Source organism: Ambystoma mexicanum, chromosome 13, assembly GCF_040938575.1.
Source record: "Ambystoma mexicanum isolate Mex_15411 chromosome 13, UKY_AmexF1_1, whole genome shotgun sequence".
Classification (NCBI taxonomy): Eukaryota; Metazoa; Chordata; class Amphibia; order Caudata; family Ambystomatidae; genus Ambystoma; species Ambystoma mexicanum.
This window is the reverse complement of record NC_090938.1, coordinates 813,983,330-814,055,418: the sequence shown is the minus strand read 5'-3', so window position 1 is coordinate 814,055,418 and position 72,089 is coordinate 813,983,330. Positions and strand designations below refer to the sequence as shown.

The 72,089-nt window shown below is 48.3% G+C and overlaps 1 protein-coding gene across 1 annotated transcript; it reads right to left on the bottom strand.

Moving 5' to 3' along the window:
- Positions 1–38,406: 38,406 nt before the first annotated feature.
- On the bottom strand, positions 38,407–67,350 carry LOC138522051 (proteasome subunit beta type-8-like). The gene is made up of 6 exons (XM_069635281.1): positions 67,199–67,350; positions 52,969–53,113; positions 49,966–50,077; positions 46,427–46,556; positions 40,838–41,042; positions 38,407–40,491 (listed from the first exon to the last, which is right to left on the bottom strand). The coding sequence occupies exons 3-6, from the start codon at positions 50,022–50,024 to the stop codon at positions 40,403–40,405; spliced, it is 483 nt and encodes a 160-aa protein (XP_069491382.1). The 5' UTR covers positions 50,025–50,077; positions 52,969–53,113; positions 67,199–67,350; the 3' UTR covers positions 38,407–40,402.
- Positions 67,351–72,089: the final 4,739 nt, after the last annotated feature.

The window sequence follows — 72,089 nt, the reverse complement described above, 5'->3', positions numbered from 1 at the left end:
CATGCTCATGAATATTCTCCAGCATGGGGTCTGTGAATGGTCTGGCATGGATTCACATGCTCATGAATATTCTCCAGCATGGGGTCTGGCATGGGTTCACATGCTCATGAATATTCTCCAGCATGGGGTCTGGCATGGGTTCACATGCTCATGAATATTCTCCAGCATGGGGTCTGGCATGGGTTCACATGCTCATGAATATTCTCCAGCATGGGGTCTGGCTTGGATTCACATGCTCATGAATATTCTCCAGCATGGGGTCTGGCTTGGATTCACATGCTCATGAATATTCTCCAGCATGGGGTCTGGCATGGATTCACATGCTCATGAATATTCTCCAGCATGGTGTCTGGCATGGATTCACATGCTCATGAATATTCTCCAGCATGGGGTCTGACATGGATGCACATGCTCATGAATATTCTCCAGCATGGGGTCTGGCATGGATTCACATGCTCATGAATATTCTCCAGCATGGGTCTGGCATGGATGCACATGCTCATGAATATTCTCCAGCATGGGTCTGGCATGGATTCACATGCTCATGAATATTCTCCAGCATGGGGTCTGGCATGGATTCACCTGCTCATGAATATTCTCCAGCATGGGTCTGGCATGGATGCACATGCTCATGAATATTCTCCAGCATGGGGTCTGGCATGGATTCACATGCTCATAAATATTCTCCAGCATGGGGTCTGGCATGGATTCACATGCTCCAGCATGGGGTCTGGCATGGATTCACATGCTCATGAATATTCTCCAGCATGGGGTCTGGCATGGATTCACATGCTCATGAATATTCTTTCTGGCATGGATTCACATGCTCATGAATATTCTTTCTCCAGCATGGGGTCTGGCATGGATGCACATGCTCATGAATATTCTTTCTCCAGCATGGGTCTGGCATAGATTCACATGCTCATGAATATTCTTTCTCCAGCATGGGTCTGGCATGGATGAACATGCTCATGAATATTCTCCAGCATGGGGTCTGGCATGGATGCACATGCTCATGAATATTCTCCAGCATGGGGTCTGGCATGGATGCACATGCTCATGAATATTCTCCAGCATGGGGTCTGGCATGGATTCACATGCTCATGAATATTCTCCAGCATGGGGTCTGGCATGGATTCACATGCTCATGAATATTCTCCAGCATGGGGTCTGGCATGGATTCACATGCTCATGAAAATTCTCCAGCATGGGGTATGGCATGGATTCACATGCTCATGAATATTCTCCAGCATGGGGTCTGGCATGGATTCACATGCTCATGAATATTCTCCAGCATGGGGTCTGGCTGGATTCACATGCTCATGAATATTCTCCAGCATGGGGTCTGGCATGGATTCACATGCTCATGAATATTCTCCAGCATGGGGTCTGGCATGGATGCACATGCTCATGAATATTCTCCAGCATGGGGTCTGGCATGGGTTCACATGCTCATGAATATTCTCCAGCATGGGGTCTGGCATGGATTCACATGCTCATGAATATTCTCCAGCATGGGGTCTGGCATGGGTTCACATGCTCATGAATATTCTCCAGCATGGGGTCTGGCATGGGTTCACATGCTCATGAATATTCTCCAGCATGGGGTCTGGCATGGATTCACATGCTCATGAATATTCTCCAGCATGGGGTCTGGCATGGATTCACATGCTCATGAATATTCTCCAGCATGGGGTCTGGCATGGATTCACAAGCTCATGAATATTCTCCAGCATGGGGTCTGGCATGGATTCACATGCTCATGAATATTCTCCAGCATGGGGTCTGGCATGAATTCACATGCTCATGAATGTTCTCCAGCATGGGGTCTGGCATGGATTCACATGCTCATGAATATTCTCCAGCATGGGGTCTGGCATGGATTCACATGCTCATGAATATTCTCCAGCATGGGGTCTGGCATGGATTCACATGCTCATGAATATTCTCCAGCATGGGGTCTGGCATGGATTCACATGCTCATGAATATTCTCCAGCATGGGGTCTGGCATGGATTCACATGCTCATGAATATTCCCCATCGTCAGGCTGGGAACCCTCTGTAAAAGAACAACCAGTTTCACTTTCACTTTAAAACTGTATTTCTCCTCTAAACCAATCACTGTCCTCTGGGTCATACTGCCCCCATCCAATGACAGTCCTCTCCCTACGACTCTCATCTGGCAGCCATCTTCAGATTTTTACCCCACGCTTCAGTGTTGGGAGTCCTTGAGTTTGATCTGCAAGCTACTTCTATGTTTTTTTTCTCGTGTTTTTGATGGAAAAATGATCTAATTTTGTTCCTAAAGAACCTGTGTGCTCGCTTCTCCAGCTGCCGACAGCAGGGATCCGTTGTCGGTATATTTCACCACCCCTCAAGGGTGAAGGGCGCTGAAGATTCTATAAGGCCATCAGGCCTACTTCGCGCCCTCCGGCCATGACGGAGGAAAAGAAGGAGGGAAGGTCCCTCTTCAAGCCCTGCACCAAATGCGAGATAAGGAATGTGCTTGTAGAAGACCTGCAATGCCTCTACTTCCTGCATTCGGACCATAAGGAGCTGGAGTGCAAGATATGCCTTGGGTTCTCCAAGAAGACGACGAGGGACAGGCACAGTAGACTGGTGGCGTGGCTTAATGCCGGGACCTCTGCCCCATGCTCCGAGCAGGGTCATGCCTCACCCAGCACCAGCCGGTCCGAGGAGTGGTCTTCTAAGTCCTTTGAGGGCGCCTCATCCGTGGGGGCCCAAGACAAGGCCAAGAACCGCAAGTCCGAGTCCACCGAGTTCGCTGCGGAAGCAGGTCCCAAGGTGGCTAGGGGGAGATCAACATCACCCTCCACCTGCATTGCCAGCTGGCAATCGAGCTCCTCCTTGAAAAGGAAATCATCAACAGCGGGAGAAGTCAGAGAAGCCGCGGACGGAGGAGAAGAAGGCCGAACTGCCCAAGCAGGCCCAATCGGCACAGGTGAAAACTTTGTCGACGATAGAGTTAGAGGCGACTGCTATCACAACTGCTAAGGGAGCTGACCCTGTGAAGGTAGCCCGTGCAGCACAGAAGGTGTCCTTGCCTCCAAGGCGTGTCACCGCCACAGTGACTTTGGCAAAGTCTGCCAGAAGAGGGGAAACCGGCTCAGGACCTGGTTCAAGCCCTGCATGCATGCACAGCATTGTGTATCATTGCCCTATGCAGCAGAGTGTAGTCAATCCACTTGGGATGTAGATACCAAATGGAGCACGCTCAATAAGACGCCTGGTGGAGGAGGCGATTCCTTCATGAAATATTTGGGTACGATGAGGAGTCCCTCCTCTCGAGAGGGATGTGGACGGTTGGGCTTGAGGAACATAAATGACAGAACTGATCTGTATCTCGAAGATATCTGGATGTTCTAGAGAGAAAGATGACTGGACAAAGCATGGACCAGGAAGGAGTTGGACAATGGAGATGTAGGGTATTGGGTGGGGAAGTGTGGATGGTGCTAGAAGGGACAGTTATCATCGAGGAGGTGGTCAATGGGGATGTAGGGTATTGGATGGGGAAGTGTGGATGGTGCTAGAATGGACAGTTATCATCGAGGAGGTGGTCAATGGGGATGTAGGGTATTGGGTGGGGAAGTGTGGATGGTGCTAGAAGGGACAGTTATCATCGAGGAGGTGGTCAATGGATATGTAGAGTATTGGGTGGGGAAGTGTGGATGGTGCTAGAAGGGACAGTTATCATTGAGGAGGTGGTCAATGGAGATGTAGGGTATTGGGTGGGGAAGTGTGGATGGTGCTAGAAGGGACAGTTGTTATCATCAAGGAGGTTGATGTGGTCTTTAAAAGAGGAGCAGGAAAGGAAGAGGACTGTGCACCTACTCCACCAAAATGCTCCTCTTCCTATTGGCTCAATAGTCTCTACCACCTACTTTGGGGTTCCCCTAGTTGAAATGCACTGGAGGAATCCTCAGCTAAACAGAGTTTGCAGGGCTTCCGAGAGGGCTTCAACAAGGGCCAGTGATCAAGAGCAGGTCTGGGCGACTACATGAGAGAGAGAAGTGGCAGATGCCAATACATAGAGAGAAGTGGCAGATGCCAATACATAGAGAGAAGTGGCAGATGCCAATACATAGAGAGAAGTGGCAGATGCCAATACATAGAGAGAAGTGGCAGATGCCAATACATAGGGAGAAGAGGCAGATGCCAATACATAGGGAGAAGAGGCAGATGCCAATACATAGGGAGAAGAGACAGATGCCACTACATATGCCAATACATAGAGAGAAGTGGCAGAGAAGTGGCAGATGCCAATACATAGGGAGAAGAGGCAGATGCCAATACATAGAGAGAAGTGGCAGATGCCAATACATAGAAAGAAGTGACAGATGCCAATACATAGGGAGAAGAGGCAGATGCCGATACATAGGGAGAAGTGGCAGATGCCAATACATAGGGAGAAGAGGCAGATGCCAATACATAGGGAGAAGTGGCAGAGGTCAATACATAGAGACAAGTGGCAGATGCCAATACATAGGGAGAAGTGGCAGATGCCAATACATAGGGAGAAGAGGCAGATGCCAATACATAGAGAGAAGTGGCAGATGCCAATACATAGGGAGAAGTGGCAGATGCCAATACGTAGAGAGAAGTGGCAGATGCCAGTACATAGGGAGAAGTGGCAGATGCCAATACATAGAGAGAAGTGGCAGATGCCAATACATAGGGAGAAGAGGCAGATGCCAATACATAGAGAGAAGTGGCAGATGCCAATACATAGAGAGAAGTGGCAGATGCCAATACATAGGGAGAAGAGGCAGATGCCAATACGTAGAGAGAAGTGGCAGATGCCAATACATAGGGAGAAGTGGCAGATGCCAATACATAGAGAGAAGTGGCAGATGCCAATACATAGAGAGAAGTGGCAGATGCCAATACATAGAAAGAAGTGACAGATGCCAATACATAGGGAGAAGAGGCAGATGCCGATACATAGAGAGAAGTGGCAGATGCCAATACATAGGGAGAAGTGGCAGATGCCAATACATAGAGAGAAGTGGCAGATGCCAATACATAGAGAGAAGTGGCAGATGCCAATACGTAGAGAGAAGTGGCAGATGCCAATACATAGGGAGAAGTGGCAGATGCCAATACATAGAGAGAAGTGGCAGATGCCAATACGTAGAGAGAAGTGGCAGATGCCAATACATAGAGACAAGTGGCAGATGCCAATACATAGGGAGAAGTGGCAGATGACAATTCATAGGGGGAAGTGGCAGATGCCAATACATAGAGAGAAGTGGCAGATGACAATTCATAGGGGGAAGTGGCAGATGCCAATACATAGAGAGAAGAGGCAGATGCCAATACATAGGGAGAAGAGGCAGATGCCAATACATAGAGAGAAGTGGCAGATGCCAATACATAGGGAGAAGTGGCAGATGACAATACATAGGGAGAAGTGGCAGATGCCAATACATAGAGACAAGTGGCAGATGCCAATACATAGGGAGAAGTGGCAGATGCCAATACATAGGGAGAAGTGGCAGATGCCAATACATAGGGAGAAGTGGCAGATGCCAATACATAGGGAGAAGTGGCAGATGCCAATACATAGGGAGAAGTGGCAGATGCCAATACATAGAGACAAGTGGCAGATGCCAATACATAGGGAGAAGTGGCAGATGCCAATACATAGGGAGAAGTGGCAGATGCCAATACATAGAGAGAAGTGGCAGATGCCAATACATAGGGAGAAGAGGCAGATGCCAATACATAGGGAGAAGAGGCAGATGCCAATACATAGGGAGAAGTGGCAGATGCCAATACATAGGGAGAAGAGGCAGATGCCAATACATAGGGAGAAGTGGCAGATGCCAATACATAGAGAGAAGTGGCAGATGCCAATACATAGGGAGAAGTGGCAGATGCCAATACATAGAGAGAAGTGGCAGATACCAATACATAGGGAGAAGAGGCAGATGCCAATACATAGGGAGAAGAGGCAGATGCCAATACATAGGGAGAAGTGGCAGATGCCAATAAATAGAGAGAAGTGGCAGATGCCAATACATAGAGATAAGTGGCAGATGCCAATACATAGGGAGAAGAGGCAGATGCCAATACATAGGGAGAAGTGGCAGATGCCAATACATAGGGAGAAGTGGCAGATGACAATACATAGGGAGAAGTGGCAGATGCCAATACATAGGGAGAAGTGGCAGATGACAATACATAGGGAGAAGTGGCAGATGCCAATACATAAGGAGAAGTGGCAGATGCCAATACATAGGGAGAAGTGGCAGATGACAATACATAGGGAGAAGTGGCAGATGACAATACATAGGGAGAAGTGGCAGATGCCAATACATAGAGAGAAGTGGCAGATGCCAATACATAGGGAGAAGAGGCAGATGCCAATACATAGAGAGAAGAGGCAGATGCCAATACATAGGGAGAAGTGGCAGATGCCAATACATAGAGAGAAGAGGCAGATGCCAATACATAGGGAGAAATGGCAGATGCCAATACATAGGGAGAAGTGGCAGATGCCAATACATAGGGAGAAGTGGCAGATGCCAATACATAGAGAGAAGTGGCAGATGCCAATACATAGGGAGAAGTGGCAGATGCCAATAAATAGAGACAAGTGGCAGATGCCAATACATAGGGAGAAGTGGCAGATGACAATACATAGGGAGAAGTGGCAGATGCCAATACATAGAGAGAAGTGGCAGATACCAATACATAGGGAGAAGAGGCAGATGCCAATACATAGGGAGAAGCGGCAGATGCCAATACATAGGGAGAAGTGGCAGATGCCAATACATAGAGAGAAGTGGCAGATGCCAATACATAGGGGGAAGTGGCAGATGCCAATACATAGAGAGAAGAGGCAGATGCCAATACATAGGGAGAAGAGGCAGATGCCAATACATAGAGAGAAGTGGCAGATGCCAATACATATGGAGAAGTGGCAGATGACAATACATAGGGAGAAGTGGCAGATGCCAATACATAGAGACAAGTGGCAGATGCCGATACATAGGGAGAAGTGGCAGATGCCAATACATAGGGAGAAGTGGCAGATGCCAATACATAGGGAGAAGTGGCAGATGCCGATACATAGGGAGAAGTGGCAGATGCCAATACATAGGGAGAAGTGGCAGATGCCAATACATAGGGAGAAGTGGCAGATGACAATACATAGGGAGAAGTGGCAGATGCCAATACATAGAGACAAGTGGCAGATGCCAATACATAGGGAGAAGTGGCAGATGACAATACATAGGGAAAAGTGGCAGATGACAATACATAGAGACAAGTGGCAGATGCCAATACATAGGGAGAAGTGGCAGATGCCAATACATAGGGAGAAGTTGCAGATGCCAATACATAGAGAGAAGTGGCAGATGCCAATACATAGGGAGAAGTGGCAGATGCCAATACATAGAGACAAGTGGCAGATGCCAATACATAGGGAGAAGTGGCAGATGCCAATACATAGGGAGAAGTGGCAGAGGCCAATACATAGGGAGAAGAGGAAGATGCCAATACATAGGGAGAAGTGGCAGATGCCAATACATAGAGACAAGTGGCAGATGGCAATACATAGGGAGAAGTGGCAGATGCCAATACATAGAGACAAGTGGCAGATGCCAATACATAGGGAGAAGTGGCAGATGACAATACATAGGGAGAAGTTGCAGATGCCAATACATAGGGAGAAGTGGCAGATGACAATACATAGGGAGAAGTGGCAGATGCCAATACATAGAGACAAGTGGCAGATGCCAATACATAGGGAGAAGTGGCAGATGACAATACATAGGGAGAAGTGGCAGATGCCAATACATAGAGACAAGTGGCAGATGCCAATACATAGGGAGAAGTGGCAGATGACAATACATAGGGGGAAGTGGCAGATGCCAATACATAGAGAGAAGAGGCAGATACCAATACATAGGGAGAAGAGGCAGATGCCAATACATAGAGAGAAGTGGCAGATGCCAATACATAGGGAGAAGTGGCAGATGACAATACATAGGGAGAAGTGGCAGATGCCAATACATAGAGACAAGTGGCAGATGCCAATACATAGGGAGAAGTGGCAGATGCCAATACATAGGGAGAAGTGGCAGATGCCAATACGTAGAGACAAGTGGCAGATGCCAATACATAGGGAGAAGTGGCAGATGACAATACATAGGGAGAAGTGGCAGATGCCAATACATAGAGACAAGTGGCAGATGCCAATACATAGGGAGAAGTGGCAGATGACAATTCATAGGGGGAAGTGGCAGATGCCAATACATAGAGAGAAGTGGCAGATGACAATTCATAGGGGGAAGTGGCAGATGCCAATACATAGAGAGAAGAGGCAGATGCCAATACATAGGGAGAAGAGGCAGATGCCAATACATAGAGAGAAGTGGCAGATGCCAATACATAGGGAGAAGTGGCAGATGACAATACATAGGGAGAAGTGGCAGATGCCAATACATAGAGACAAGTGGCAGATGCCAATACATAGGGAGAAGTGGCAGATGCCAATACATAGGGAGAAGTGGCAGATGCCAATACATAGGGAGAAGTGGCAGATGCCAATACATAGGGAGAAGTGGCAGATGCCAATACATAGAGACAAGTGGCAGATGCCAATACATAGGGAGAAGTGGCAGATGCCAATACATAGGGAGAAGTGGCAGATGCCAATACATAGAGAGAAGTGGCAGATGCCAATACATAGGGAGAAGAGGCAGATGCCAATACATAGGGAGAAGAGGCAGATGCCAATACATAGGGAGAAGTGGCAGATGCCAATACATAGGGAGAAGAGGCAGATGCCAATACATAGGGAGAAGTGGCAGATGCCAATACATAGAGTGAAGTGGCAGATGCCAATACATAGGGAGAAGTGGCAGATGCCAATACATAGAGAGAAGTGGCAGATACCAATACATAGGGAGAAGAGGCAGATGCCAATACATAGGGAGAAGAGGCAGATGCCAATACATAGGGAGAAGTGGCAGATGCCAATAAATAGAGAGAAGTGGCAGATGCCAATACATAGAGATAAGTGGCAGATGCCAATACATAGGGAGAAGAGGCAGATGCCAATACATAGGGAGAAGTGGCAGATGCCAATACATAGGGAGAAGTGGCAGATGACAATACATAGGGAGAAGTGGCAGATGCCAATACATAGGGAGAAGTGGCAGATGACAATACATAGGGAGAAGTGGCAGATGCCAATACATAAGGAGAAGTGGCAGATGCCAATACATAGGGAGAAGTGGCAGATGACAATACATAGGGAGAAGTGGCAGATGACAATACATAGGGAGAAGTGGCAGATGCCAATACATAGAGAGAAGTGGCAGATGCCAATACATAGGGAGAAGAGGCAGATGCCAATACATAGAGAGAAGAGGCAGATGCCAATACATAGGGAGAAGTGGCAGATGCCAATACATAGAGAGAAGAGGCAGATGCCAATACATAGGGAGAAATGGCAGATGCCAATACATAGGGAGAAGTGGCAGATGCCAATACATAGGGAGAAGTGGCAGATGCCAATACATAGAGAGAAGTGGCAGATGCCAATACATAGGGAGAAGTGGCAGATGCCAATAAATAGAGACAAGTGGCAGATGCCAATACATAGGGAGAAGTGGCAGATGACAATACATAGGGAGAAGTGGCAGATGCCAATACAAAGAGAGAAGTGGCAGATACCAATACATAGGGAGAAGAGGCAGATGCCAATACATAGGGAGAAGCGGCAGATGCCAATACATAGGGAGAAGTGGCAGATGCCAATACATAGAGAGAAGCGGCAGATGCCAATACATAGGGGGAAGCGGCAGATGCCAATACATAGAGAGAAGAGGCAGATGCCAATACATAGGGAGAAGAGGCAGATGCCAATACATAGAGAGAAGTGGCAGATGCCAATACATATGGAGAAGTGGCAGATGACAATACATAGGGAGAAGTGGCAGATGCCAATACATAGAGACAAGTGGCAGATGCCGATACATAGGGAGAAGTGGCAGATGCCAATACATAGGGAGAAGTGGCAGATGCCGATACATAGGGAGAAGTGGCAGATGCCGATACATAGGGAGAAGTGGCAGATGCCAATACATAGGGAGAAGTGGCAGATGCCAATACATAGGGAGAAGTGGCAGATGACAATACATAGGGAGAAGTGGCAGATGCCAATACATAGAGACAAGTGGCAGATGCCAATACATAGGGAGAAGTGGCAGATGACAATACATAGGGAAAAGTGGCAGATGACAATACATAGAGACAAGTGGCAGATGCCAATACATAGGGAGAAGTGGCAGATGCCAATACATAGGGAGAAGTTGCAGATGCCAATACATAGAGAGAAGTGGCAGATGCCAATACATAGGGAGAAGTGGCAGATGCCAATACATAGAGACAAGTAGCAGATGCCAATACATAGGGAGAAGTGGCAGATGCCAATACATAGGGAGAAGTGGCAGAGGCCAATACATAGGGAGAAGAGGAAGATGCCAATACATAGGGAGAAGTGGCAGATGCCAATACATAGAGACAAGTGGCAGATGGCAATACATAGGGAGAAGTGGCAGATGCCAATACATAGGGAGAAGTGGCAGATGCCAATACATAGGGAGAAGTGGCAGATGACAATACATAGGGAGAAGTTGCAGATGCCAATACATAGGGAGAAGTGGCAGATGACAATACATAGGGAGAAGTGGCAGATGCCAATACATAGAGACAAGTGGCAGATGCCAATACATAGGGAGAAGTGGCAGATGACAATACATAGGGAGAAGTGGCAGATGCCAATACATAGAGACAAGTGGCAGATGCCAATACATAGGGAGAAGTGGCAGATGACAATACATAGGGGGAAGTGGCAGATGCCAATACATAGAGAGAAGAGGCAGATACCAATACATAGGGAGAAGAGGCAGATGCCAATACATAGAGAGAAGTGGCAGATGCCAATACATAGGGAGAAGTGGCAGATGACAATACATAGGGAGAAGTGGCAGATGCCAATACATAGAGACAAGTGGCAGATGCCAATACATAGGGAGAAGTGGCAGATGCCAATACATAGGGAGAAGTGGCAGATGCCAATACATAGGGAGAAGTGGCAGATGCCGATACATAGGGAGAAGTGGCAGATGCCAATACATAGGGAGAAGTGGCAGATGCCAATACATAGGGAGAAGTGGCAGATGACAATACATAGGGAGAAGTGGCAGATGCCAATACATAGAGACAAGTGGCAGATGCCAATACATAGGGAGAAGTGGCAGATGACAATACATAGGGAAAAGTGGCAGATGACAATACATAGAGACAAGTGGCAGATGCCAATACATAGGGAGAAGTGGCAGATGCCAATACATAGGGAGAAGTTGCAGATGCCAATACATAGAGAGAAGTGGCAGATGCCAATACATAGAGACAAGTGGCAGATGCCAATACATAGGGAGAAGTGGCAGATGCCAATACATAGGGAGAAGTGGCAGAGGCCAATACATAGGGAGAAGAGGAAGATGCCAATACATAGTGAGAAGTGGCAGATGCCAATACATAGAGACAAGTGGCAGATGGCAATACATAGGGAGAAGTGGCAGATGACAATACATAGGGAGAAGTTGCAGATGCCAATACATAGGGAGAAGTGGCAGATGACAATACATAGTGAGAAGTGGCAGATGCCAATACATAGGGAGAAGAGGCAGATGCCAATACATAGGGAGAAGTGGCAGATGCCAATACATAGAGACAAGTGGCAGATGCCAATACATAGGGAGAAGTGGCAGATGACAATACATAGGGAGAAGTGGCAGATGCCAATACATAGGGAGAAGAGGCAGATGCCAATACATAGGGAGAAGTGGCAGATGCCAATACATAAGATAAGTGGCAGATGCCAATACATAGGGAGAAGAGGCAGATGCCAATACATAGGGAGAAGTGGCAGATGACAATACATAGAGAGAAGTGGCAGATGCCAATACATAGGGAGAAGTGGCAGATGCCAATACATAGGGAGAAGAGGCAGATGACAATACATAGGGAGAAGTGGCAGATGACAATACATAGGGAGAAGTGGCAGATGCCAATACATAGAGACAGGTGGCAGATGCCAATACATAGGGAGAAGTGGCAGATGACAATACATAGGGAGAAGTGGCAGATGCCAATACATAGAGACAAGTGGCAGATGCCAATACATAGGGAGAAGTGGCAGATGCCAATACATAGGGAGAAGTGGCGTTTGACAATACATAGAGAGAAGTGTCAGATGCCAATACATAGAGAGAAGTGGCAGATGACAATACATAGGCAGAAGTGGCAGATGCCAATACATAGGGAGAAGAGGCAGATGCCAATACATAGGGAGAAGTGGCAGATGCCAATACATAGAGACAAGTGGCAGATGCCAATACATAGGGAGAAGTGGCAGATGACAATACATAGGGAGAAGTGGCAGATGCCAATACATAGAGACAAGTGGCAGATGCCAATACATAGGGAGAAGTGGCAGATGCCGATACATAGGGAGAAGTGGCAGATGCCAATACATAGAGACAAGTGGCAGATGCCGATACATAGGGAGAAGTGGCAGATGCCAATACATAGGGAGAAGTGGCAGATGACAATACATAGGGAGAAGTGGCAGATGCCAATACATAGAGACAAGTGGCAGATGCCAATACATAGGGAGAAGTGGCAGATGACAATACATAGGGAGAAGTGGCAGATGACAATACATAGAGACAAGTGGCAGATGCCAATACATAGGGAGAAGTGGCAGATGCCAATACATAGGGAGAAGTTGCAGATGCCAATACATAGAGAGAAGTGGCAGATGCCAATACATAGGGAGAAGTGGCAGATGCCAATACATAGAGACAAGTGGCAGATGCCAATACATAGGGAGAAGTGGCAGATGCCAATACATAGGGAGAAGTGGCAGATGCCAATACATAGAGAGAAGTGGCAGATGCCAATACATAGGGAGAAGAGGCAGACGCCAATACACAGAGAGAAGTGGCAGATGCCAATACATAGGGAGAAGTGGCAGACGGCAATACACAGGGAGAAGAGGCAGATGCCAATACACAGAGAGAAGTGGCAGACGCCAATACATAGGGAGAAGAGGCAGATTCCAATACACAGGGAGAAGTGGCAGACGCCAATACATAGAGACAAGTGGCAGACGCCAATACATAGGGAGAAGTGGCAGATGACAATACATAGGGAGAAGTGGCAGATGCCAATACATAGGGAGAAGAGGCAGATGACAATACATAGGGAGAAGTGGCAGATGCCAATACATAGAGACAAGTGGCAGATGCCAATACATAGGGAGAAGTGGCAGATGACAATACATAGGGAGAAGTGGCAGATGCCAATACATAGAGAGAAGTGGCAGATGCCAATACATAGGGAGAAGAGGCAGATGCCAATACATAGAGAGAAGAGGCAGATGCCAATACATAGGGAGAAGTGGCAGATGCCAATACATAGGGAGAAGTGGCAGATGCCAATACATAGAGAGAAGTGGCAGATGCCAATACATAGGGAGAAGTGGCAGATGCCAATACATAGAGACAAGTGGCAGATGCCAATACATAGGGAGAAGTGGCCGATGCCAATACATAGAGAGAAGTGGCCGATGCCAATACATAGGGAGAAGTGGCAGATGCCAATACATAGGGAGAAGAGGCAGATGACAATACATAGGGAGAAGTGGCAGATGCCAATACATAGAGAGAAGTGACAGATGCCAATACATAGGGAGAAGAGGCAGATGCCAGTACATAGGGAGAAGTGGCAGATGCTAATACATAGGGAGAAGAGGCAGATGCCAATACATAGGGAGAAGTGGCAGATGCCAATACATAGAGATAAGTGGCAGATGCCAATACATAGGGAGAAGAGGCAGATGCCAATACATAGGGAGAAGTGGCAGATGCCAATACATAGGGAGAAGTGGCAGATGACAATACATAGAGACAAGTGGCAGATGACAATACATAGGGAGAAGTGGCAGATGCCAATACATAGAGAGAAGTGGCAGATGCCAATACATAGGGAGAAGTGGCAGATGACAATACATAGGGAGAAGTGGCAGATGCCAATAAATAGGGAGAAGTGGCAGATGCCAATACATAGAGAGAAGTGGCAGATGCCAATACATAGGGAGAAGAGGCAGATGCCAATACATAGAGAGAAGAGGTGATGCCAATACATAGGGAGAAGTGGCAGATGCCAATACATAGGGAGAAGAGGCAGATGCCAATACATAGGGAGAAGTGGCAGATGCCAATACATAGAGAGAAGTGGCAGATGCCAATACATAGGGAGAAGTGGCAGATGCCAATACATAGAGACAAGTGGCAGATGCCAATACATAGGGAGAAGTGGCAGATGACAATACATAGGGAGAAGAGGCAGATGCCAATACATAGGGAGAAGTGGCAGATGCCAATACATAGGGAGAAGAGGCAGATGCCAATACATAGGGGGAAGTGGCAGATGCCAATACATAGAGAGAAGAGGCAGATGCCAATACATAGGGAGAAGAGGCAGATGCCAATACATAGAGAGAAGTGGCAGATGCCAATACATAGGGAGAAGTGGCAGATGCCAATACATAGAGAGAAGTGGCAGATGCCAATACATAGGGAGAAGTGGCAGACGCCAATACATAGAGAGAAGAGGCAGATGCCAATACATAGGGAGAAGAGGCAGACGCCAATACATAGAGAGAAGTGGCAGATGCCAATACATAGGGAGAAGTGGCAGATGCCAATACATAGAGAGAAGTGGCAGATGCCAATACATAGGGAGAAGTGGCAGATGACAATACATAGGGAGAAGTGGCAGATGCCAATACATAGAGACAAGTGGCAGATGCCAATACATAGGGAGAAGTGGCAGATGACAATACATAGGGAGAAGTGGCAGATGCCAATACATAGAGAGAAGTGGCAGATGCCAATACATAGAGAGAAGTGGCAGATGCCAATACATAGGGAGAAGTGGCAGATGCCAATACATAGAGAGAAGTGGCAGATGCCAATACATAGAGACAAGTGGCAGATGCCAATACATAGGGAGAAGTGGAAGATGACAATACATAGGGAGAAGTGGCAGATGCCAATACATAGAGAGAAGTGGCAGATGCCAATACATAGGGAGAAGTGGCAGATGCCAATACATAGAGAGAAGTGGCAGATGCCAATACATAGAGAGAAGTGGCAGATGACAATACATAGGGAGAAGTGGCAGATGCCAATACATAGGGAGAAGTGGCAGATGCCAATACATAGAGAGAAGTGGCAGATGCCAATACATAGGGAGAAGTGGCAGATGCCAATACATAGGGAGAAGTGGCAGATGCCAATACATAGGGAGAAGTGGCAGATGCCAATACATAGGGAGAAGTGGCAGATGCCAATACATAGAGACAAGTGGCAGATGCCAATACATAGGGAGAAGTGGCAGATGACAATACATAGGGAGAAGTGGCAGATGCCAATACATAGGGAGAAGTGGCAGATGACAATACATAGGGAGAAGTGGCAGATGCCAATACATAGAGACAAGTGGCAGATGCCAATACATAGGGAGAAGTGGCAGATGGCAATACATAGAGAGAAGTGGCAGATGCCAATACATAGGGAGAAGTGGCAGATGCCAATACATAGAGAGAAGTGGCAGATGCCAATACATAGGGAGAAGTGGCAGATGCCAATACATAAGGAGAAGAGGCAGATGCCAATACATAGGGAGAAGTGGCAGATGCCAATACATAGGGAGAAGAGGCAGATGCCAATACATAGGGAGAAGTGGCAGATGCCAATACATAGGGAGAAGTGGCAGATGCCAATACATAGGGAGAAGAGGCAGATGCAAATACATAGAGAGAAGTGGCAGATGCCAATACATAGGGAGAAGTGGCAGATGCCAATACATAGAGAGAAGTGGCAGATGCCAATACATAGGGAGAAGAGGCAGATGCCAATACATAGAGAGAAGTGGCAGATGCCAATACATAGGGAGAAGTGGCAGATGCCAATACATAGAGAGAAGTGGCAGATGCCAATACATAGGGAGAAGTGGCAGATGCCAATACATAGAGAGACGTGGCAGATGCCAATACATAGAGAGAAGTGGCAGATGCCAATACATAGGGAGAAGAGGCAGATGCCAATACATAGAGAGAAGTGGCAGATGCCAATACATAGGGAGAAGTGGCAGATGCCAATACATAGAGAGAAGTGGCAGATGCCAATACATAGGGAGAAATGGCAGATGCCAATACATAGAGAGAAGTGGCAGATGCCAATACATAGGGAGAAGTGGCAGATGCCAATACATAGAGAGAAGTGGCAGATGCCAATACATAGAGAGAAGTGGCAGATGCCAATACATAGGGAGAAGTGGCAGATGCCAATACATAGAGAGAAGTGGCAGATGCCAATACATAGGGAGAAGTGGCAGATGCCAATACATAGAGAGAAGTGGCAGATGCCAATACATAGAGACAAGTGGCAGATGCCAATACATAGAGAGAAGTAGCATATGCCAATGCATAGAGAGAAGTGGCAGATGCCAATACATAGGGAGAAGAGGCAGATGCCAATACATAGAAAGAAGTGGCAGATGCCAATACATAGGGAGAAGTGGCAGATGCCAATACATAGGGAGAAGAGGTAGATGCCAATACATAGGGAGAAGTGGCAGATGCCAATACATAGGGAGAAGAGGCAGATGCAAATACATAGAGAGAAGTGGCAGATGCCAATACATAGGGAGAAGTGGCAGATGCCAATACATAGGGAGAAGTGGCAGATGCCAATACATAGGGAGAAGAGGCAGATGCCAATACATAGAGAGAAGTGGCAGATGCCAATACATAGGGAGAAGTGGCAGATGCCAATACATAGGGAGAAGAGGCAGATGCCAATACATAGAGAGAAGTGGCAGATGCCAATACATAGGTAGAAGTGGCAGATGCCAATACATAGAGACAAGTGGCAGACGCCAATACATAGGGAGAAGAGGCAGACGCCAATACATAGGGAGAAGTGGCAGACGCCAATACATAGGGAGAAGAGGCAGACGCCAATACATAGGGAGAAGTAGCAGACGCCAATACATAGGGAGAAGAGGCAGACGCCAATACATAGGGAGAAGAGGCAGACGCCACTACATAGAGAGAAGTGGCAGACGCCAATACATAGGGAGAAGTGGCAGACGCCAATACATAGGGAGAAGAGGCAGATGCCAATACATAGGGAGAAGTGGCAGACGCCAATACATAGGGAGAAGTGGCAGACGCCAATACATAGAGAGAAGTGGCAGACGCCAATACATAGGGAGAAGAGGCAGATGCCAATACATAGGGAGAAGAGGCAGACGCCACTACATAGAGAGAAGTGGCAGATGCCAATACATAGGGAGAAGTGGCAGACGCCAATACATAGAGAGAAGTGGCAGATTCCAATACATAGGGAGAAGAGGCAGACGCCAATACATAGAGAGAAGTGGCAGACGCCAGTACATAGGGAGAAGAGGCAGATGCCAATACATAGGGAGAAGTGGCAGATGCCAATACATAGAGAGAAGTGGCAGACGCCAATACATAGGGAGAAGAGGCAGATGCCAATACATAGGGAGAAGTGGCAGACGCCAATACATAGAGAGAAGTGGCAGACGCCAATACATAGGGAGAAGAGGAGGATGCCAATACATAGGGAGAAGTGGCAGACGCCAATACATAGGGAGAAGAGGCAGATGCCAATACATAGAGAGAAGTGGCAGACGCCAATACATAGGGAGAAGAGGCAGATGCCAATACATAGGGAGAAGTGGCAGATGCCAATACATAGAGAGAAGTGGCAGACGCCAATACATAGGGAGAAGTGGCAGATGCCAATACATAGGGAGAAGAGGCAGATGCCAATACATAGAGAGAAGTGGCAGATGCCAATACATAGGGAGAAGTGGCAGATGCCAATACATAGAGAGAAGAGGCAGATGCCAATACATAGAGAGAAGTGGCAGATGCCAATACATAGGGAGAAGTGGCAGATGCCAATACATAGAGAGAAGTGGCAGATGCCAATACATAGGGAGAAGAGGCACATGCCAATACATAGGGAGAAGTGGCAGACGCCAATACATAGGGAGAAGAGGCAGATGCCAATACATAGGGAGAAGTGGCAGACGCCAATACATAGGGATAAGTGGCAGATGCCAATACATAGAGAGAAGTGGCAGATGCCAATACATAGGGAGAAGTGGCAGACGCCAATACATAGGGAGAAGTGGCAGATACCAATACATAGAGAGAATTGGCAGATGCCAATACATAGGGAGAAGTGGCAGATGCCAATCCATAGAGAGAAGTGGCAGATGCCAATACATAGAGAGAAGTGGCAGATGCCAATACATAGGGAGAAGAGGCAGATGCCAATACATAGGGAGAAGTGGCAGATGCCAATACATAGGTGCAAGAGGGGAGAGTTGATCATTTTCAGGAATCTAGGGAGCGGCCTCTGTGGTGGCTCCAAGGTTTGAGTCCTCGGAGTGTCAGGGTTACAGACCAGGGTCTCAGACCTTGTCTCTGCTTTTGGGTGTCTTTAGGAAGTCTTTTGACTCCGTCTACTTCAACTGGGATAACCCCCAATGTGCAACATCAACTGTAGGTTTATTGCCCATGCCTAGTGTAAGGAACTCATGGTGGCAATAGTAAAGAGAGACACAAGAGATCACAGTTCAAGGGTGTTTATTAAGTGGGTGAGAAAAACGCCTAATCTAAACCTAAATCTACGATGGGAGCAAGCTATGACCATTAAATAATAATAAGACAATCCTAGTGGCATCTTGTCACATAAAAAGGGCCTATATGAAAAAAAAAACTATTGCCATTCCTTACTGCTAAATTACAAAAAAGTCTGGCATAATGTTCACCAGAAAAGAAAGAAGTGTTCACAAAATGATAAGTCAGGATGGTATAAGAGGGGTCTCCCTTGCCCATGTTTTTTAGCACAGGACAAGGCGGGACTCTCGAGCACAGCACACTCCTGGGATTCTTCAGCACGAGCTTACAGTTCGTTTCCAAAATATCAGGGCCTTTGTGGCCAAGTCTCTTTCACACAAAGGGCCTCATTCCGACCCTGGCGTTAACCAAGGCGCTATTAGCGCCTTGGTTGACGCCATTATTTTTCCGACTCCGCCATGGTGAATGGCGGAATTACCGCCCCATTCCAAGGTTGGCGGGGTCGGTAATTCCCCATTCACCATGGGCCCTTCCCCATTCCCATTTTTGCCCCATAGGGCTCAATGGGAATGGGGAAGGCGGTAATTACGTAATTTACGGTGCCGTAATTAGCTCCTAGGTCCCTTTGCGGGTTGGTTTTTTAACGCCTGCAAAAAGCAGGCGTTAAGTACCAACCCGCAAAGGGAACTCGGAATAGGGCGGTAAGGGTTTAACGGCACCGGTCTCGTTACCGGTGACCGTTAAGCCTTACCGCCCTACTCGGAATGACCCCCAAAGTCTCTTGCCTCAGAGGACCTGATGTACTATGAACAACAAACAAAAAGTTCCTTTCAGTGTTTCTTCCCGTCAGGTGATTTCCCTTCACCCATGGATCCCTCTCTACCAGACTCCGGTCCTTTTGCAAAGTTGGCCTCTCTCAGTCGGGTTCACTACGGCCTTTCACTTCCAATATTATCACCTGTAGTATTCAAGAGTTTCAATGTCTTTTTAAACAATGGTTCACTGTGGGCATCCCTCAGCCGGGTTCACATTTGTTGATACAATGTTTACGGGGTAGTACATTTTGCTCTCATTCGTTTGGCATCCCTCAGCCGGGTTCACATTTGTTGATGCAATGTCTACGGGGTAGTACGTTTTGCTCTCATTCGTTTGGCATCCCTCAGCCGGGTTCACATTTGTTGATACAATGTTTACAGGGTGTAATGCTATGCTCTCATTCGTGGGTATCCCGCAGCCGGGTTGACACTTGTTGATACAATGTTTACGGGGTGGTAATTTTTGCTCTCATTCGTTTGGCATCCCTCAGCCGGGTTCACATTTGTTGATACAATGTTTACAGGGTGTTATGCTTTGCTCTCATTCGTGGGTATCTCTCAGCCGGGTTGACACTTGTTGATACAATGTTTACAGGGTGGTACGTTTTGCTCTCATTCGTTTGGCATCCCTCAGCCGGGTTCACATTTGTTGATACAATGTTTACAGGGTGTTATGCTTTGCTCTCATTCGTGGGTATCCCTCAGCCGGGTTGACACTTGTTGATACAATGTTTACGGGGTGGTAAGTTTTGCTCTCATTCATTTGGCATCCCTCAGCCGGGTTCACATTTGCCAGTTTAACACGGTTCACTTAGTGGTAACACCTTGCGGGATTCACTTCTCGTAGCTTTTCCCAGCCCCTGGTCAGGCTTTCTCTTAAGCCCCCAGTCAGGCTTTCTCGTATTCACTGTTCACGCAGCGTTTCCCTAAGCCGGGCACACACGCCTGTTTCACAATGTCAAAACTTAATGGGTTAAGGACATTTGATTGTACAAGGGATTTTGGCTCGACCCTTGTATGACCACCTTAACTCTTTATGTCGGCCTTTCCTACGTCCTCTTATTACTAGAACGTTCACAAGAAAAGGGGACCAGCCAGAGTCTTTAGAATGGGCGCCCACGTGGCGCCGATATGATATGACATTTATAACGCGCCTATACACAAGTGTTTCAAGGCGTGACAAGGCAAGGGAGGGGAACAGAGGGAGGACAAAGACAACCATTTTACTAGGCCAAGTGACATTGAGATCGCGCAAGTGCAGGGTAGAGGGGAGGGGAAAAGTGCCAGCAGAAGGGGAGGAAGGGCAAGTGCCAGACACTCGATAAAACAAGTAGTGCGGCCAGCAAGTGACCGTGCCAGGGTTAAAAGTACAGACAACAGGTGTCAATAAGTGCAGGTAAGGGGACTGTAGGGTTTGCAGATACAGACCCAAGTGCAAGGGTTGCCAGGAGGCAGTGCAAGTGTGCAACTGGGCAGGCAAAGACCTGGGCCCGAATTCAGAGAGTAGCCAGGTGACCAGTGCAGTATCAGACAGGAAATCAGTAGGGGAGAGGAGGAGAGACAGCAGAAGAAAAGAGGTAGGTCTTGAGGTGCTTCCAGAAACGGAGATGGTTCTGCTCAAGTTTCAGGGAGGCTGTTCCAGAGGGAGGCGCCAGCCGAAGAACGAGATCTGCCCCCAACTCGTTGCTTGGGGAAGCGACTGACCCTCAAGAAGTTGGAGGAGTGAAGAGCTCAGTTAGGAAGGTATTTACAAAGAGAGTTGGAGGTATTGTAGTCCCAGGCCCAGAGAGCCTTGTGGACAATGCACAGGGTCTTGAACTTGATTCTTGCAGCCACTGGGATCCAATGCAGAGATTTCAGGGCTGGAGAGATACGATCCCTGGCTTGAGCCCAAGGACAAGTCTTGCAGTCGTGTTCTGGATGAGTTGTAGAGGACGGAGAGTAGAGGCAGGCAGATTTAAAAAGAGGCTGTTGCAGTAGTCCAGCATGGAGAGAACCAGAGCTCTGGAGACTGTGAGCTTCTGGGGGAAGATGAGGAAAGGAGGAATACCTCTGAGGAGGTGCAGTTGGTAGTTTGACTTCTTAGAGACGTTAGAGATGTGAGGAGAGGAGAGTGTGGAGTCAAGATGACCCCGAGGTTCATAGCCTCACATGTGGGAGCAAGTAGAGGGCCAAGTCCACAGCCCCACTACTCACCGCCCCACATCGCCCCACCACCTTTCACACTGAGTGTTTGGAGGTTGTGTATGCAAACAGAGTGGTTATCGATTTTGTTGCTTCAAGTATTTTTAAAGTAGGCTTTAGTGTCTCACTCGTGCTATATTTAGCACCACAAAGTTTTAGCAGAAACAGGGACGATGTCTCACTTTGTGACCTATATTAATGTAGTGGATCTTATATTATTTTGGGTAGGTTTCCTGCCATTCGTACACAAGGGGCAATGAGCAGAGAGAAGGAGAAGTACACAAAGGCAGAGAGCAGAGAGAAAGAGAAGTACACAAAGGCAGAGAGGCGGAGAGAAAGAGAAGTACACAAAGGCAGAGAAGCAGAGAGAAAGAGAAGTACACAAAGGCAGAGAGAAAGAGAAGTACACAAAGGCAGAGAAGCAGAAAGAAAGAGAAGTACACAAAGGCAGAGAAGCAGAAAGAAAGAGAAGTACACAAAGGCAGAGAGAAAGAGAAGTACACAAAGGGCAATGAGCAGAGAGAAAGAGAAGTACACAAAGGCAGAGAGAAAGAGAAGTACACAAAGGGCAATGAGCAGAGAGAAAGAGAAGTACACAAAGGCAGAGAGCAGAGAGAAAGAGAAGTACACAGAGGCAGAGAGCAGAGAGAAGTACACAGAGACAGAGAGAAAGAGAAGTACACAAAGGGAAATGAGCAGAGAGAAAGAGAAGTACGCAAAGGGCGATGAGCAGAGAGAAAGAAAAGTACACAAAGGCAGAGAAGCAGAAAGAAAGAGAAGTACACAAAGGCAGAGAGAAAGAGAAGTACACAAAGGGCAATGAGCAGAGAGAAAGAGAAGTACACAAAGGCAGAGAGAAAGAGAAGTACACAAAGGGCAAAGAGCAGAGCGAAAGAGAAGTACACAAAGGGCAATGAGCAGAGAGAAAGAGAAGTACGCAAAGGGCAATGAGCAGAGAGAAAGAAAAGTACACAAAGGCAGAGAAGCAGAAAGAATGAGAAGTACACAAAGGCAGAGAGAAAGAGAAGTACACAAAGGGCAATGAGCAGAGAGAAAGAGAAGTACACAAAGGCAGAGAGAAAGAGAAGTACACAAAAGGCAATGAGCAGAGCGAAAGAGAAGTACACAAAGGCAGAGAGCAGAGAGAAAGAGAAGTACACAGAGGCAGAGAGTAAGAGAAGTACGCAGAGACAGAGAGAACGAGAAGTACACAAAGGGCAATGAGCAGAGAGAAAGAGAAGTACGCAAAGGGCAATGAGCAGAGAGAAAGAGAAGTACACAAAGGCAGAGAGAAAGAGAAGTACACAAAGGGCAATGAGCAGAGAGAAAGAGAAGTACACAGAGGCAGAGAGCAGAGAGAAAGAGAAGTACACAGATAAAGAGAACACAGAAGCTGTGAATTCTGGGTAATGAGATGAGATCAATGGGGGAGACCTTGAGAAGCTGTGAGAGACATTTTATGCTTTCATCAGCCAGCTCCTATTCACATCCCTTTTGCTGTGTTAAGCCACTGGGAGAGACCTGGCCCCGGATTTAACAAGAACTGAAGAACTTTTACTTTGAACACTTTTGAACCTGCCAGAGAGACCCCATGAGAACTGACCCCATCATGGTGAAGCGGTGTGTGGAGACAGGGCAAGTTATTTTGGGCAGGGTTTTGGCCCTGACGGAGTTGATTTGGGTGCTCCCTGTAGGTTTCCTCTAATTAAGAAGTGTGAAGACATTGTGTTTGCATCTGGCTTGTGTTTGATCCCACTCAGCTTCACGACACAGTGTTTCAGCCAACACTGTCCTCCCTCAGCATCTTGTGGCTGTGTTAGAGTCTTGGGGTGACCCACTGATGACCTCACTGCAGGTGTGTGGTTCACCTTAACCATATGTTTAACCCTCTGACCTAGCGTCACTTTGCCATAGCCTACTGCTCTGAGCTCTAGAAGGTCAATGTGTCATGTGTTCAGGTGTATTTATTTATTTATTTATCAACTCCCTGGACTGAATGTGCTGTAATGTGCTCGCCAGCCCACCTGAGGTGCACCGCTGCTATCAACTGCAGAGAAGCGGAAGAGAAAAGACGACCTTTCATTAAATGCCCTTCACTTCAACAAGTTGAGAACCTACGCACTTACAGCCACTAGATGTTCCCCGACCCCTGGGGCTTGTGGCCATTGTGTATTGAGCATTCCATGTACTAGCCCCATGCAGAATCTTACGCTAGGCACTAGATACACACAACTGTACGTCTCCCCCATCCCTTTTAGCGTCTTTCTTGCTGCTGGGAATTGCCTGAGACATCTGGTAAAGGGGAATTGTCTCCTGAAAGGGTTAATCTATCTCTGTGGGTTGGAAGGCAATAGTCCGTGTTCTGCAGCGAGCCCCGAAGACTCTTCCTTTGCCTGGGAATTCAATCCGACAGATTCTGATTCACAATGACCCCCAAACTGGGCCAGACTAGCAATGTGTGTTTCATTCCATGCCCAAGTGCGATATAAAATCTTCAGGTTGCAATACATTCATAAATACACCAATACAACTACAACATTGCAGCAAATTATAAAATCCAATTTATTATTTAAAAAGGAGAAAACTGATAACACGATAAAACACTAAAGTACATCTAAGAAATGATGGCCGAGTTGGTTAGCTGCCATCATGCAAGGGCTTGGTTGATATACTTCCCTTGAGCCAAGCACAGACATACCCCGGGCATCTGTCCATTTGTTATGCCAACATACATCACCCTTGCTCATTCTTTTGGCCCCTCCTTCTTCCCAACCTGTAAGGTGCAGAATGAGACATGTCTTCTTTTGGCATAAAAAGGCCAGAGATTTATTTCCACACATAATAAACACAGCAAACAATAGTGAAAATCATTCCGAAGGTGCAGTGACTGCTCCGTGTCCAAAACCTGCTTCCCCCTTTTTCCAGCAAATCCATAATAGGCACAACTCCCCCAACCCTTCGTGTTTGAGCCCCGCCTGCCCCTGCAGGTGTTCCTGGGCTGAGAGAGCGCCGTTTGTTGGGGGGAAGCTGAGCCCTCATTGCTATCACCAGACGCCCCCGCTGCTTAGGCTCCCAAGAAGCCTTGGTCCGAAAGAGCAAAGACCCTTCCGGCTTTGCAATGGCTCATTCAGAGTCTGTCTCTTGCACTGGTCGCCAAAACACTGCCTTGCCGTCTTCTTCTGCTGCGGCGGGCGTCCTTCTGCTGAAAGCTGACATTTCTTTGCAGCAGGACGCCCGCCGCTTATATGGGGCTTGGCTCGCCCCTTCCTTTTGCTGCCCTTCGCGGGCTTTCCCAGCGCTTTGGCGCGCTTTTGGATTCATCCCTCCCCCTACCACAGGGAGGAGGAGGACCATGCCCCGGTTATCGGGGTGCCTCCTCCATTTTGGCTGCTTCTTTTCCGTCAACACCTTCATTTCTTGCCACGTAAAAGTTCAGGGTAGATTTACAAAAAGACAATGCCTGAGTGGTTGTGAGAATACCGTGTACAATAAAAAGAGGTTTAAGATATCTAATCCACAGGATTTTCAAAACATCACATAATAAAATAACCTAGGTTAGTGTTTAATGTTTGTTTAATATAGCTATCACCCCACCTCCTGAGGGCATACAGGACTGGTAACAGCCAACCTTTCGCTCTTGCCTAGGAGGTGAGAGCTCAGAGCCGTTACTGGCCTTGCATGCACCTGGGCACCGGGGTGATTGCTATTCGCACCCTGGGTCTCGAGCAAGGGTGCAAATAGTTTAAATGTTTTGTTGTTGCTTGTGGCCACGTGATGAGCTCTGTACATATTGAGAGTGACCAATATCTCATCAAGAAAACAAGATGGCCTCTGCCACAGAGAACAGACAAGTAACCAAGTCCCTTTGCTATTTCTATGGCCGCCGCAGACAGTGAGGGGTCATGGCAGTTGGAGACTGAAGCCCTTGGCTACCAGCTAGGTTGGTGAGCTTGGAAGGAGAGGGGTGAGGGATGACGTGGGGGAGGGGCTGTGGGCACAGGTACGGAGGGAAGAAATGGGTGCTACCAGGGAAGAGGCGCAGGTAGTTGGTTGAACACGAGTGGACACTGGCAGCGTATGCCCATGTTTCCAGCCACCTGACTGGCTGATGCCCTTGCTAGGGTGCGAATGTCTGATAGACTACTCTCTGACATGTTCCCCTTTAGCAGGCAATACTGCATGTCTACATACATGTGTAGCCCCACAGATAAACTACTTGTCAGCCCTCTCGCTTTACCCCAAACAGAAGAACCTCAAACTGGTCATGTTTGGCTTCCAGCTCCACTTGTTGTTGGTTCGTGGATTTATTTTGTTGTCATTTCAATAGCAATATATGACATATCAATGTATCCCCCCAGGAGATCAATCGTGCTCATGTGGTTTCTGGATCCTCCTAGAGTTTGTCCTCTTGAATTCCTGACCCATTAGTTCAGTGGCCTTACATCCAGAGTGGACCTTGCTGTGTTGTCTTCTTGGAAATAAAAAAGTACATGGAATAAATACCTCCTCCCCTTTTGGCTTCCAGTTCGACTCTGAGGGGCCCTTTTTCATAGCGCATTCACCTCTCCTAACAGAAGGGGTACGTGCTTTGACTTTATTTGGGGAGGAAGGATAGCTCAGGGGCAATGTGGTGCAACACAGGTTCGAATCCCGCTCCCGCGCTTAGAAACCACTCGCTGGTATTAAGCGCGTTATAAACGAACAATAAAATAATATATCTGAAAACATATTCTCTTGCTTCTTGAGTTTATGTCCTTCAGTGTTTGATAGAGGGTGACCTTTTGCAAACAGTGCCCGCCACTCCCATCTCCATGGTAATTTCTCCCCATTGTTGTGGAAAGAGTGCCAGTCTCGACTTGCCACCCTTGGCCCCCTCCACTCACAGACCGGGGAGTGGTGGTAAGGGAGACAGTGTATGCAGAACTGTTAATGGGAGCAGCTTCTCTACCTGAGCCACCACCCATCTTGACAATCTTAATAAAACTCCTCAGAAAGGACTCTGCGGCTGTTACCACCATGTTGTGCAGGGTTTGAGAACTGGGACATTCATGAAAAGATATGGGAACTTGATTAAGGCCGCCATCTTCAAGAAGGAACTTCTACCTGTTGTCCCGGTAGAGCGGACTCATCGGTCTACAGTTCATACCTTGAGGACCATTGGCTTGGGTATCAGTAACACCCTTCCTCAACCCACTGTGTCCCTCCCCCTCCACATGTGGATTCATGAATGGGGCCTGGAGCAGGCTGCACATCTGCTGCACAGCTGCACTCATGCCAAACCCTGTCTGGAGTTGGCCTTCCTGGGCTTTCAGACCCCTCACACTGATGCCCCATATGATGGCAGTACTGGGAACTTTGCCTCCCCCCAAATGAGGAGAGATATTTTCTGATGGGGGATACTGTAGCTTTTTCCTGGAAATGGTGACTGCAAGGTACACAGTGGGGCTTCTGAGAGGTGTCTGGGGGCATTCTGGAGGATCCTCCATTCACAACTTCATGGAGTCACATCAGGAAGCTGCTGGCTTCACCTGGTTCCCCAGAGATCCGGGGTCCCACTTGCTGCTTTTCCCATAGGTTACGTAACTGAAGGGACTGCTCAAAAAAGTGGTAGGACTTTATAGAGCTGTAATGTATGGGAACATGAGAAAGGGCGTCCTACCACATTAATTTACATTTAATGGTTCATCACCTACGGTTTTACGTTTTTTATGTTTTTTCTGTGTTTCTCTAACGACAATTTATGAAACAATTGTTCAGTTTTCATGTTATGTTATTGCAAATCGGTATGGCAACTAATTGAATTATGTTTCCAATCTATTTTTGCTTTGTTTCTATTTTGATTATGTTTGCAAAATAAGTGGGCATGTGTTGTTCATATAAAACTATTAAATGTTATGGTTGATTGACATTTTAGTTGAATTAAGCAGCCTAAAAGTAAATTTCATCATTCTATGTGTATTTATTTCTCATCTAATTATGAGTTTACAAACTTGTTGATACTTAGTATGTCAAATGGAGTTTACCTCTGCAGTAAATAAGGAATGCAGGAATTGTTTAATGTAAATTAATGTGGTAGGACGCCCTTTCTCATGTTCCCATGCTTTTCCCATAGGTGACTCCATCCGAGTGCGCCTCTATCCGTCTGCCACCGCACATCGCTTGATCTCAGGCTATAGCAAGATCAAGGCCATGATAGGTTGGACTTGCTGATCTCAGGCTATCCCAAGATCAAGGCCATAATATGTTGGACTTGCTGATCTCAGGCTATCGCAAGATCAAGGCCATGATATGTTGCCATTGCTGAGCTCAGGTTATCCCAAGATCAAGGCCATGATATGTTGGACTTGCTGATCTCAGGCTATCCCAAGATCAAGGCCATGATATTTTGGACTTGCTGATCTCAGGCTATCCCAAGATCAAGGCCATGATATGTTGGACTTGCTGATCTCAGGCTATCCCAAGATCAAGGCCATGATAGGTTGGAATTACTGAATGGACTCAGCTGCATCTACCAATGTATGAGTCCCAGTAGGCCACCAACATTGAGATCATGTCAATCAGTAATATTGCACCGATTTGGGCACAACAAACTCCTCTTGACAAGACCCTACAGCGAAATACCCAATGGAAATACTTAATAAGTGATTAGGCCAGGTTCCTGCACCCAGCACTGTTAATAAGTGTTTAAGCCTGGGATCCTGCTGTCACACCCAGCTGTGGTACTTAATAAGTGTTTAAGCCTGGGATCCTGCGGTCACACCCAGCTGTGGTGCTTAGTAAGTGTTTATGACAGGTTCCTGCACCCAGCACCGTTACTAAGTGTTTAAGCCTGGGATCCTGCTGTCACACCCAGCTGGTGTTACTTAATAAGTGTTTAGGACAGGATCCTGCACCCAGCACCGTTAATAAGTGTTTAAGCCTGGGATCCTGCTGTCACACCTAGCTGTGGTACTTAATAAGTGTTTATGCCCAGGATCCTGCTGTCACACCCAGCTGTGGTACTTAATAAGTGTTTAAGCCTGGGATCCTGCTGTCACACCCAGCTGTGGTACTTGATAAGTGTTTAGGACAGGTTCCTGCACCCAGCACCGTTAATATGTGTTTAAGCCTTGGCTCCTGCTGTCACACCCAGCTGTGGTACTTAGTAAGTGTTTAGGATGGTTCCTGCACCCAGCACCGTTAATAAGCGTTTAAGCCTGGGATCCTGCTGCCACACCCAGCTGTGGTACTTAATAAGTGTTTAGGACAGGTTCCTGCATGTTCTGATCTTGATGGTCGTGCCGATTATTGAAAACCTCCGTCCCCAAGTACCACACAGACAGAATAACCAAAACTGTATGTGCAATCTTTGAGGCCACAGGTGTGATGAGCCTTCGAATGGAACCAGGAAACGCCAGAAGAACCCCTTTCACCGCTGTAAGGCAATATATGGTTATTACACCAATGCAATATGAACACAGTAATAAGGTTTTGATTGAAGCAAGGCTTACCTAGGTGTACTGTGAGTTGGGTTGTAATGCAGTAGGGGCAATCTGCAGAGACAGTGGGTCGGGTTTCAGAGAGGCTAGGCTGCCGATTCCACACCTGGGTAGGTTGCCAACAAGAGTTCAACGGGGTCAAAACCAGTTCAATGCACAAGATCCCAGCAATGGAGAGTTCGTTTGAGCAATCCGTGGAAAAGGTATAGGGTCGAATAAAGTTCCAAGGCAAAGGTAACAGATGAAGCCGGGAAGAAGTAGAGTATCCAAAAAACAGTCCGTGGTCGAAGAGCCAAAGAATTCTTGATGAAAACAATAACGCCAAACAGTCCTTACGAAAAGCAGCTGAGAAGCGCTGCCAACATGGTTTCCGGCGTTTTTGAATGTTTAATTGTGGTCACATGATGCAAAACGCAGCAGCGTGGAAAATCACGTGATGGTAAAGGATAAACGTGATTGACAGCAGTTCATCTCACTTGACGCATGAATCGCCGTGTTCCTAGGTGGCGCCGTAAGGTATACGAGATTTTCCACGGGAGTTGCCAGGACAATGAAGGTCGGAAAACACCTGGAAAGCCAGTCATCCTTCTCCAGTGATGAACAGAAGGTCTCTGATGTGCAGTAAGAAATGTGGCAGGAAAATGTGGACTGATCATGGGTTGTCTAGTGGGTTGCCTAGTGGGTTGCCTAGTGTGTTGCCTAGTGGGAGACTGCCTAGTGGGTTGCCTATTGGGAGACGTGACAGAGCCCTCCCCCAAGGGCCCACGACCCCGTGGGCAGGAAGGATGATCCCGATGGAAACGAGCTACCAGTCTAGGGGCGTTAACATCCCGGGAAAAGACCCAGGAGCGCTCCTCAGGACCGTAACCCAACCAATCCACAAGGTATTGCAGTCGACCCTGTCTAAGACGAGAGCCCAAAATGGCACTGACCTCAAAGACATCTGGAGAGGAGACCGAAACAGGGGCAGGAGGAGTGATGATGCATGTGGGAGGAATGCAAGGCTTGAGCAGGGAGACATGAAATACTGGGTGTATACGCCATGTTGATGGAATCAAAAGACGTAGGGCCACAGGATTTAGGACCTTGAGAATCTTGTACGGACCAACAAATCGAGGCAACAACTTTCGGCAACCAGGGATATGCAGGTGGCGGGTCGACAACCAGACACGGTCATCCACACAGTAATCAGGAGCTGCCGCCCGTTTCCGGTCTGCCTTGGCCTTCATAGACACTTGGGCCTCACGGAAATGGAGAAGGGTCTGGTTATGAATCTAAACCAGATCGCGGGCGCAGGCCGCAGCAGCAGGGGCAGTAGAGGTGTTGAAATCAGGAAAAGGAAGGTTTCGGGGATGTTGGCCGTATAAAGCATAGAAAGGAGAAAAGCCCGTGGAGGAATGCTGAGAGTTATTGTAGGCGAACTCAGCGAGGTGGAGAAGATTCAACCAAGTATCTTGGAACTGAAGAGTCAGGCAGCGTAAGTATTGTTCTAAGGTCTGGTTCACTCTCTCTGTCTGCCCATCGCTCTCCGGGTGGTAAGCGGAGGAGTAGCGAGAGTCAATACAAAGAAGCTTAGTGAGGGCTTGCCAGAAACGTGAGATGAATTGTGATCCACGATCCGAAACCAGGACCTGTGGTAAACCAAAAAGACAAAACACTGATTTGAAGAATAAGCGGGCCAATGTAGGGGCCGAGGGTATCCCAGTACAAGGAATAAAACGGGCCATTTTGGTGTATGAGTCAACGATCACCCAGATAGTATCATAGCCCTGTCTGCGAGGTAGGTCTGTGACTAAATCCATAGAAACAGTGTGCCAGGGTCTGGGGGTAGGGGCAAAGGTTGGAGCAAACCTAGCGGTCGACCACGACGTGTTTTGCACTGAGCACATATGGAGCAAGAGTTCACATAAGCCTCCACATCGCGCCTCATCGTTGGCTACCAACACCAGCGCTTTAGTAGTTCCAGGGTACGTAACTGTCCAGGGTGACCATTGATGGCGGCATCTTGGGACCAAGCAAGTGCCTGATTGCGTACATCACTTGTGGGAAGAAAGAGTTTCCCGTGAATAAATGGTAACCCTTCCTGAAATACCAAATCCCAATCTGTCAACTCATTAGAATGTTGTAAGACCCATTGCCTAATGGTGGATAGCATGGGTAGAGATGGTGTGCATAAACAGACTACATGACCCTTCCCTAATAGTGTTTCAGGATACAAAGACAAGCACTCCCCCCCAGGAGAACGAGAAAGAGCATCCGCCTTGCCATGGGTAGTCCCCGGCCTATGCTTCACTACAAAATCATATGCAGCGAAGAAGAGATGCCAGCGTACCTGTCTGCTGTTTACACATTTAAGGGAAGCCAGGTCTTGAAGGTTTTTGTGATCAGTGTACACTATGGTCTGATGTTTTGCCCCTATAAGGTGATGACGCCATGTTTGCAAAGCGTCCTTAAAGGCCAACAATTCTTTTTCAGTAACCGTGTAGTGATATTCGGAGGATGTAAACTTCCTTGAGTGATAGGCTATGGGATGCAACTGCCCCGTGGCTGAACAAGGTTGAGAGAGTACTGCACCTAATGCAAAGGAGGAAGCGTCGGCCTCCAGGACAAATGGAGGTTCCGGATCCGGGTGTTGAAGCACCAGAACGGAGCAAGAGGACTGGTTAAGGCGGTTAGCGGTGATACAATGGAGGAAAACCCGGCGATAAAACGTTGATAAAAATTGGCAAAACCAAGAAACGATTGTAACTGTTTCAGATTGGTAGGGGCAGGCCAGTCTATGATAGCGCAGACTTTCGTGTTGTTCATGGATAAACCACCAGGAGTTATGTGAAAACCCAAAAAATCCACCTCCTTAGTGTGGAATTCACATTTCTCGGGTTTAGCGAATAAGGCATGATTTTGTAGGCGTGTTAATAGTTCTTTAACATGGACGATATGTTCCTCTAAGGATGAAGAAAACACCAGAATATCGTCCAAGTAGGCCACTACGTATATGTCAAGAATATCACTAAACACCTCATTGACAAATCGTTGAAAGGTAGCTGGGGCATTACATAAACCGAAAGGCATCACAGTGTATTCAAACAGGCCCTGTTTGGAGCAGAATGCAGTTTCCCACTCGTCTCCCTGACGCATACGAACGAGGTTGTAAGCACCTCAGAGGTCCAGCTTAGTAAAGATGGTTGCACGTGTCAGTTTATCTAGTAGCGGGGAGATCAATGGAATGGGGTACCTGTTCTTTATGGTAATAGCGTTCAGTTTTCTGTAGTCCACACAAGGACGTAAGTCCCCTTCTTTTTTTGGTACGAAAAAGATGGGACTAGCAGCCGGAGAGCAGGAGGGTCGTATGTGGCCTAATCGTAAAGCTTGTTGGATGTATTCCTTTAGGGCCTGTTTCTCTGACTGAGATAGAGAATATATCCTGCCCCTTGGAATCACTGCATTAGGGACTAGATCAATAGGACAATCATAGGGTCTGTGTGGCGGCAACCCTTCTGCCGTGGCTTTGTCAAACACAGTCAAGAATTCATGATAAACCGTGGGGATACCAGCCAATACAGCCCCTACAGTATGTGTCGAGGGTACACTTTGCATTGTCTCCTCTAGACTGGAAGAGGCCATTGCCCCAAGAATACTGGCAGGGGAGGATAGCATCTGGGACTCTATTAGGCAGAAGTTTTGACAAATATCAGATTCAAAAGGTAACTTGACCCGTACCCCAATTGATTAATGGGTTGTGTTGTCTCAACCAGGGAATGCCCAGAATGACACCGAATTGCGGGTTGGTGATAAGATCGAATGACATAGTTTCCTTATGGGTATCTTGGATTATCAGTTCCATAGGAGCCGTTTGATGCATGATAGGACCAGAAGCAAAAGAGGTGCCATCAACTGCTTGCACTGGTTCTGGGTGCTCCTTCTTGATCAAGGGTAAATTAAGTTTGTGGGCCAATGCTATATTGATAAAACAGCCAGTGGCTCCAGAATCGATCACTATATGAACCTGATGTGTAAGCTCCCTAGTAGGTTTCAATGAAGCTTGTACCACGACAGGTCTGATGGGACCGAAAACGGGTTCAGTGGGGGACATGGAGGTGCTCGCCCGTACCACCGCTCTTAGGGGTGAGCCTTCTGAAAACCCTGATTCTTATTTCTTGGGCGTCGTGGACATTCTTTTACGTAATGTCCATTGATGCCACAGTAAAAACAAGAATTATCCGTTCTTCTGCGTTCCCGTTCGGCCTGTGTAATGGGACTTCGAATCCCACCGACTTGCATGGGTTCGGAAGCCGGCAAAGTCGAAGGTGTTTGACTTGAAAAACCAACTTCGGCCTTACGTTCAGACCGACGTGCATCAACTTGCAGGGTTAAATCTACCAATTCGGAAAAAACAGAGGGAAGGGCCAGGATCACTGAAAGGGCATCTTTCATAGTATTACATAGCCCTTTGTAGTACACGATGGCTTTCTTTTCCTCCGGCCATGAGGTCTCGGCAGCAAGTTGGTTGAAACGTGTTATATATTCAATAAGTGTTTGTCTGCCTTGTGAGAGCTCTAGTAGTTCCAAATCTCGGGATTGTGCTTTATACCTGGTATCGAATACTTTAGCCATTTCAGTTACTAGAAGGTCAAAATCATATAATGCTGGATGGTTATTTTCCAGTAACGGGTTCGCCCAGGTAGCTGCCACGCCAGATAAATGAGAAAGAAGGAAGGCCGCCTTGGTGACAGAATCTGGAAAAACTTGAGGTCGGCATAAAAAATGTAGTTTACACTGGTTCAAGAATGTGCGGTATTTCCTTGGATCACCTTGGAATCGTTCTGGGGCAGCAAGGGGAAAGGAAGTAGGAAGTAATACAGGAGTGGGAGCTCTGGGCGGAGCGGGCGGAGGCTGGGCTTGAGGAGGGTCTTCAATTTCGGCATCAGCCGGTAGAGGATGACGTGTGCTTTGTAATGTATCGAGGCGGTGGTGGATTGCCGTTGTTGCGGTGACCATATCGGTCCTAAGGGCAGCAACTGCCTGCATTAGAGCGGCCACGGGGTCCCCAGCGGAGGGATCCATAATCAGGACGACCAAATAAAGGGCTTCTCAGTCTGTTCTGATCTTGATGGTCGTGCCGATTATTGAAAACCTCCGTCCCCAAGTACCACACAGACAGAATAACCAAAACTGTATGTGCAATCTTTGAGGCCACAGGTGTGATGAGCCTTCGAATGGAACCAGGAAACGCCGGAAGAACCCCTTTGACCGCTGTAAGGCAATATACGGTTATTACACCAATGCAATATGAACACAGTAATAAGGTTTTGATTGAAGCAAGGCTTACCTAGGTGTAGTGTGAGTTGGGTTGTAATGCAGTAGGGGCAATCTGCAGAGACAGTGGGTCGGGTTTCAGAGAGGCTAGGCTGGCGATTCCACACCTGGGTAGGTTGCCAACAAGAGTTCAACGGGGTCGAAACCAGTTCAATGCACAAGATCCCAGCAAGGGAGAGTTCATTTGAGCAATCCGTGGAAAAGGTATAGGGTCGAATAAAGTTCCAAGGCAAAGGTAACAGATGAAGCCGGGAAGAAGTAGAGTATCCAAAAAACAGTCCGTGGTCGAAGAGCCAAAGAATTCTTGATGAAAACAATAACGCCAAACAGTCCTTACGAAAAGCAGCTGAGAAGCGCTGCCAACATGGTTTCCGGCGTTTTTGAATGTTTAATTGTGGTCACATGATGCAAAACGCAGCAGCGTGGAAAATCACGTGATGGTAAAGGATAAACGTGATTGACAGCAGTTCATCTCACTTGACGCATGAATCGCCGTGTTCCTAGGCGGCGCCGTAAGGTATACGAGATTTTCCACGGGAGTTGCCAGGACAATGAAGGTTGGAAAACACCTGGAAAGCCAGTCATCCTTCTCCAGTGATGAACAGAAGGTCTCTGATGTGCAGTAAGAAATGTGGCAGGAAAATGTGGACTGATCATGGGTTGTCTAGTGGGTTGCCTAGTGGGTTGCCTAGTGCGTTGCCTAGTGGGAGACTGCCTAGTGGGTTGCCTATTGGGAGACGTGACACTGCACCCAGCAATGTTAATAAGTGTTTAAGCCTGAGATCCTGCTCTCCCACCCAGCTGTGGTACAGTGTTTAGGACAGGTTCCTGCACCCAGCACCGTTAATAAGTGTTTAAAACCAGGATCCTGCTGCCACACCCAGCTGTGGTACTTGATAAGTGTTTAGGACAGGTTCCTGCACCCAGCGCCTTTAATAAGTGTTTTTGCCTGGGATCCTGCTATCACACCCAGCTGTGGTACTTAGTGTTTAGGCCTGGGGTCCTGCACCCAGCACCATTAATAAGTGTTTAAGCCTGGGCTCCTGCTGTCACACCCAGCTGTGACACTTAATACGTGTTTAAGCCTGGGATCCTTCTGTCACACCCAGCTGTGGTACTTAATACGTGTTTAGGCCCGGGCTCCTGCTGTCACACCCAGCTGTGGTACTTAATACGTGTTTAGGCCTGGGATCCTGCTGTCACACCCAGCTGTGGTACTTAATAAGGGCTTGGGCCTGGGATCCTGCTGTCACACCCAGCTGTGGTACTTAATAAGTGTTTAAGCCTGGGATCCTGCTGTCACTCCCAGCTGTGGTACTTAATACGTGTTTAGGCCTGGGATCCTGCTGTCACACCCAGCTGTGGTACTTAATATGTGTTTAGGCCTGGGATCCTGCTGTCACACCCAGCTGTGGTACTTAATACGTGTTTAGGCCTGGGATCCTGCTGTCACACCCAGCTGTGGTACTTAATACGTGTTTAGGCCCGGGCTCCTGCTGTCACACCCAGCTGTGGTACAGTGCTTAGGACAGGTTCCTGCACCCAGCACTGTTACTAAGTGTTTAGGCCCGGGCTCCTGCTGTCACACCCAGCTGTGGTACTTAGTAAGTGTTTAGGACAGGTTCCTGCACCCAGCACCGTTAATAAGTGTTTAAACCCGGGATCCTGCTGCCACACCCAGCTGTGGTACTTGATAAGTGTTTAGGACAGGTTCCTGCACCCAGCGCCTTTAATAAGTGTTTATGCCTGGGATCCTGCTATCACACCCAGCTGTGGTACTTAGTGTTTAGGCCTGGGGTCCTGCACCCAGCACCATTAATAAGTGTTTAAGCCTGGGCTCCTGCTGTCACACCCAGCTGTGACACTTAATACGTGTTTAAGCCTGGGATCCTTCTGTCACACCCAGCTGTGGTACTTAATACGTGTTTAGGCCCGGGCTCCTGCTGTCACACCCAGCTGCGGTACAGTGTTTAGGCCAGGGTCCTGCACCCAGCACCGTTAGTAAGTGTTTAGGCCCGGGAGCCTGCTGTCACACCCAGCTGTGGTACTTAGTAAGTGTTTAGGACAGGTTCCTGCACCCAGCGCCTTTAATAAGTGTTTATGCCTGGGATCCTGCTATCACATCCAGCAGTGGTACTTAGTGTTTAGGCCTGGGGTCCTGCACCCAGCACCATTAATAAGTGTTTAAGCCTGGGCTCCTGCTGTCACACCCAGCTGTGACACTTAATAAGTGTTTAAGTCTGAGATCCTGCTTTCACACCCAGCTGTGGTACTTAATATGTGTTTAGGCCTGGGATCCTGCTGTCACACCCAGCTGTGGTACTTAATACGTGTTTAGGCCTGGGATCCTGCTGTCACACCCAGCTGTGGTACTTAATACGTGTTTAGGCCCGGGCTCCTGCTGTCACACCCAGCTGTGGTACAGTGCTTAGGACAGGTTCCTGCACCCAGCACTGTTACTAAGTGTTTAGGCCCGGGCTCCTGCTGTCACACCCAGCTGTGGTACTTAGTAAGTGTTTAGGACAGGTTCCTGCACCCAGCACCGTTAATAAGTGTTTAAACCCGGGATCCTGCTGCCACACCCAGCTGTGGTACTTGATAAGTGTTTAGGACAGGTTCCTGCACCCAGCGCCTTTAATAAGTGTTTATGCCTGGGATCCTGCTATCACACCCAGCTGTGGTACTTAGTGTTTAGGCCTGGGGTCCTGCACCCAGCACCATTAATAAGTGTTTAAGCCTGGGCTCCTGCTGTCACACCCAGCTGTGACACTTAATACGTGTTTAAGCCTGGGATCCTTCTGTCACACCCAGCTGTGGTACTTAATACTTGTTTAGGCCCGGGCTCCTGCTGTCACACCCAGCTGTGGTACAGTGTTTAGGCCAGGGTCCTGCACCCAGCACCGTTAGTAAGTGTTTAGGCCCGGGAGCCTGCTGTCACACCCAGCTGTGGTACTTAGTAAGTGTTTAGGACAGGTTCCTGCACCCAGCACCGTTAATAAGTGTTTAAACCCGGGATCCTGCTGCCACACCCAGCTGTGGTACTTGATAAGTGTTTAGGACAGGTTCCTGCACCCAGCGCCTTTAATAAGTGTTTATGCCTGGGATCCTGCTATCACACCCAGCAGTGGTACTTAGTGTTTAGGCCTGGGGTCCTGCACCCAGCACCATTAATAAGTGTTTAAGCCTGGGCTCCTGCTGTCACACCCAGCTGTGACACTTAATAAGTGTTTAAGTCTGAGATCCTGCTTTCACACCCAGCTGTGGTACTTAGTATTTAGGACAGGTTCCTGCACCCAGCACCGTTAATAAGTGTTTAGGCCTGGCATCCCGCTGTCACACCCAGCAGGGGCACTTAATAATTGTTTAGGCCAGGAATCCTACCGCTTTCTACAAGTGTGGGAATCTCACATCTCTCTAGGTGAATAGGTGGCGAGATGGCAGAGTGTTGATACTGGTAAGCTCGACCCCTGAGAGACCTTTTATGAGGGACTGCCTCAAGAACATGGGGATATGCCTTGAATGCGGTGTGTGCCTTCTTGGGGAGAGGTGGAAAAAGCTTCCCTCTGATGTCCAGATGGGGTATCCCCCCTACAGGCACCAAGATCTAAATTCTAAACACAAGCCATGGTACACAACATTTAAGACCTCTAAAGAAAATGTTCAACCTGCCCTTTAAATCGACACGCATGTTGCCAGTCTGCACTTCCAGGGGCCTTTTCCTGAAGACTTGTGATCCACTGTCTGAACCCGATGGCACATGAAAGGGTTAAACACAGTCTCAAATCCTGATTCATTTTTATGAAAGCAGAGGAATCACAGGTGATATATTTCTAATTGTTTTATTTGTACTGTTCAATTCAGCATGGACCAGGCCTGAAATAGTGTTTCTAACATAGCATGGAGAGAACAGCCACAGCAGAAGCCCAACCATACATTAGGGTTCAGATTAGAGGACAATCAGACAGAGGCCCATCCATTCAAGAGGGCTTCAGGATGGAGTTCAAGCAGACCAGAGGCCCATCCGTACATGAAGGATTCAGGTGAGAGGACAATAAGACCAGAGGCCCATCCATTCAAGAGGGCTTCAGGTGAGAGGACAATCAGACCAGAGGCCCATCCGTACATGAAGGATTCAGGTGAGAGGACAACCAGACCAGAGGCCCATCCATTCAAGAGGGCTTCAGGTTGGAGTACAAGCAGACCAGAGGCCCATCCGTACATGGAGGATTCAGGTAAGAGGACAGCGTAGAGGCCCATCCTTACAGAGGACAATCAGGAGCACAATAGGACCTCATCTCTCCATTCCAGGCATGAGAGAGGAACCTGCAGAGGAAATGTGGAGGAAGCCGATGCTCGGAGCATAGGAAGTCCAGGGAAATCCCATCTGAATCCAGGAGGGGTCATGGCTGCTTAGAAGATCAATGATGAAGGGGCGGGGTTCAGGTGCAGAGCGAGACATTAAGTTGAAAGCATCTCATGTACTGGGACAGAGTTGGGGGGAATTCAGCAGTACTGGAAAAGGTGAGTGAAGAAGGATCCAACACAGACCTGGGGAGTGATGTGGGCCAGAGGAGGAATGCTGGCTGCTAGGTGGCAGGAAGCAAGGAGGCAAAGCACTCACAGGCAGGTTGAAGCGAGAACCTCCATGCCATAGTAGCGGGTGGGTGAGAGACAAATAAGGCGGTAGATGCAATAACCTACACGCCATGGTAGTGCGAGGGCAATACATAGATGGATACAAGAATCCCTGAGACGTAGTTATGCATGAGAAAGTATAGATATGGGGGGTGGAGGCAAGAATCTCCATACCAGGGGAGCATATCAATCAGGCATAGATGGAGAGGTGCAGGCAAGAAGGTCCATGCCCTGGGAGCATGTCTACCAGGCATTGATGGAGAGGTGCAGGCAAGAAGCTCCATGCCAGGGGAGCATGTCAATCAGGCATAGATGGAGACAAGAAACTCCATGCCAGGGGAGCATGTCCATCAGGCATAGATGGAAACAAGAAGCTCCAGGACAGGGGAGCATGTCGATCAGGCACAGATGGAGGCAAGAAATTCCATTACAGGGGAGCATGTCGACCAGGCATGGATGGAGAGGTGCAGGCAAGAAGCTCCATGCCAGGGAAGTATGTCTATCAGGCATAGATGGAGAGGTGCAGGCAAGAAGCTCCATGCCAGGGGAGCATGTCGACCAGGCATAGAGGGAGAGGTGCAGGCAAGAAGCTCCATGCCAGGGGAGCATGTCAACCAGGCATGGATGGAGATGTGCAGGCAAGAAGCTCCATGCCAGGGGAGCATGTCTATCAGGGATAGATGGAGAGGTGCAGGCAAGAAGCTCCAAGGCAGGGGAGCATGTCTATCAGGCATAGATGGAGAGGTGCAGGCAAGAAGCTCCATGCTAGGGGAGCATGTCTATCAGGGATAGATGGAGAGGTGCAGGCAAGAAGCTCCATGCCAGGGGAGCATGTCGACCAGGCATAGAGGGAGAGGTGCAGGCAAGAAGCTCCATGCCATTATGAAGCCTGTGCAAAGCATAGGAAAGGAGTGTATGTGTGTCACTCTTCGGAAGCATTGCACACTATGTGTAGAATGGCGTCCAGAGTACTGGAGGAAAAAGGACTGCATAGGATGCAGGAACTCCTACGCCACGATCCTGTGACGAGTAGAGCAGGCAATTGCCTTCAATGTTTCTTAGCTTGTTAATGGTACATCCCTTCAATGTTTCTCAGCTTGGTACTGGTAAATCCCTTCAATGTTTCTCATCTTGGTACTGGTCCATCCCTTCAATGTTTCTCAGCTTGGTACTGGTACATTCCTTCAATGTTTCTCAGCTTGGTACTGGTACAGAAGGTCACTGACGTCTTCCTTGCAGACTTTGACCCATCCGTCTTCCCGCATGTGGTACACTTTGAAAAGAACAGAATACCCTGGATTAGAACAACCTTGTTCTGGGTTATAGACGTGCCCCCTCCCCAGTGCACAAGAAGACAAGCAGGGTCTGTGATCAGAAAGACTTGCCAAAATACACAATTTCTGTGAATGGACCATGAATTATGAATATCAGTCACGCTGAATCATTCTGAGTTCTCAGCATGAACAAATAACTCCCACACTACCAGTGGTGGTTTAGAAAAGGGTTTCCCATCCTCTTCTGAACTAGTCCGACCCCATGCTCAATAAAATGACCCCTACACTCTCCATATCAAAGCCCTGCTCAGACCCAAGAGGATGGTAAGTACCACCCAGACTTACAGTTGACAACACCACCGGAGTAGCAGTCGCGGTATGTGGCGTAAGCGATGGCTCGGCGTCCCAACTCGTAGGCTTCCTCTGCCAAGAGATTGTACCGGTAGCCGCTGTCTAGAACCCCATAGGCGTAGCTATTCCCGGAACCAGTGGAGAATATAGACCCCGAGAGACGTGTCCCAGCCTCGTCCACGTAGTACAGCCCAGGGCCCTAGAAACAAAGAGCCACAGGGGTTTGTGCCAGGACAGAAGTGTTTGCAAGACAGCTGGCAGAGGCATAAAACAGAACCAATGCAAGGCAGCAAATATACACAGGACAGAATACAGTTAAATGCAGCAAATATAAACAGGACAGAAACCAGTGCAAGGCAGCAAATATACACAGGACAGAATACAGTGCAATGCAGCAAATATATATAGGACAGAACTGGAGCAAGGCAGCAAATATACACAGGACAGAACTGGAGCAAGGCAGCAAATATATATAGGACAGAACTGGAGCAAGGCAGCAAATATACACAGGACAGAACTGGAGCAAGGCAGCAAATATACACAGGACAGAACTGGAGCATGGCAGCAAATATACACAGGACAGAACTGGAGCAAAGCAGCAAATATATATAGGACAGAACTGGAGCAAGGCAGCAAATATACACAGGACAGAACTGGAGCAAGGCAGCAAATATATATAGGACAGAACTGTAGCAAGGCAGCAAATATACACAGGACAGAATACAGTGCAATGCAGCAAGTATAAACAGGACAGAAACCAGTACAAGGCATCAACATAAGCATGGCTGAATCCAGTGCAAGGCAACAAATGTAAACAAGTCAGAACCCAGTGCAAGGCAGCACATGTAAACATGACAGAATCCAGTGCAATGCAGCACATGTAAACAAGGCAGAACCCAGTGCAAGACACCAACATAAGCATGACAGAATCCAATGCAAGGCAGCAAATATACACAGGACAGAATACAGTGCAATGCAGCAAATATAAACAGGGCAGAACCCAGTGCAAGACACCAACACAAGCATGACAGAATGCAGTGTAATGCAGCAAATGTAAACATGACAGAACCCAGTGCAAGGCACCAACACCAGCATGGCAGATTCAAGTGCAATGTAGCAAATGTAAGCAAGGCAGAACCCAGTACAAGACACCAACATAAGCATGGCAGAATCCAGTGCAAGGCACCAACACCAGCATGACAGAATCCAGTGCAAGGCACCAATGCAAGCATGACAGAATCCAGTGCAAGGCACCAACACAAGCATGACAGAATCCAGTGCAAGGCTCCAACACAAGCATGACAGAATCCAGTGCAAGGCACCAACGCAAGCATGACAGAATCCAGTGCAAGGCTCCAACACAAGCATGACAGAATCCAGTGCAAGGCACCAACACCAGCATGACAGAATCCAGTGCAAGGCACCAACACCAGCATGACAGAATCCAGTGCAAGGCACCAACGCAAGCATGACAGAATCCAGTGCAAGGCACCAACACCAGCATGACAGAATCCAGTGCAAGGCAACAACACAAGCATGACAGAATCCAGTGCAAGGCACCAACACAAGCATGACAGAATCCAGTGCACGGCACCAACACAAGCATGACAGAATCCAGTGCAAGGCACCAACACAAGCATGGCAGAATCCAGTGCAAGGCACCAACACAAGAAAGTCAGATTCCACTGCAATGTAGCAAATGTAAGCAAGGCAGAAACCAGTGCAAGACACCAACATAGGTATGACAGAATCCAGTGCAAGGCAGCAAATATACACAGGACAGAAGACAGTGCGAGGGAGCATGTGTACACAGAACAGAATCCACTGCAAGGCAGAAAATGTAAACATGAAAGAATCCAGTGCAAGGCACCAACACATGCATGGCAGAATCCAGTGCAATTTAGCAAATGTAAGCAAGGCAGAATCCAGTGCAAGGCACCAACATACACATGACGGAATCCAGTGCAAGGCACCAACACAAGAATGTCAGATTCCACTGCAATGTAGCAAATGTAAGCAAGGCAGAACCCAGTGCAAGACACCAACATAAGCATGGCAGAATCCAGTGCAAGGCAGCAAATATACACCAGACAGAAGAAAGTGCGAGGGAGCATATATACACAGAACAGAATCCACTGCAAGGCAGCAAATGTAAACATGAAAGAATCCAGTGCAAGACACCAACATAAGCATGACAGAATCCAGTGCAAGACACCAACATAAGCATGACAGAATCCAGTGCAAGGCAGCAAATATACACAGGACAGAATACAGTGCAAGGGAGCATATATACACAGAACAGAATCCAGTGCAAGGCAGCAAATGTAAACGTGAAAGAATCCAGTGGAAGGCACCAACACGAGCATGGCAGAATCCATATAAATATAAACAGAACATAATTCAGTGCAAGCGAGATATGTTGTAATATTGATACACAGATATTTACACCTGTATTAAAGGAATGGTTCGCCCAAAAAATTTGATTTAAAAAATAGATAGGCAATATAAAAAAAAACTATTGGCATTTTTTTTTCGAAGTCTCTATGTAAAGTTTTGAGCAATTCAAGCTCAAAAATGTGCAAAAGCAAGCACATGGGCGCATCCATTTTGTGAAATGGATGCCCGCCTGTGCTGGCTTTTGCTTTTGTGGCACTAATTAAGGAAAAGCCAGCCAGCTGTAGTAAACAAAAGCTACCACTAGGTGGCTTTTCCTTCATTGGTGCCGGGACTCGGAGGACGCGGACCAGAGACTACAGGCAGAAAAGCTGCAGCTGCATCTCGGTAAGTGCTACTTATTTATTTTTTAAAATAAGAACTAGCTGCGTTTTTTTTCCCAAGTTTTCCGTGCTGGAGGAGCCCGGAAAACGTAGAAATAAAACTGCAGCTTTAAAAATGTTGTATTTACGTTTGCGGTAGCTTTTGAAGCAACTGCAAACTTAAATAAAACGTTATTGTGTTTGAAAACGCTGCGGTTTTTCTTTCTAAGTTTCTCAGGCTCCTCCGAGCCTGAGAAACCTAGAAAGAAAAACCGCAGCGTTTTCAAACACAACCGCATTGTGTTTCTGCCTAAATCTGCTTTCCCATTTGGGGTTTTATGGCTCCCCACGGTGAGCCCTAGAGCCCAAAATGGGAAAGCAGATTTAGGCAGAAACACTGCAGCATTTAGCATTGCGGTAAACAACCGCTTAGTGTTTCTGCCTAAATCTGCTTTCCCATTTGGGGCTCTAGGGCTCCCCACGGGGAGCCCTAGAGCCCCAAATGGGAAAGCAGATTTAGGCAGAAACACTGCGGCATGTAAACACAACCATGTTGTGTTTCTGCCTGCCTTTGCTTTCACTTTGGGTCTCCGGTGCTCTCCTGGGGGAGCACCGGAGACCCAAAGGGATAGCCACGGCAGGCGGAAACACAATGCGGTTGTGTTTGAAAACGCTGCAGATTTTCTTTCTGAGTTTCTCAGGCTCCTCCAAGTTTTAGAGAGGCAGGGAGGCTGTTCCAGAGGGAGGCCCCAGCAGAAGAAAGAGATCTACTACCAACTCGTTGCTTAGAGAAGCGACTAACCCTGAGGGAGTTGGAGGCGGATGAGCGAAGAGCTTGAGAAGGAAGATATTTAGGAAGAGAGAGTTGAAGGTATTGAGGCCCCAGGGCACAGAAGGCCTTGTGGACAATGCAGAGGGTTTTGAACTTAATCCTCGCCGCCACTAGGAGCCCGTCCAGAGATTTCAGTCCTGGAGAGATACGATCCCTGGGCTTGAGGCCAAGGACGAGTCTCACAGTCCTGTTTTGGATGAGTTGCAGAGGGCGAAGAGTAGAGGCAGGCTGATTTAGAAAGAGGCTGTTGCAGTAGTCCAGCCTGGAGAGAACCAGAGCTCTGGAGACAGTGGGCCTCATTATAAGTGTGCCGGTCCGGTAACAACAGTGCCGGTAAGTCTACCAGCATGGTGGTTACTAGACCGGCACACTACTACTCTGCGGGCGGGTGGCGTCCCGCCCGCAGAGTTTCAACAAAGCGCCGTAATCCCCATTCCATCGCCTGACTTCCCGGAACACCAGGGTCGTAATCCCCCGGTGTTTCCGGCAAGCTAGGTGCCAGTAAATATTGCAAGTCTGGCGGCAACCCGCCTGTTTACCGGCACGGTTACCGCTGGACTTGTAATGAGGCCCAGTGAGCTTCTGGGGGAAGGAGAGGAAAGGAAGAATACCTCTGAGGAGGTGCAGCTGGTAGTGTGACTTCTTAGAGACATCAGAGATGTGAGGAGAGAAGGAGAGTGTGGGGTCAAAGATGACCCTGAGGTTCTTAGCCTCACAGGTGGGAGCAGGAAGAGGGCCAAGAGAGGCTGGCCAGAGAGTGACAGGAAAGGAGGGAGCGGGTGTGCCGATGAGGAGAATCTCGGTCTTACTGGCATTAAGGCAGAGATCATTGGCGGCACACCACTCCTGGATAGCAGACAGACAGTCAGAGATGTGAGAAGGAGAAGGGGGCCTGAAATTAGTTGTGTGTCATCCACATAGCACTGAAGGTTGGGGAAGAGAGCGGCAATACGGTGACCAGCAATGCAGTGGTGGTGAAGAGTCACTGCATGGAGTAATTCTGTGCTTCTCATGGGTGGGTGTTGGAGAAGGGTCCCTGCATGGAGTAGTTCTGTGCTTTCCGGTGATCGGTGGTGGTGAAGGGTCCCTGTGTGGAGTAATTCTACACTTCCCATGGGTGGGTGGTGGTGAAAGGTCCATGCATGGAGTCATTCTGTGCTTCTCATTGGTGGGTGGTGGTGAAGGGTCCCTGCGTGGAGTAGTTCTTTGTTTCTCATGGGTTGGTGTTGTAGAAGGGTACATGCATGGAGTAATTCTGTGCTTCTCATGGATGGGTGGTGGTGAAGGGTCCCTGCATGGAGTAATTCTGTGCTTCTCATTGGTGGGTGGTGGTGAAGGGTCCCTGCATGGAGTAGTTCTTTGTTTCTCATGGGTGGGTGTTGTAGAAGGGTACATGCATGGAGTAATTCTGCGCTTGTCATGGGTGGGTGGTGGTGAAGGGTCCCTGCATGGAGTAATTCTGTGCTTCTCATGGGTGGGTGGTGGTGGTGAAGGGTCCCTGCATGGAGTAATTCTGTGCTTCTCATGGGTGGGTAGTGGAGATGGGTCACTGTATGGAGTAATTCTGTGCTTCTCATTGGTGGGTGGTGGTGAAGGGTCCCTGCATGGAGTAATTATGTGCTTCTCATGGGTGGGTGTTGTAGAAGGGTACATGCATGGAGTAATTCTGTGCTTCTCATGGGTGGGTGGTGGTGAAGGGTCCCTGCGTGGAGTAAATCTGTGCTTCCCTTGGGTCGGTGCTGGGGAAAGGGTCCTTGCATGGAGTAATTCTGTGCTTCTCGTGGTTGACTGTTGGTTGATGAACGGCCCCTGCATGGAGTCAATCTGCACTGACTGCGGTGGGAGTTGATGAGTGTACCTGCATGAGGGACTTCTGGCTTACTGTGGTCGTGCGTTGATGAGGATTCAATCTGCAATGACCGTGGTAGGGTGTTGATGAGGGTACCTGCTTGGAGTCATTCTACACTAACCATGGTGGGGGGCCCTTCCACTCACCTTTTTGTCCCAGCCGCATATCATGCTGCCCATAGACAGCCCCATGCCCCGATATTCACACATCATGTTGGATAACAGCTTTGAGGCGGCCGAGACTGAGATCCGCTCCTTATTCCGCAGTCTGTACAGCCTAGAATGGGAGAAATTTGTTAGCACCTGAGCCAAAGTGGTATGCCCTGGAAGGGGGTCGTCTCCAGACTTCCTGATACTTGTGGGGAGTGAGGCTTCTTGCATCTGGAGCTCATGTCTGGAGGAAACCCCAAAGTCTGTCCTATCACTATGGTGAGATTGGCTAAAGTCCTGCACAGGAGGCGCTCAACATAGTACTGTAACATTTTTAGAGGTCATAGGAGGGAAGGTGTACTGGACAGTACCGAGGGTTTACGGGTCAGAGCAGCTAGCGGGGAGTTCTACGGTTTCATGAGGACACATGAGAGAACACGTATTGGACAGCTCTGTGGATGTGTAGGCTTTGTGGTTTGGGCCTCCTCCAAGGAGGTGAGCAGCCTGGTATTTGGAGACATACATTGTCATTCTATGTGTCCTGCAGGAATGTCACAATCACACTCAGAGTGCATTGTCTACAAGAGGGGGGGTAAATGGGGACATACATAGGCTCTGGAGAGGGGGGCTCTGATAGACCTAGCAAGGGACCAGAGGACCAGGCTGCAGGGTCTACAGATGTGATTGTTATTTTCTATGTTTTGTTAATTATGAGGGCTGCCATTCAGTGGCCGGCATGCACAATTGAGCATTTCATTGGTACTCACAGAAGAAACAGATCATTGGTTTTAATCCCAGTGTTACCCTTTCCAAGAAGGAACGATATTTTCATAGATGAAATTCTGTGTATTCTCAGAAAAATAAGCTATGTTAAAAGAAGGGCATTATTTAATTGCACTAACATTGCAAACAGCCTCTTTTTAAACCTGTTACAATGTTAATTTATCATGATCTTTTCCAGCATATACTGCAGTCATTATACGGGCATTACACTTGTCTTACTGACCATATACATTACATTCCAAGATTGACAGTCAGAAATACTCCTATTGTATGTACAGTAAGAGATCAAGAGTAAGACTCGGACTCAGTGGCATTATGGTGATTGTTAAGAACTTTTATTGATAAATTAACGAGAGGGTTGTGGAAATCCTACCCGGCTCTAAAATAAAGTCTGGGGAAGCTTCTGGCTCCCATCCCCAAGTTCAAGATATAGTTCTTCAAGTTGTAGGTTTCACATACTCCACTTGGATTCCCTTCACAATGTACACTTGCATTCAATATATCAATGTTCACCTGGATTCACAATAGTTCAATCAGACTTTGTGTTTCCTTCCCCAAGTTCAAAATAGCAACTTCAATTAGGAGCTTCTGACTCCCTTGCCCAAGCTAGGGTAGGTTCCTTTCTGATCGTTGTCGGGCCCTCTGGTCTTGGCGTAGTTGATAGACTGCACGGTCCACCCATTACAGGTCACGCAAGCAGTGGCTCTTACTCAAGCTTAGCATCACCTTAATTAATCTTTACATTTGCTCACACTTCGCTGCTCCCCTCCGCAGTCTTTAGTATGCTGCTTTCCTTATTTGCTTGCTTTTCGCTGCTCCCCTCGGCAGCTCCTTCATAGGTTTCACACTTTCCGAATCCTCCGAGACTTTTCAACACGTACTATTCCTCTTCTACGTGACTACTCTGATGTTAGCTTTTCACACAGTTCTTTGCGTTTTACTATCTTCATCGGTTTAGTTAGTTTTCAGCAATCTGAGACTTTCGAGAACATGCCGGTTGCACGAGACCACTCCAATACAATGTATCCTGTCAGTCTTTCATGCACGCGTACCGAGTCTCTTTCATTCATGGAGACTCACTGGTCTTGTTTGTTGTTTCTTGGGCTCCTTTGCATACACAGCTTCTCTCACTCTGAGGTCAAGGTCTCACCATCTGCCCCTCAGACACTCCTGAGCCAGCCTTTCCGCCCAGGGGAACGAGCACTTGCAAAATCAAGCACGAAGGGCCGCTCTGGCACACGGCTCCCTTCCTTTGACCTTGCCAGCTCCCTGGAGACATGGCTCCCTCGCCACGCTTCTGCAGAGCACCCTGCTCTGCAGCTTTTCAGAGTTCTCACGTCCCACTTTCGTCAGGTCCTCAACGGTCTTTCTGGCCTTCTCTGCTGCTCACCCCCTGCCATCTCTCGCATTCGCTCTTGCAGTCCAGCTTTTATACAACTGAATCCTATTAAGGTGATTCAGGCGTGACCTCTTTGCCTGGTTTGCCTGACTCCACTTAGGCCAATTAGTGTGACATGCCTGACCTTCAGTTCTGTAATTCGCAGGATCCCTCTTCTTCATCCCAGTACTATAGTGGTGTTTTGTATAGATGTCATGCATTACTCTATGAGGCTTCTTCCTCGTCTCAGTATTTGGTGCAGTCAGAAGGGGTGTTAGGTTAGGAATAACAATATCCTAGAAAGGCTAAGGGAGGGTAAGGAATGCTGCTATCGGAAAAGGTGAGATACCATGTCTCGCACTCTGGCACTCTCACCCCAATCCCCAAGGACCCTCTGCTCAGGTGATCCTCCCTCGCTCGTCCACCCCCAGGGTCGGGATCCAATAGCGATGGCCATTTCCTGGCCACCTGAACAGAAGATCCCTGGGGAGTAGTTGTGAGAGTTCCTTCAGGTTTCTCACAGTGTCAGAATATCCAAAACAACATGGTCTCCATACTGTGTCCAAAATCCTAACCTGACCCTGACACAATAAACTCAATATAGCGTGAAGGGGAACATGTCTTTTAGATGATTACCTGCAGCTCCTTTCCAAAGTTCATCATAAAGTTCCAAAGTGTAGAAGAAACCAACAATGTTCTACCAGTAAAAGGGGGCCTTCCCTGCCCGTGGATTGCTCTGTTTTCAATGTTCTTCACTTTGACATTTCCATACTCCACAATCTCAGTTCTAGGAGTCAAAGTTCATGCAGTAGATAGGGTGCTGCTCTTGGGGGAGGTCGGTGGTCATAAATCAGATGAGAGGCAGTTCTTGGGAGACAAAGGTCATGCAGTAGATAGGGTGCTGCTCTTGGGGGGGTCAGTGGTCATAAATCAGATGAGGGGACAGCTCTTGAGAGTCAAAGGTCATGCAGTAGAAATGTTGCTGTTATTTGTGGGCTCAGTGGTCATAAATCAGATGAGGGGATAGTTCTAGGAGTCAAAAGTCATGCACTAGATAGGGCACTGGTCTCGGGGGGGGGGTCAGTGGTCATAAATCAGATGAGGGGACAGTTCTTCGGAGTCAAAGGTCTTGCACTAGATAGGGTGTTGCTCCTAGGAGTCAGTGGTCATAAATCATATGAGGGGACAGTTCTTGTGAGTCAAAGGTCATGCACTAGATAGTGCGTTGCTCTTGGGGGGAATCAGAGGCCATCAGTTAGATGAAGGGTCTGTTCCTTAGTGTAAGGGTCCACAGATGTCTCAGAGGGTGTTTCATTGCATGTGTGCCAGGAGGGGGCCCTCAGGTGAATGGGCAAATGGCTGGGGGGGCTCTTACCTGCATTCCTTGGCCAGCATCCGCTCCCAGTACTGGCAGTCGGCCGCACTCCCAGACATGGTGCCTAGCAGGTAGGGGTTGATCTCAATGACCTTGTTAACTTGAGTGTTGGCTGCAGGTGAGAAAGAGATGAAATCAGGGGGTTACGGAGTGCGGAACAAGTACTCCATGGAGAGTGCACTTCAGGGGAGCCAGGAAATGGTAACAGGAAAAAGGCCTCTAATATCAATGAAACCCAAGGGATATCACTGCTGGGGCCTCAGCCTGTATGATCCATGTAACCTGGGGGATAATGTTCCTGTCTGAGGCCTGAGCCTGTATGATCGATGTATCCTGAGGGATAGTGCTGCTATCTGAGGCTGAGCCTCTAAGAGTCGTGTATCATGATGGAGAAATGCGCCCTCTTAAAGTCACGCCTGTGGGATATGTGTTAGCTGAAAGATAGCTCAGTGCCTGTTGAGGGTTAGATCTTCTGCATGTGCCTGTATGGTGGGTGTAACCCCAGGGATAGCTCCGTGCCTGTTGAGGGTTAGATCTTCTGCATGTGCCTGTGTGGTGGGTGTAACCCCAGGGATAGCTCTGTGCCTATTGAGGGTTAGATCTTCTGCATGTGCCTGTATGGTGGGTGTAACCCCAGGGATAGCTCTGTGCCTGTTGAGGGTTAGATCTTCTGCATGTGCCTGTATGGTGGGTGTAACCCCAGGGATAGCTCCGTGCCTGTTGAGGGTTAGATCTTCTGCATGTGCATGTATGGTGGTTATAACCCCAGAGATAGCTCCGTGCCTGTTGAGGGTTAGAACTTCTGCATGTGCCTGTATGGTGGGTGTAACCCCAGGGATAGCTCCATGCCTGTTGAGGGTTAGATCTTCTCATGTGCCTGTCAGTGGGTGTAACCCCAGGGATAGCTACGTGCCTGTTGAGGGTTAGATCTTCTGCAGGTGCCTGTATGGTGGGTGTAACCCCAGGGATAGCTCCGTGCCTGTTGAGGGTTAGATCTTCTGCATGTGCCTGTATGGTGGGTGTAACCCCAGGGATAGCTCTGTACCTGTTGAGGGTTAGATCTTCTGCATGTGCCTGTATGGTGGGTGTAACCCCAGGGATAGCTCCGTGCCTCTTGAGGGTTAGATCTTCTGCATGTGCCTGTGTGGTGGGTGTAACCCCTGGGATAGCTCCGTAACTGTTGGGGGTTAGATCTTCTGCATGCGCCTGTGTGGTGGGTATAACTCCAGGGATAGCTCTGTGCCTGTTGGGCGTTAGATCTTCTGCATGTGCCTGTGTGGTGGCTGTAACCCCAGGGATAGCTCCGTGCCTGTTGAGGGTTAGATCTTCTGCATGTGCCTGTATGGTGGGTGTAACCCCAGGGATAGCTCTGTGCCTGTTGAGGGTTAGATCTTCTGCATGTGCCTGTATGGTGGGTGTAACCCCAGGGATAGCTCTGTGCCTGTTGAGGGTTAGATCTTCTGCATGTGCCTGTATGGTGGGTGTAACCCCAGGGATAGCTCCGTGCCTGTTGAGGGTTAGATCTTCTGCATGTGCATGTATGGTGGTTATAACCCCAGAGATAGCTCCGTGCCTGTTGAGGGTTAGAACTTCTGCATGTGCCTGTATGGTGGGTGTAACCCCAGGGATAGCTCCATGCCTGTTGAGGGTTAGATCTTCTCATGTGCCTGTCAGTGGGTGTAACCCCAGGGATAGCTACGTGCCTGTTGAGGGTTAGATCTTCTGCAGGTGCCTGTATGGTGGGTGTAACCCCAGGGATAGCTCCGTGCCTGTTGAGGGTTAGATCTTCTGCATGTGCCTGTATGGTGGGTGTAACCCCAGGGATAGCTCTGTGCCTGTTGAGGGTTAGATCTTCTGCATGTGCCTGTATGGTGGGTGTAACCCCAGGGATAGCTCCGTGCCTCTTGAGGGTTAGATCTTCTGCATGTGCCTGTGTGGTGGGTGTAACCCCTGGGATAGCTCCGTAACTGTTGGGGGTTAGATCTTCTGCATGCGCCTGTGTGGTGGGTATAACTCCAGGGATAGCTCTGTGCCTGTTGGGCGTTAGATCTTCTGCATGTGCCTGTGTGGTGGCTGTAACCCCAGGGATAGCTCCGTGCCTGTTGAGGGTTAGATCTTCTGCATGTGCCTGTATGGTGGGTGTAACCCCAGGGATAATCCGTGCCTGTGGAGAGTTAGATCTTCTGCAAGTGCCTGTATGGTGGGTGTAACCCCAGGGATATCTCTGTGCCTGTTTAGGGTTAGATCTTCTGCATGTGCCTGATGGTGGGTGTAACCCCACGGATAGCTCTGCTGTCTGAGCCTTCTGCATCGAATATGCATAACCTGAGGGTTACACCTGCTGCCTACACCTAAGTAGTCTGTACATCCCAAGAGATAGCCCTGCTGAGGCTTGAGCCTGTAATCTGCAAGCCCTGAGGGTAGGTCTGTTGCCTGAGGTTGGTATAACCCTAGGGATAGCTCTGCTGGCTGAGCCTTGAGTCTGTAAGATCTGTGGTACCTAACGGTTGCTCTGCAGTGGGGGCCCTAGGCATGTTGGCTCTGTGTAAACTCAGGGTTAGATCTTCTCCCTGAGCCAGTAAGGTCTCGGTACCCTGAGGGATGGCACTGCTGCCTGAGCCAGTAAGGTCTCTGAGGGATAGGACTGCTGCCTGAGCCAGTAAGGTCTCTGTACCCTGAGGGGTGGCTCTGCTGCCTGAGCCAGTAAGGTGTCTGAAGGATAGGACTGCTGCCTGAGCCAGTAAGTTCTCTGAGGGATAGGACTGCTGCCTGAGGAAGTAAGGTCTTTGTACCCTGAGGTATGGTTCTGCTGCGGGGGCTAGTACATTTTCTGTAACCTCAGGGATATTTCTGCTGCCTGAGCCAGTAAGGTCTCTGTACCCCGAAGGATAGCACCTCTGTCATAGGCCTGTGTCTGTTATGTAAAGGGATGAATGGGAAACGTCACCCAAAGATGATCCAATACCTGGGGATAAAGAGAGGAGGGAAGAAGATGTCACTCACCAATATAACTCCCTGCGGAGGCCCGGGAATCCACCGCCACCACCACCCCATGCTAGAACTTGAAGGCCAGGGTGGTGGTCCCATGCCAGAGCTCGAGTTTTGCACCACTGCCACCCTCTGTGCACGACTGGAGGAAGTGAGCAGGCTGGTAAGAAAGAAGGACACGTAATGAGTATTGGGCCTGTCATCACAGACCTACTAGTATCACACAGAACCAGTAAAGGAACCAGGGTGGATGCCTGCTGTTACTGGCTGGAGACCCCCAAACCACCAAAAAAAGCATGAGAATAGATTAGCACATGGAACATATCTTTGATCTTGCTGTGTGATCAGATCATCTGTGTGAAAAGTGAAGGTACCCTCCTAGGCTCTTCTAGGTACTATAGATAGGCTACCCTCAAAGTCATCTATACGCACTAGACCAACTAATTTAGTACATTTTCTTGGGGTGACAGACATAGGATCTTGGGATCATAGGAATCTCTAAATGCAATGGACAGGCTACCCTTATAGTCTTACTATATATCTTCTAAGTTCTCTAATTGGCCACCTTCAGGCAACACCAAGGAGACTTGCATATATCTTTATTCAATGAAAAAAACTTTGCTAAAGGGGCGTTATGGTTACAAGTAAAACCAAAAAACCTTAGCAATTCGCCAGTTATGGTAAGCTAAGCAACCATAACTCGCACCACCACTGTGCACTGCTAAGACTAACACCCAGAACATCAAAGATGACATCATGTCAGTTATCCATGGTGCCTGGTGTCTTTCTATTTCTATGGCCTCATTCCCTTCTCGTGTCTACACATAGTCTAATGGAGCCATCCAGGGACTTTTTTTGGGATGTGTCTATGGGAGACACCCATTGGACCTGTTGCCGTCTCAATGACATGTTGCTTTATTAGTTTGTTAATTTCCTCCTCCACCTGACTTTGTACATTAATGGGTATGCCCCGGTAGTGTTGGGCGACAGGTTTTATTTTGGGTTTAATGTGAAGTTGGACTTAGCGGTTTTTTAGCTTCCCAAGTCCCTTGAATACTTTTGGGAACTCTGCTTCGAAGTCATCTTGTCGAGCAAAGTATTTGTGGGCCATCAGTTGATACATGATATGGACTAGACCCATGTCCACTGCAGTTTTGAAACTGAGTATACAGACGCTGTTTACTTTCGTCTTGAGGATATGTAACTGTATCTTTGCAGCGTGGGCCTTGTGTGTGCATCTGGCAGAGATGACACCTTTGCATGGTAGTGGCGTGGTTGCGCCATATGGGTAGATATCAACCGTGGCCTTTTTGAGTTTGGGCGCCTTTGCGACTGTGTTGTGTATCTCCTCGCTAATTATATTAACTGTGGCGCCAGTGTCAAAGAGAAAGTCCAGTGGCGTGTCATTGACCTCAATGGCTAGAACTGGGCTATGCAGGGTTGCAGTGGTGTTGTTCAGAGCCCACACATACCCCTTTTTCAGCTGGTCCTCATCTGAGGAAGGCGACTCGCTACTGGAGGGCGACTTCATTTCAATGTAGCGGACATAGCACTTGCGCCCACCGCGTTGGGAGCCTTCAGACAGCCTATACTCTCCTCGTGAGTATGTTTTCCTTTGGTCCCGTTCATCTCGACTCTGCCATCTAAGGTCTGAGTCTGATCCTGCTTCGCAAGGACTTGGCAGCAAAGACTTCCTTTGCCCTCTAAGACTTCTCTGGCTTGTAGAGTGGATGGGGGCATTCTTGCACATGGCTCTGAAGTGGTTGTAACCCCACATGCAGCGCATTATTGTCCCAGAGTGGGGCAGTCTCCTGTATGAGGGTATTCATACCCGCACCTGTAGCATGTGGCGTCAGGGCGTCTAGGTTGAGGGTTTGGTGATGTGAAAAGCTTGTTGACTGCTTCTTGATCAGTGGATTTTCACTGTATGGTGACTTTACCCAAATTGTCCAATTGAGATTCCACTGCTGTCGCCATGCGTGCCAAGCCGAGAATTTCTTTGAGCAACCGTTGTTTCTGCAGGAGCTTTTTCCGAAGACCCTGGGACTCACACCCGCAAATACCTGAGACTGTAGGGCCTCGTCATTGGAGTATCGATGGAATTCACAGTGCTTCAGCTTTATGCATAGTCACATTACAAAATTGTCTAAGGCATGTAGTGTGAAACATATGTCTTTAATAATCTACATTGGTAAGTGGTGTGAAATATTCCGTTAACGAAGGCCGAATATATAGTCCACCACATCTCGTGATGGGGACGAGGGTTTGCTTTCCCATCCCTCCTTCACTAGACTGAGCGGACCTCATACAGAGTGTCCAAACAGAGGCTCAACAGGGCTAAACCCTACTCCCTGTAGGCGAACAGAAGCTATGGCAGGAGAATATCCCATTTTCTCCTCAGTTGCTCTTCCAAGCCACCTATCATGCCTTTCCGGGTCAAGTTGAACCACTCAACAAGCCCATTGGTTTGTGGATGGAAGGAGTTAGAGAACCGGTAGGTGACTCCACACTCTTCCCACATAGCCTTCACATATGCTGATGTGAAGTTTGATCCACTGTCAGAAACGACTTCCTTGGGGAATCCAACACGGGAGAAAATCCCAATCATAGGCTTGATATGATATATGATCTTTATAACGCGCTTAATACCAAGAGCGCTGACCCGGGGATCGAACCTGTGTTGCTCTGTGTCGTCTTGCTTCCAAGGCGAGCACATTGCCCCTGAGCTATCCTGCCGAGACAACCAGGGGGGCTTTGATGCTCCTTAGAGGGACACTCTCAGTGTATCTTGTGGCGTGGTCTACCACCATCAAGATATATCTGTTCCCTGAGCTGGTTTGAGGATCCAAAGGACCCACAATACCCATGCCTATTCTCTCAAAAGGCTGCCCAACCACGGGTAGTGGAACTAAGGGGGCCTTTGTGGCACCACCTGACTTGCCAGAAGCTTGACCGGACAAATTCCTTAACTTTCACACCGAACTGCAGCCAGTAAAAGTGCGCAGACAACCGGTCTGATGTCTTAGTCACTCCCAAGTGACCCGCTAAAGGTATTTGATGAGCCAAATCCAAAAGGAACTTTCTGTGGCTTTGGGGAATCACCAACCTTCTGGTGCCCTCGCTCTCAGAGTCTTTTGGCTCACTGTACAGGAGTCCATCCTCCCAGTACACTTTGAACAGTCCAGGTGCCTTGCCCTTAGCCTGCTCCCCTGCCTGCTTCCGCAGACCCGCCAGAGTGGGACACTCTTTCGGGGCTGTGTAGAAGTCAGTCTGATCTGGGCCCCCAGCTGATGCAAACTCTTCCAGCTTGGGCAGACCCTTCGGATCTGCGCCTACCTGGTCCTCCACCTCAGGTTCCTGCGCTGCTACAGGCAACTCTAAAGTCACTGAGTCCCCTGCAACCAAAGTAGGGTCCTCAGTGTCTACCAGTCCCTCTCCGGCTGGAATAGGGTGACTCAGTAGGCTGTGTGAAAGGACTAGGGGTTACCGGCCACGCCGGTCCTTCCAACAAGCCCTCTGGAAGCACTCCAGGCCCTAAGGCTTTCAGAGCGTTCAATTTGGTGTTCTCTTTGGCCCTCAATCGTGTAGCCGCTGCAACTATTTCAGGATCAGGTAGATCATTACCCAACAGACATGCAACAGGGATGGAGTCTTTCTCCGCTACACCGTGCTGGATCATTTCACCTCACCAGCTGAATGCTACTATCGCCAAGTGGCACTTAGTCTTACCATCAAACCCATTTACACACAAATCAGGCCGAGCAATAGTGACGCTAGCCGTGGTGTCTCGGACCGCAGGTGTTTTGTGTCCATTGATATACACATGTTCTAGATAGAGTTGATAATTATTGGGAACTGGGGTTTCTTCTGGAGACCCGGTACTGTTCCGACTCAATATAACCAATCCACATTTGGTTACTGCCTGGCCTAGTGGGAATTCCACGAGTCCAACATTCACTATGGCTTGCTTGGGTAAGCGTGTGCAAGCATGATCCCCTTTCCTATGGCCCAGCTCCTTCCACACAAAACAACCTTTGGGAGGTGAGAAGGCAGGTGTCCCAGTGTTAGGGGTGCCTGCGCTCTTCTTTTCAGGGTGCACGGCTGAACTAGTGTTTGGGGATTTCCCTTTGCTCTTTGGGAGACCTGACATTGAAGAGGATTTGGTTGGACCTTTGTCCTTCCCATCCTTGTTTACTTTTTGTCCGCCAATTTCTCTTCCGGTGTGGGTGTGCCCACCTGAGCCTTTTTCTGGACTCAAGTACTCACAAACCTGTCAGCAGTATTTGCAAGCTCCCTAGGGTCTGTAATAGTCTTGTCCACAAGATACTGGTGTAGGTCAACCTCACAATTTTTCAACACATGCTCACACGCAATCAAATTGTACATCCCTGTGTCAACTTTGTTACCACTCACCCACCCGCTCAGATATTTCAACGAGAAGTGTGTGAACGCTTCAAATGTCTGCCCACTTTTCTTTCCAAGCTCTCTGAAGCTCTTGAGATACTATTCTGGGATTTTACAGAACTTCCTGAGGAGGGATACCTTAATGCTGTCATAAACGGGCCTTTCCTCAGGAGTTAACTGAAGAATAGTATCAGACCCTGGTGTCAGTAAGCGACTCATCAGGGCTGCACCCCACAGTACCTCATCCACCTCCTGTAGCTGGAAAGCCAGTTCGAGCACTTCAAACTGTCAAAAATATCCTTCCCCACTTCATAAACCTGTACTAAGTCTGTGGGGATGTTCCATGGGGCATATCCCGGGCACTCTGGTTTGAGCCACTACTGCTGCTTTCGCTAGAAGCGGATCTATTGGCCTCCTTCTGCTCTTCAAGTGCCCGTTTACGCAGCTCTAAGGTGACCATGTCCCGCTGTTTCTGTTCCTCAAGCGCTAGTCTCCTCTCCTTGAGCAGGAGCTTTCTAGCCGCTACCTCATTAACAGCCGGAACAATTACTGGGCCACTTAGAGACTGTGCTGAGGCCTGGGAACTGCAGGATGCCACACTAGCCCCCATCCTCACTGAAACCCTTGAGTGTTGAGAAACCACACTTGCCCCCCGGCGGGATGATTGGCGAGACACACTGCTCGCGTGGTTGTCCTTGTCATTTTCCCCTCTGGAAGGTCTTGTCTGTTCGGGTACACAGTGCCTAGCTCGTCCCCTGGGGTCTTCTCCCCAACCGCCCTCGCTTTTACCCAAGCTTGTAGGCTGGTCAGCAACTCAGGTTTATTAGTGCAGTGGGGAAGTCCCCTCTCTTGAAATAAGACGCACAAGACATCCTTGTTCCTGCCTTTTACAGTCTCCATGTCAAACTCCATGACTATTACTAATACCCAGCAGTGACTAAACGTTGCCAGCAACAGTACTTTTATCATTGGGCGACTAAGCTGTGCGCAAGGCTCCAACTGATCCGACCGCTTGCTACCAATGTGACAAATCAACTTTCGGGGCACCACTGATCCAGGCATAAATATCGGTTTCTAAACCATCAATCAGCCCCACACCTCTAGTTCACCAGAAGGGATCCGAACAGATTGGAACACAAGTCAATTATAAACCTCCTTGTCCCAATTTTTGGTAACGTGGACGGAATGGCAGGCTTATCTCGGCAAGGTTGTGGATCGTTGGTTAGTTGCAAAACAGCGAAAATACAATTACCCCCCAATAATAAAAGGGACTTTCCAGTCATGGTTGTATACAAATATCTACTTTATTATTACTATAACAGATAGTTCTAGCACACTACAAAATACAACCCACTCTGTGAAGGAACCCAGAGGACAGACAGTTTCACGAAGGAAAGGGATGCACTCTGGATATTGATGGTAAAGTAATCAGTTTTACTCTTCAAGGTTATTTGGTTTCAGCACCAAGGGTGAAAGGGTGGTAACTGTCTCTAGGGGCCTTTGGAGAAGGACCAGGGGGCAGAACCACAATGTTCCTGGTGCTTAGGAAGTTCTTGATGCTCGACAGCATCGAATTGGTTCCAGGGCACTTGGCAGCTCCTAAAATAGAGTTCGAGATGGGAGATAGCTGCGAGGAACAGGCAGCAGGCTGTTCGGCAAGCGAGGCTGAACGGAAGGCTACAGGCTGACCTATACAGTGGCTCTGGGTCAAGAATCGTCTCTGTGCTGGTTGGTGGATCTGGAATGCTGGTCGAGGCATCTCGAACGGCTTGAGTTACTGTAGCGTGCCAACAGTCAGCGGTGCAGCCGGTTGCAGTTGGAGGACTCGACTGTCTCAAAAAATGTCCGTAAAATATGGATGCTGGTTGATGCTTGTGTGGCACTCCTAGCTTCTTCACAGGGCTTGTGTCGTACCTTTCAAGGCGGATGGCCCAAAGCTTAGGAGAGTGTTTGCAGGCAAAGCCCTTGTCCTTAGTTCAGATACTCTCCAACACTTCCCACCTAGGAAGCGTGCTGGCAAAACCGAGCAGGGTATTCTGTGTGCTGAATGGGTACAAGTTCTGGAGCTGCTGGACGGGTCCTCTGAGTCCGGTATCTCCCTCAGTTCCCTGTGAGATGTTTAGGGGAGGGATATTGCTTCCCTCTTGGACCTCCTGGCCTTCGTTCACTGGCGGAAGATGTAAGGTAGACTGTATATTCAGCCCGGGTCCAAATGATTCCTTCTTCTTACTCCTTTTAATTCGTTGGATGATCTGCTAAGTGGTGGGTTCAGCCCTCTTTTAAAGCCAAATGGGCCCCAGTGGTTGGTGCAGGCTAAGCCTACCTTAATGAACCAATCCTGGGTCCCCACCAACAATCTTCTGTTATGCCTGAGGTCAGGACCAGAGTGCTCTGCAGCAGGAAAAGGTGAGGGGTGACAACATATACCCAGGTCCCACCCAACTTTCTGTCTGTTGTAGATCAAAGTGTCCCTCTGGTTAACTGAGCCCTCTGCAACTTTTGATTAAAGTGCAGGTTTCGCTTGAAGTATGTGGTGAGAGCAGACTTCTTGTCTCCCCCAAATCACATACTTCTCCCCTCTGAAAGGGGTCAACTCTGCAGGAGTTTGCCTGCAGTAAATAGTTGACCCAGAGATGCATTTCACCGCCTTTCATACAGAGCGGTGGGAACTAGCTTCAAGTTGACACATTGCATACCAAAGGGGTGTTAGACCGACCATTCCTATTGTCTATTCTGGCAACCAAGCCACTTCAGTAGGGTTGCCTTAATTATTCCTATTTAGTATGCACTGCCACCAGCCAGATTAGACAAAGGAAAAGCAGATCCATGGAGCATTTGATATTTAAATTAGGCTGCCCATGGCTGGATGAAGGTGTGCTTTCCCCCTTATTGGCTGTCACATTCCAGCTGAATATGACAGGGAAACACAGCATCTGTAGGCAGTGTCTTCCGAGAGTACATGTGACTATGCATTTTGTGCGGGAAGCAGAGGAAAGGGGTGCAGAATGGCCTCACACATTTCTTGGAGGTTGATACCCCATCATTCATTTTCATTATTAAAAAATCAAAAAGCCCAAGCGAGCACGCTCTCCCTGTGTGGATGGTCGAGTTCCTCACATGGGGGTACAGAGAGGGGATAATGTTGAAGTGTACAAGGAAAATATAATGTTGGGGAGTACAGGGAGAGGATAATTCTGGGGTGTATGAGGAGAATATAATCTTAGGGTGCAGGGAGAGGATGATGCTGCGCTGTACCAGGAAGGTCTAATGCTGTCTCTAAAAGGAGAGTCTAATACTGGGTGGGTGAGGCTAAAGCTGTGGTGTAGATGCTAATGCTGGGGTGTAGAGGGAGAGGCTAATACTGGGGTGTAGATGCTAATGCTGGGGTGCACAGGGAGAGGATACTGCTGGGGTGTACAGGGAGGGGCTAATGCTAGGGTCTACAGGAGAGAGAGAGATGCTTATGCTGGGGTGTAGAGGGAGAGGCTAATACTGGGGTGGGTGAGACTAAAGCTGGGGTGTAGATGAAGAGGATACTGCTGTGGTGTACAGGGAGAGGATAATGCTAGGGTCTACAGGAGAGAGAGAGAGAGAAAGAGAGAGAGAGAGATGCTAATGCTAGGTGCACAGGGAGAGGATAATGCTGGGGTGTACAGGGAGAGGATACGGCTGGGGTGTACAGGGAGGGGAAAATGCTGGGATTCACAGGGATGGGATAATGCTGAGGTGCGCAGGGAGGGGATAATGATGGGGTGTAGGGGGAGGGGGTAATGCTGGGGTGCACAGGGAGGGGCTAATGCTGGGGTGTAGAAGGAGTGGATAATGCTGGGGAGTACAGGGAGGGGATAATGCTAGGGTGCACAGGGAGTGGGTAATGCTGAGGTGCACAGGAAGGGGGTAATGCTGGAGTGTAGAAGGAGAGGATAATGCTGGGGAGTACAGGGTGGGGATAATGCTGGGATGTAGAGGGAGAGGCTAATACTGGGGTGTAGAATGAGGGGGTAATGCTGGGGAGTACAGGGAGGGGATAATGCTGGGGTGTACAGGGGGGATAAGCTGGGGTGTACAGGGAGGGGATAATGCTGGGGTACAGCAGGAGGGAATCATGCTGGGGTGCACAGGGAGTGGGTAATGCTGAGGTGCACAGGAAGGGGGTAATGCTGGAGTGTACAGGGATGAGATAATGCTGGGTGCACAGGAAGGGGCTGATGCTGGGGTGCAGAAGGAGGGGGTAATGCTGGGTTGTACTGGGAGGGGATAATGCTGGGGAGTACAGGGAGGGGATAATGCTGGGGGGTTCAGGGAGGGGATAATGCTGGGTGCACAGAGAGGGGATAATGCTGGGGTGTACAGGGAGGGGATAATGCTGGGGTGTACAGGGAGGGGATAATGCTGGGGTGTACAGGGAGGGAATAATGCTGGAGTACTGAGGGATGGGGTAATGCTGGGGTGCACTGGGAGGGGGTTATGCTGGTGAGTACAGGGAGGGGATAATGCTGGGGTGTACAGGGGGATAATGCTGGGGTGTACAGGGAGGGGATAATGCTGGGTGCACAAGGAGGAGATAATGCTGGGGTGTACAGGGAGGGGATAATGCTGGGATGCAGAGGGAGGGGATCATGCTGGGGTGCGCAGGGAGGGGATAATGCGGGGATGCACATGGAGGGGATAATACAGGGGTGCACAGGGAAGGGATAATGCAGGGGTGCAGAGAGAGAGGATAATGCAGGGATGTACAGGAAGTGGTTAACTCTGGGTGCACAGAGAGAGGATAATGCTGGGGAGTACAGGGAGTGGTTAACTGCGGGTGTACAGGGAGGGCTTTGTGTAGGAGTGTACAGGGGAGGATAATCCAGGAGTGTACAAGACATGGTCAGTGCAGGAGTACATAGGGAGAACCTAGTGTTAGGGTGCACCGTGAGAGGATAACAGGCAGGGGAAGGCAAGATATAAGGGGTTCAAAGAGGGGTGATATAAGGGTTCTGCAGATAGGGGAGATATAAGGGGTACAAAGTGGGGAAATATAAGGGGTGCAGAGAGAGGAGATATAAGGAGTGCAGCGAGGGGAGTTATGAGGGGCGCAAAGAGGGGAGATATAAGGGGTGCATAGCGGGCAATATAAGGGGTGCAAAGCGGGGAGATAAAACAGGAGGAAAGAGGGGGTTATAAGAGGTGCAGAGAGGGGACAGATAAGGGATGCAGAGAGAGAGGTTATGAGTCGTGCAGAGAAGGGGGATATAAGGGGTGCAGAGAGGGGAGATATAAGGGGTGCAAAGAGGGGAGATATAAGAGGTGCAGAGAGGGGAGATATAAGGAGTGCAAAGAGGGGAGATATAAGAGGGGCAAAGACGGGATATATAAGAGGTGCAGAGAGGGGATGTATAAGGGGTGCAGTTGAATACTTCAGTGTTACCAATACAGTCAAATAAAGAGATAAAGATATGAGGGAGAGATGTAATCATCTGAGCTATGTAAATACAATACTTCAGGAGTAATACAGCAGAGGGTGGAGATGTGAGATTTGAGCAAGATGTTTAAGTACCCCAGGAGTATGAAGATAAAACCGGTGTAGGGGAGATATGATAGAGATTTTTAAATCACTCAGGAGGATAAACACAGCGTAGAGTAGAGAGGGGAAATATGTGAGAGATGTTTAAATAGCTCAGGTGGATATACACAGCGTGGTGTACAGAGGGGGAGATATGATTGAGATGTTTAAATAGCTTAGGAGAATATACACAGCGTAGTGTAGAGAGGGGAGATATGAGAGAGAAGTTTAAATAGCTCAAGCGGATATACACAGCGTAGTGTAGAAAGGGGAGATATGAGAGATGTTCAAATAGCTCAGGCGGATATACACAGCGTAGTGTAGAGAGGGGAGATATGAGGGCGATGTTTAAATAGCTCAGGTGGATATACACAGCGTAGTGTAGAGAGAGGAGATATGAGGGAGATGTTTAAATAGCCCAGGCAGGTATACACAGCGTAGTGTAGAGAGGGGAGATATGAGAGAGATGTTGAAATTCCTCAGGAGGTTAAACGCAGCGTAGTGTAGAGAGGGGAGATATGATAGAAAAGTTTAAATAGCCGAGGCGGATATACACAGCGTGGTGTAGAGAGAGGAGATATGAGAGAGATGTTTAAATAGCTCAAGCGGATATACACAGCGTAGTGTAGAGAGGGGAGATATGAGAGAGTTATTTAAATACCTCAGGCGGATATACACAGCGTAGTATAGAGAGGGGAGATATGCAGGAGATGTTTAAATAGCTCAGGTGGATATACACAGTGTAGTGTAGAGAGAGGAGATATGAAGGAGATGTTTAAATAGCTCAGGTGGATATACACAGCGCAGTGTAGAGAGGAGAGATACATATGATAGAGATGTTGACATTCCTCAGGAGGTTAAACACAGCGTAGTATAGTGAGGAGAGATATGAGAGAGATGCTTAAATAGCTCAGGTGGATATACACAGAGTAGTGTAGAAAGGGGCGATATGCGGGAGATGTTTAAATAGCTCAGGCTAATATACACAGCGTAGTGTAGAGAGGGGAGATATGAGAGAGAATTTTAAATAGCTCAAGCGGATATACACAGCATAGTGTAGAAAGGGGAGATATGAGAGATGTTTAAATAGCTCAGGCGGATATACACAGCGTAGTGTAGAGAGGGGAGATATGAGGGTGATGTTTAAATAGCTCAGGTGGATATACACAGCGTAGTGTAGAGAGAGGAGATATGAGGGAGATGTTAAAATAGCTCAGGAGGTTAAACACAGCGTAGTGTAGAGAGGGGAGATATGATAGAAAAGTTTAAATAGCCGAGGCGGATATACACAGCGTGCTGTAGAGAGAGGAGATATGAGAGAGATGTTTAAATAGCTCAAGCGGATATACACAGTGTAGTGTAGAGAGGGGAGATATGAGAGAGTTATTTAAATACCTCAGGCGGATAAACACAGCGTAGTATAGAGAGGGGAGATATGCAGGAGATGTTTAAATAGCTCAGGTGGATATACACAGTGTAGTGTAGAGAGAGGAGATATGAGGGAGATGTTTAAATAGCTCAGGCGGATATATACAGCGTAGTGTAGAGAGGAGAGATACATATGATAGAGATGTTGACATTCCTCAGGAGGTTAAACACAGCATAGTATAGTGAGGAGAGATATGAGAGAGATGCTTAAATAGCTCAGGTGGATATACACAGAGTAGTGTAGAAGGGGGCGATATGCAGGAGATGTTTAAATAGCTCAGGCTGATATACACCGCGTAGTGTAGAGAGGGGAAGATACATATGAGAGAGATGTTGAAATTCCTCAGGAGGTTAAATACAGCATAGTGTAGAGAGGGGAGATATGCAGGAGATGTTTAAAGAGCTCAGGTGGATATACACAGCGTAGTGTAGAGAGGGGAGATATGAGGGAGATGTTTAAATAACTCAGGCGGATATACACAGAGAAGTGTAGAAAGGGGCAATATGCGGGAGATGTTTAAATAGCTAAAGCTGATATACACAACATAGTGTAGAGAGGGAAGATATGAGAGAGATGTTTAAATAGCTCAGGCGGATATACACAGTAAAGTGTAGAGGGGGGAGATATGAGGGAGATTTTTAAATAGCTCAGGCGGATATAGACAGCGTATGTAGAGAGGGGAGATATGCAGGAGATGTTTAAATAGCTCAGGCGGATATACACAGCGTAGTGTAGAGGGGAGATATGAGGGAGATGTTTAAATAACTCAGGCGGATATACACAGAGAAGTGTAGAGAGAGGAGATATGAGGGAGATGTTTAAATAGCTCAGGAGGATATACACAGGGTAGGGTAGAGAGAGGAGATATGAGGGAGATGTTTAAATAGCTCAGGCAGATATACACAGCGTAGTGTAGAGAGGGGAGATATGAGAGAGATGTTGAAATTCCTCAGGAGGTTAAACACAGCGTAGTGTAGAGAGGGGAGATATGATAGAAAAGTTTAAATAGCCGAGGCGGATATACACAGCGTGGTGTAGAGAGAGGAGATATGAGAGAGATGTTTAAATAGCTCAAGCGGATATACACAGCGTAGTGTAGAGAGGGGAGATATGAGAGAGATGTTGAAATTCCTCAGGAGGTTAAACACAGCGTAGTGTAGAGAGGGGAGATATGACAGAAAAGTTTAAATAGCCGAGGCGGATATACACAGCGTGGTGTAGAGAGAGGAGATATGAGAGAGATGTTTAAATAGCTCAAGCGGATATACACAGCGTAGTGTAGAGAGGGGAGATATGAGAGAGTTATTTAAATACCTCAGGCGGATATACACAGCGTAGTATAAAGAGGGGAGATATGCAGGAGATGTTTAAATAGCTCAGGTGGATATACACAGTGTAGTGTAGAGAGAGGAGATATGAGGGAGATGTTTAAATAGCTCAGGCGGATATACACAGCGTAGTGTAGAGAGGAGAGATACATATGATAGAGATGTTGACATTCCTCAGGAGGTTAAACACAGCATAGTATAGTGAGGAGAGATATGAGAGAGATGCTTAAATAGCTCTGGTGGATATACACAGAGTAGTGTAGAAAGGGGCGATATGCGGGAGATGTTTAAATAGCTCAGGCTGATGTACACCGCATAGAGAGGGGAAGATACATATGAGAGAGATGTTGAAATTCCTCAGGAGGTTAAATACAGCATAGTGTAGAGAGGGGAGATATGCAGGAGATGTTTAAAGAGCTCAGGTGGATATACACAGCATAGTGTAGAGAGGGGAGATATGAGGGAGATGTTTAAATAACTCAGGCGGATATACACAGAGAAGTGTAGAAAGGGGCAATATGCGGGAGATGTTTAAATAGCTCAGGCGGATATACACAGTAAAGTGTAGAGGGGGGAGATATGAGGGAGATTTTTAAATAGCTCAGGCTGATATAGACAGCGTAGTGTAGAGAGGGGAGATATGCAGGAGATGTTTAAATAGCTCAGGCGGATATACACAGCATAGTGTAGAGGGGAGATATGAGGGAGATGTTTAAATAACTCAGGCGGATATACACAGAGAAGTGTAGAGAGAGGAGATATGAGGGAGATGTTTAAATAGCTCAGGAGGATTTACACAGCGTATGGTAGAGAGGGGAGAGATAAGGGAGATGTTTAAATAGCTCAGGCGGATATACACAGGGTAGGGTAGAGAGGGGCGATATGAGGGAGATGTTTAAATAGCTCAGGCGAATATACACAGCGTAGTGTAGAGGGGGAGATATGAGGGAAATGTTTAAATAGCTCAGGCGGATATACACAGGGTAGGGTAGAGAGGGGCGATATGAGGGAGATGTTTAAATAGCTCAGGTTGATATACACAGCGTAGTGTAGAGATGGGAGATGTGAGAGAGATGTTGACATCCCTCAGGAGGATATACACAACATAGGGTAGAGAGGGGAGATATTGGAATCCCTCAGGCGGATATACACCGCGTAGTGTAGAGATGGGAGATATGAGAGAGATGTTGAAATTCCTCAGGATGTTAAACACAGGGTAGTGTAGAGAGGGGAGATATGAGGGAGATGTTTAAGTACCCCAGGTTTCGGTGGGGTCGGTTTATTGCATTAGAGGTGTGGTCTTAGAACAAGCGCCCATCCCATGAAACTTCCGTGGGTGGGTGGGCCGGGTCAGAAGGAAGGCCTGCATCGGAAGGAGGGGGGGTTGCACGCCCTCGCCCCCTCCCAGCTGCCGTGCTGGCACTGCAGGAGCAAAAACTAAATGTAAGAAGAAGAGTAGGCCTGCCCCCCATCCCCCCCAATAAGACATCACATTAAATGATTATGCCCGCCTCGGGAATCCCCGGCTCTCCTTACCTCGAGCCCCCTGGGCAGGGCCATGTGTCCCCCCAGCAGCTCCCTGCAGGAACCCAGGGGCCTCTCGTCCTGGTTAATGCCCAGAGGCAGAGCCCAGTCCCGGGAGCCGGGGAGAAGGTCCAGCAGCGCCATTGCAACGTGTCCCTCACTCTGCCCTGCGGCTGCCTGTGCCCTGCCCTTCCCCACCCCCACCCCACCGGGCCTCTACCCTGCCCTGCCCCACCCCACCCCACCGGGCCTCTACCTGCCAAATAGAAACTGAAAGGAAAGCATGAGCGAAACCACGGAGGGGAAACCCAGAGAGGGTGTTACCAGGCGCAAGAGGCGGGGGAGGGAATGGAGAGGGGGAGGGGGGAATTTCTACAGACAGTTGTTTGTGCAGTTATTGGGGGTGGAGTGTGGCTATAGTTAGTACTGGATACTTGCGAACATGACCCATTCCAATCTGTAAGTGAGTATCCAGTCCTGGTTTTCTTATTGCATTCTGGGACTTGTAGTCCAGGTTTTATAAGAGAAAAGTGGTACCACAAGTCCCAGAATGCTGATTGGGAGGGAGGCTGCATACAGCTGCATGTTGTGGGGACAATGACTGACCCAATGGTGCTCATTTAAGTGCATTTTCTTTCACTATATGTTCGTCAGTCTTGATAGTACTGCTGTAAACCACAGTGTTGGGTATGGAGGCGAGGAAAGGCAGCACCCAGGTGTGGTGTTTGAATTGAATGTGGTTGGGGGTGTGTCTGTGGTGGCAAAGCAGAGATGGGAACATCGTCGGACTACATTTTGTCTACACTTGGGCCAGTTTTCAGTACATGGCCGTCCTTTTCCCTGTGTGTAGGCTGCACTTCTTTCAGGAGATGGCTGTACTTTCCTGTGCATGGCCGCCCTGGCAGCAATGTTTATGGCTGCACCCGTTGCTGTCTGCTAGGTGTAGACATTAGCTCCACGTCCACTCTTCCTCGTCCCAGTACTTACCTCATGAGGCCCCTGCCTCCGACACAGGACCTTCTTCTATTTCTTTAAATCCCTATAACTCCTCCCCCACATCCACGTCACTCAGTTTAATTTTTCCTGCCTCCCGCAGGTTGGACTTTTTCTTCCCGGTTCGGGGCACTGGGGAGCACCGATTGCTGACCCCCTGGGGGGCTGTGTGGCGGGGCCCTCGGCTCCCGCAGGTGCGGCACTGCTCCTGGGTCCCCTGCGGGCTTGGGGTCACAGTTGAGCCGGATTGCCTTGCTCGGTTCTTTGCTGGGCTCCGGACCGCCGTGTGAGTATTGTGTCCCGGGTCCTGCACGGCCCGGGGGAAGGTAAGGAGAGGGGAGGACTGTACTTGATGTTTTTCCCCTCTCCTGCTGGTTTGGCCATCTTGACTCCTTCGACAGGCTGTTTCCTCATGCTCTTTGTACACATCTTTATTGGCAATGATGGCAAGCACTTGGCAGTGGCAGTATGGGCTAGCCTTCCCTTTTGTTGTGAGGCCTCTCTGCTTCTTGTCGTGGGGTGACAGTGGCAGAGAGTCTTTGAAAGTGCGGGGGCTCTGGTCTGTCGCAGGCATGTCTCATACCACCCACTCCTCAGACACACACAGCCCAGGATGCACCGGATGTTAGCTGCATTCTCCGGTGGAAGGTAAGGAGAGGGGGAGGACTGTGCTTGATGTTTTTCCCCTCTTCTGCTGGTATGGCCATCTTGACTCCTTCGACAGGCCGTTTCCTCGTGCTCTGTGTACACATCTTTATTGGAAATGATGGCAAGCACTTGGCAGTATGGGCTAGCCTTCCCTTTTGTTGTGAGGCCTCTCTGCTTCTTGCTGTGGGGTGACAGTGGCAGAGAGTCTTTGAAAGTGCGGGGGCTCTGTTCTGTCGCAGGCATGTCACATACCACCCACTCCTCAGACACACACAGCCCAGGATGCATCGGATGTTAGCTGCATTCTCCGGTGGAAGGTAAGGAGAGGGGAGGACTGTGCTTGATGTTTTTCCCCTCTTCTGCTGGTATGGCCATCTTGACTCCTTCGACAGGCCGTTTCCTCGTGCTCTGTGTACACATCTTTATTGGAAATGATGGCAAGCACTTGGCAGTATGGGCTAGCCTTCCCTTTTGTTGTTTGTTTGTTTATTTTATTTGTATAGCGCTCCAAACTCGGAGGTAGAAGGGCGCTTAAGAAGATGGTCAAATAGTTGTGGTACATACAGATTCCAATTATAGCAGTTTACCAGGTATACAGACATGTTTGAGCAAAGGCAGGGTACTCCCCTATTGGGAGTAACTACAGTAGTTGAAAACGACAATTTACAGAATATACATATATTTGAGCCTATGGTGGGGTTACTCCTTTTTAGGAGCCATCTGATGACGTGTTTCCTGAAGATCTGGAAGGACTCGATAGTTTTAATGTGGAGTGGTAAGGTGTTCCAGAGTTGGGAGGCAATTACTGTGAAGCTAGCTCCTCCAGCTCTTTTTAAGAGGAATCTGGGTACGGACAAGCAAAGGGCATTGGAGGATCTGGTGGTTCTAGTGGTGTGTTTCAAGGAGAATTTGTTGGTGAGATAGGGTGGGGCTAAGTGGTTTAAGGCCTTGTATGTGAGGCAGATTGATTTCAGGTCGATTTTTTGTCGGATGGGGAGCCATTTGCAGGATTTCCTGGCAGTGGAGACGTGCTCCCGTCTGGGAATGTTGAGTGCTGCATGTAGTGCGTTATTTTGAAGTATTTGCAGTTTGTTGATTATAGATTGGTTGGCACCTAGGTACAGGCTGTTACAGTAATCCAGTTTGGATTGTATAAGGGCTCTTGCAAGAGTAAGGCAACTGTTGGAAGATAGGAAGGGTCTACTGGCACTAATAAGTTTGCCGGTGTAAGCAGAGGCTGAGGCAATTGTATAGAATACTATTGAATTAACTGACTCGTTGATACGGGATCAATTAGTGAGATGCACTAGCAACTTGAAAATACAGGAGAGATTGTTGACAAAAGATGCATCTCTGGAGGTGGCGGTAGACACGGCCAGAGGGATGGAGCAAACACATAAATACATGGCGACCACGAAGGGAGAAAAAAAAGATGGAGAAGTAGCAGCTGTGAGAGGAATCCGAAAAACCAGTATGAACAAAGAAACCAAGTGCTACAAGTGTGGCAGCAATCGACACATCTCTATGAGCGCATTTTGCCCTGCAAGAAATGCTTCGTGTTTAAAGTGCAATAAGAAGGGGCATTTTGCTAGAGTATGCAGAGGAGCTAACCAAGTGAACTATATTGAACCAGGGATGAGAGTGCCGGAACAGGAAGAAAGTGAAAATCTACTTCAAAACCAATAAATCAAACATGTGTTGGAGATAGCGGACTTGTCAAACAAAGGGAAATCTCCCACAGCAATCATGTTAGTTTGTTTGGAAAGGTTGCAGTTAGCATCAAGGTAAAAACCAAGCGTTTTTACGCTTTTGGCGATGGGGATGGTGTGACCATCGATAGCGATGTTGTTGTATTTAGGATTCAATTTTTCCAGGTTGCTGGGAGAGCCGACAAGGAGGAGCTCCGTTTTCTCATCGTTCAGGCAGAGGCCATGGGAGGCCATCCATGCCTGAATGATGGAAAATATCTCGTTTATCCGGGTGACGTCTGTCTGGTAGTTGCCTGTGATGGTAAGGAGTATCTGGGTGTCATCTGTGTAATTTGTATAGGTGACACCCAGACGGTCCAGTTGGTCAAATAGTGGCTTTGTAAATATGTTATACAAAATGGGGGAGACACAGGAGCCTTGTGGGACTCCGCAGGAGATGGGGATGGGGTCTGCTGCATGTGTAGCTGAGAAGACCCGCATGGTTCTGTTTGCCAGAAAGGATTGTATCCATGTGACTGCAGCAGAGGAGAAGTGAGCTGCTGTGGCTAGGTGGCTGCAGAGGGTTTTATGGTCGACCAAGTAGAAGGCCGCTGAGAGGCCTAAGAGGAGTAGGATAGCGTTGTTGCCTTTGTCTTTAATTTCATCAATTTGGCTTTTGAGGTCAACAAGGGCAGTTTCGGTTCCGTGCTGAGGTCTGAAGCCAGATTGGTGTATACCTAGTAGTTGGTTGGATTCTAGGTATTCCTGAATTTGGAGGTATGCGACTCTGTCCAGGATTTTTAATAGGAAGGGAACTGTGGTGATGGGTCTGTAGTTGGTGGGGATGGCTGGGTCGAGGGATTGTTTTCTCAGGAGTGGAAGAACCCATGATTGTTTTAGATTGCTGGGGACAGAATTGTTGAGGAATGATAGGTTGATGAGTTTCGTGATGAAAGGGGAGAAGTCTCTGGCCGCGTCCTTTATGATCTGGGCGGGGACAGCTATCTCCTTTGCAGTTTGAGGGCTTAAGTGAGGAGATGATTTTCTGAACTTCTACCGTGGTTACTTTCATGAATGTGAAGCCTGATTTGCTTTTGATGGGTGTAGTTGAGCCAGGGTTGGTGAATTTATTGTTAGAGAGTTGTAGGTGTTTGTCCTTGATTTTAGTTTGGAGTCCTATGATTTTATTGTTAAGGGCGTTTTGGATACTGGTGCACCATGGTTTGTCTTTAGAGCAGGTATCCGTGGGCGGATTGGGATTGGGAGGACTCTCTGCTTCTTGTCGTGGGATGACAGTGGCAGAGAGTCTTTGAAAGTGCGGGAGCTCTGTTCTGTCGCAGGCATGTCACATACCACCCGCTCCTCAGTCACACACAGCCCAGGATGCAGCAGATGCTAGCTGCATTCTTTGTGTGCAGCCTGTGAAAACGGCGCAGATTGGACACGTCTGCAAGCGGCCGGAAGGGTACCGGCCTGGCATAGTCTACACTTTGGGTTCGAGTCTCAGCGGTGCTGACTCGGCCCTTCATCCTTCCTAGACAGATGCATTGGAACCATTTAGAGCTTGGGGCTCC

Coding starts and splice junctions, on each gene's coding strand:
- LOC138522051 (XM_069635281.1), bottom strand. CDS start 50,024: ATGTCTGGGAGTGCGGCCGACTGCCAGTACTGGGAGCGGATGCTGGCC. Junction 41,043..46,426: donor TATGCGGCTGGGACAAAAAG/GTGAGTGGAAGG, acceptor CTTTGTTTCTAG/GGCCCTGGGCTGTACTACGT. Junction 40,492..40,837: donor CTCCGGTGGTGTTGTCAACT/GTAAGTCTGGGT, acceptor TTCTTTTCAAAG/TGTACCACATGCGGGAAGAC.